The 70398-nt window shown below is 43.9% G+C and overlaps 6 protein-coding genes across 16 annotated transcripts in view; 2 read left to right on the top strand and 4 right to left on the bottom strand.

Annotated features, from left to right (window-relative positions):
• cnn3a (calponin 3, acidic a) overlaps positions 1-18827 on the bottom strand; it is a 20859-nt gene extending 2032 nt beyond the window's left edge. The window contains exons 1-6 of one of the 3 annotated variants that reach the window (XM_005462301.4): positions 18560-18827; positions 3499-3620; positions 1934-2000; positions 1663-1800; positions 1444-1560; positions 90-236 (exon numbers count right to left, since the gene is read on the bottom strand). In XM_005462301.4, coding sequence (XP_005462358.1) covers positions 90-236; positions 1444-1560; positions 1663-1800; positions 1934-2000; positions 3499-3554 — 525 coding nt within the window. In that variant the 5' untranslated portion in view covers positions 3555-3620; positions 18560-18827. Of the gene's footprint in view, positions 1-89; positions 237-1443; positions 1561-1662; positions 1801-1933; positions 2001-2479; positions 2937-3498; positions 3621-18142; positions 18484-18559 lie in introns of those variants that run through there. The other 2 variants (XM_003457511.5, XM_025910353.1) reach the window with 2 other exon arrangements.
• A 150-nt stretch (positions 18828-18977) lies between these two features.
• On the bottom strand, positions 18978-24695 carry alg14 (ALG14 UDP-N-acetylglucosaminyltransferase subunit). The gene is made up of 4 exons (XM_003457510.5): positions 24267-24695; positions 21436-21581; positions 20433-20555; positions 18978-19279 (listed from the first exon to the last, which is right to left on the bottom strand). The coding sequence occupies exons 1-4, from the start codon at positions 24409-24411 to the stop codon at positions 19049-19051; spliced, it is 645 nt and encodes a 214-aa protein (XP_003457558.1). The 5' UTR covers positions 24412-24695; the 3' UTR covers positions 18978-19048.
• Positions 24696-28324: 3629 nt separating this feature from the next.
• On the top strand, positions 28325-37902 carry steap2 (STEAP family member 2, metalloreductase). 2 transcript variants are annotated; one of them, XM_005462299.4, is made up of 6 exons: positions 28325-28617; positions 29088-29508; positions 29805-29971; positions 32066-32593; positions 36180-36344; positions 36749-37042. In XM_005462299.4, exons 2-6 carry the CDS (start codon positions 29124-29126, stop codon positions 37040-37042), a joined length of 1539 nt encoding a protein of 512 aa, XP_005462356.1. In that variant the 5' UTR covers positions 28325-28617; positions 29088-29123. The 2 variants fall into 2 exon arrangements, with proteins under 2 accessions (XP_005462356.1, XP_005462355.1); XM_005462298.4 differs by having other exon boundaries at positions 28326-28654; positions 36749-37902.
• Positions 37903-43201: 5299 nt separating this feature from the next.
• Positions 43202-45598, bottom strand: mos (v-mos Moloney murine sarcoma viral oncogene homolog). The gene has a single exon (XM_005462297.4). It carries the CDS (start codon positions 44792-44794, stop codon positions 43655-43657), a length of 1140 nt encoding a protein of 379 aa, XP_005462354.1. The 5' UTR covers positions 44795-45598; the 3' UTR covers positions 43202-43654.
• Positions 45599-46682: 1084 nt separating this feature from the next.
• plag1 (pleiomorphic adenoma gene 1) lies at positions 46683-58910 on the bottom strand. Its single transcript, XM_003457516.5, has 3 exons — positions 58590-58910; positions 54186-54542; positions 46683-53993 (listed from the first exon to the last, which is right to left on the bottom strand). Exons 2-3 carry the CDS (start codon positions 54431-54433, stop codon positions 52808-52810), a joined length of 1434 nt encoding a protein of 477 aa, XP_003457564.1. The 5' UTR covers positions 54434-54542; positions 58590-58910; the 3' UTR covers positions 46683-52807.
• Positions 58911-58929: 19 nt separating this feature from the next.
• Positions 58930-64910, top strand: chchd7 (coiled-coil-helix-coiled-coil-helix domain containing 7). 8 transcript variants are annotated; one of them, XR_003221602.1, is made up of 6 exons: positions 58930-59069; positions 59190-59271; positions 61646-61705; positions 61815-61913; positions 64188-64401; positions 64686-64910. XR_003221602.1 is itself a non-coding variant. In XM_003457509.5 (5 exons), the coding sequence occupies exons 1-4, from the start codon at positions 59275-59277 to the stop codon at positions 64290-64292; spliced, it is 267 nt and encodes an 88-aa protein (XP_003457557.1). In that variant the 5' UTR covers positions 59060-59274; the 3' UTR covers positions 64293-64294; positions 64686-64910. The 8 variants fall into 8 exon arrangements, 2 of the variants coding, with proteins under 2 accessions (XP_025766044.1, XP_003457557.1); XR_003221598.1 differs by having other exon boundaries at positions 59190-59277; XR_003221599.1 differs by having other exon boundaries at positions 59046-59074; positions 59190-59277.
• The last annotated feature ends 5488 nt before the right edge of the window (positions 64911-70398 follow it).

Here is a 70398-nt window from a genome sequence, read left to right as displayed (position 1 = left end):
AAATAATCATAACAATGATCAGGGAGTGGTCCAATACTTCTTTCACAGCACGACACACGGTACAGAATAAAGACAGGGCTGGGTTTCACCTGGCTGGCTCCTTTGTTGGTCCCCATCTGTAGGCTGATGGTAGTCTGGTCATAAGGTTTGTCAGTGTGAGTCTTTGGATCGTACAGATGTCGTCTCGTTCCATACGCAGTCATTCCAGCCTGACTTGCACACTTGTTTGTTCCCATCTGAGAAACCAAAGCCAGAGACACGAGCTCACCAAACACAGCTGTCAGTTCAGCTTATGTCAAAGTACTCTACAGTAGGGCTGCTCGATTATGGCAAAAATGATCATCACGATTATTTTCACTGAAATTGAGATCTCGATTATTTGACGATATTTATTTAACAATAACAATGTATTGAATAATGGCTTTAAAGATTGTCAAAAAATAATATAAAATAGTGTGCAAATACTGATTACAGTGCAAATGTTTGCAATATAAAAAATAAATGAAAAATGTAAACATCTATGTTTAGTGAACTTCAAAATACTGCACAATATTTGATCCACGTCTGACTCCGCGAACCCAAAATGTTTCCACCAATGGTTGGACACGTTGTCATTAATGTGGCTTCACTGCACATCAGCCACGCCGCTTTGCTAGCTAAAACACCGGTGTCGGCACATAAGGACGCTGTCATAGCCTGTCAGCGACGTTGATTAGCTGCGTATATACGAATGTGAATCGCATCATTGGCTGGACTACAGGATAAGGTGGCATCGTTCTAATCCCATACAGGAGCAGCCAGTCACTCACTGACTAACACTGCAAAACAGGATTGTTAAAGTTTTAATTTTAATTTCAATTCAGGTTAGATTTTTTTTTGTGCGCAACGCAGATTTTCTGTGCGCAGAGACCGTGCCAGCAGTGCGCAATTGCGCACGTGCGCAGCTTAGAGGGAACATTGGTTTCCACACCACTGAAGTCGTTTTACCTCTTTTCAGCCAACGGCATTCTTTCTTCAGCAGCCATTATCCTCTCCTCTCCAAATAACTTCTGCTTAGCTTTCCGAGCTTCCCTCGGGTCCTCTTAATTGTTGTGACGCGTGTTCGAAACGCAGAGAGGTGCGCTCGATTTGCCACACGGAGCAGCGCGAGAGTAAAGCACGAGGGAGGTGCTAATAATCGGCTCAGTCATTTTTAATGATCGTTGAAAACCCAGATCGTAATCGAGATTAAACTTCGATTAATTGAGCAGCCCTACTCTACAGTGAACTGTTGGGATTTAAATGGACACTAATCGTATCAGGAAGGGTTTAAATGCAGTTAACACAGGGAGTGTTTCTCTGCTTTATGACCATCAAAAGACACTAAAGTGGTTTTTATTTAAATCTAATGATGAAACATCAGCTCGGTAATCTCAGTCACACATTACTGAGCACTTCGTTTACCTGCAGTCCGATGACACACTGGCCAGCCTTGATCTTCTCATCATCAAAGTGTCGAGCTTGTTTGTCTGCATATTTCACTCCAATATCAATCTTTGTGTCAATGCCTTTAGTCTTTGCCTGTCAGATAACACACGCCGGTCAGACTGATGACACTTTATGTTCTATAACAGAAAGACGCCCTCAGTGAGCAGTCGTCCTCTGTGCTGTGCGTGCACTCACCATGCTAGCCAGTGCGAGTAGTGTTGTCTGGACTTGAGTCATGTTTCCGTTTTCAAACAGGTCATTGGCCTCAAAGATGTCATTGGGCTTCAGGCCATAGGCCAGGATAGCTTTTATGAAATTCCCAAGGTTTTCCAGCTGCAGAGAGCATTAGGGAAAAAACAGAGTGATAAGAGGGGAGACGGAGCACCAATAAGACTGCTGGTGAAATGAACGAGTCGGGCTGACGTGCTTTAGCTCCAGCTCTGCAGTGTTTGTGGGTCGGTCTCACCTTGTGCCAGTTGAGCTGTGAAAGGTTGATTTTCTTCACTGAACCAGGCTGCAGCTTATTAATCAGTCTGTGAGACACAGGAAAGAAAACATCACATTATTCCCACTGCTACAGTGGATATCATGTGACTGCAGTTCATACACATTTCCTTCATTTGAGAGGACATTACATCAGTCACACTAACTTCCTGTTTTATCTTCATAACGCTCAAACTAGCATCAAACACTAAAATTCACCTGAAATGTGAGTTGTGAATTTCTTTACAACTCACAAATGTTTGAAAGCATTAGAGAATATTCATAACCATCCCGCAGACATAATGTACAGGTAAACATCAGTACTACTGACATCGCGTCATGCTTCGATCTTAAATATGACCGATCTGTTAACAGGCTACCAACCACAGGCCTTTAAGGTGGCAGTAATCTAACCATTACTTAAAAGCCTGTGTTCATTATTATACACCAGCCATCCTTTAATTTAAAAAAACAGCAGCTGTAAAACAGCAGATCATCTGCAGAGGAGCCTGAAGGACTGTTGAACCACCTGGAGGACATCCCAAAGCTCCTGTTTGTGGACTTCAGCGCCGTATCCTAGACATCTTCCACCGGAAGCTCACCCAGCTTACTGTGCGGGCCTCCACCCGTCAGTGGATCACCAGCTTCTTGTCGGACAGGCAGCAGTAGGTGAAGCTGACGAGCGTCACATCCCACACACAGACCATCAGCACCGGCCTCCCCCAGGAGTGCCTCTCCACAAACGACTGCACCTCAGGAGAACCACCATCGTTGGTCTGATCACAACAATGGCGAGATGACGGTGGGCTTTCAGAGACACTCAGCTTTCTAAACAATACAGCACCCACTGTGGATCACTTCAGATTCCCAAGATCCACCTTTTCACGGAAGCTGAAGTGTTCAGGCAGAGAACATCTCTGCAGACTCCTCCCATCCTGTTCAAACTGCTGCCTTCAGGCAGGCGCTTCAGACCGCCGTCTATGTTTTCTTCCCTCAGGCTGTCACTCTGATGAACACTGTGAAATAAGCTGTTATAGCATTCATGTGTGCAGGCGCTTTCTCTTACTTTTTGTTTGCATGAATAGATCAAAGTGACCCAGAGTCAGAGTCCGTGTTTGTGGACACAAATTAGGCCAAATAAAGAGGATCTGATGATGCCGACTTGGAGAGAGAGTTTTTTTTTTTTTTTTTTTCAACAAACTCTCCAGTTTTCAAAACTGTTCCAACATCTCTCCTGTATTTCTGCATGTCTCTGAGCTTCTGTGCAGGAACATCATGAAAACGCCAGTAAAAACTGCACTGATCGTACACTCAGTGTCCTGCTGCATCAGCCGCACAGGTTAGAGAAACTGAGAGGTGCATGACCGGCCGATGCACCACAAAGATGTGGGTGTTACAATAAGCATAGCCTTGGTTTGGTAATATGTGTCAAACTGCATTAAATCAATTAGAAAACATACTTAATGTTACATGAAATTTGCTTTTGTCTCCATTACAAAGATCAAGAGGCCCAACAACGTCAGTAATACAAGAGCAAACAGAACTTACTCGCAGAGGATGACCCCATCCTTCAAGCCTTTCTGGAAATTCTCTCCAATAGACATTCCGGTCACCTCTTCAATCCAGAAACGGAGCTCCTCCTCTTTCTGTGGGTCATATTTTTGAGCAATCTGGAGAGATTAAAACACAAATAATAATATGACCACATGAGTCTGTGATAGCACTCAGACCTACAGCTGCTAGCACCAGTGCCGAGTTCCCAGCAGACCATGCTAAACCTTTACCATCTAAACATCATCAATCATGTTTCATCTGACCAAAGCCTTTTGGCCTTTAAGAATGTATAATGTATATTGTTTGGTTATACAGAACTAAAAAAGGGATGGTAGAAATATTTCACCCTCAGTGGGTACCGTAGGGTCAAAGGTCACCTTCAGAGGGTAGTGTGGGGTCAAAGGTCACCCTCAGAGGGTACTGTAGGGTGTGGGCACTCTTAAATAACAGAGTTTTGGCCACTTGCAGCAGAAACAGCTTTTTTAAACCTTTTCTCAGTAAATTTAATACCCCGAGTGACACACTGTAGTCATGGGAATAATAGAATTATGGTTTACAGGTGCTTGGTGGTCTTAAATCATTATCAATGAAACGAAACCATCTTCTGCTGCGGTCCAAGAGTCTCTCTGTGTTGTACTTTAAATGGTGGGGCTGTCACATAGTACACTTTCCATCAAAAGGTTTTTACATGTTAACCCTGAACAGTTGTTTTCTCTTAAGCTTTCCATCAATCACAGTAAAAGACTGAAACAGGGAGTTCCTAGAAAGAGGTCAGGGAGGTAACGGAGAGCAGCCAGCAGGGCTTTTCTTCTTCTTTGATAAGAAGAACTGGCACTGGCATTTTGCTTCTAATTATTACTGCCTTTGTTTTGGGGGTTTTAAGATGCCAAGTAACACATCCAGTTACCCGTTCACCTACAGAACTCTGCTGATATATTAAAGCGGTTCTATGGGAAAGGACACAAAGTCTCCAGAATCAACAGGACATAAAGTGCCCTTGCTGATCACTGTGAAGCACTGTGGTTTGTTCTATTCTATCATGTGGACAAAACGAAAAGTCCTGCTGGGATCAGCTCATGCCCCAAACACATCTGGAAGCCTCATTCTCCACTGAATCATCTCACCAGGTAATCCTGTGCTGCAGAGGACAGATGGACCACAACCCATCCAAAGTACAGGGACTCTGCTTTTCTGAAGCATACAGAGGAACAATGGAGGAGTTTTATCTGAAAAATATCTCTGAGTGTTTGTTTTTGTAGGAAATAAAGTTTCATCATATTGTAAATATATTAGCCACAAAAACAACTTCTTTTTGCTGCTCCAAAACTACGGTTGATATATTGTTTAAAAACATCCATTTCCAACTTGAAGTTGGGCCACATATTTATTTTAACAGAGCCATTCACTCAGGCAGCCAAGCTGTTTTGTTTGTAGTGTGTGGTAACACAACTGGCTGGTTCCCAGTTCAGTTACTAAAACAGTGACAGAAAATCATGAAAAACTGGACAAAGTTCATAATGTGATAACAAAACTGATTCTTTGAACTTCGGTGATGAAGCAGGAAATGCACATACAGAGAGCTCATGCACAAACATGCAAAGAATGCATCTTTCCCAGCCTTGGAGAAGATGGATAAAGCTGCTTTATGGCCAACTGTCCACTGAATAACAGGACTGATTACATCTGTGGGGCTTTTCTTTGTCAGTGCTGTCATGTTTAGCTATGGGCATACACGTTTTTTTTAAAAAAAAAAATCCCCCAAAACTTCACAAACTCAAAATGCTAAAGTTTCCCTCAAAACTCCAAATTTCAGTCGAGCTTGAGAGCATTTACTTTGGAGCAGGTTTTTGTTTTTAGTTTATCACTTAGTCCATGAGAAACTCAGGGATGCTACTGTCCCACATCATGCCAGAGACTTGGTGGATTCCGGGTTGTTCCATCCTAACCAATCTTCTCCAATCCGAGGAAGACAATTTGAGTCTTCCTCTCAACCTTGGCAAAGAGGGGAGCATTCGAAGAACTTGTCCTTGCATACAACTGTTAGAACTCATGATCTTGGAACCTGCAGTTGTTCCAAAATGGTTCCATTTCTGAACAACTGCATTTTCAGTTTGGTCAAACAGATCCTTTTTATACTGGCAGAGAAAAACTACCAGCTCTAATAAAAAGGGGTTATACTTAGCAGCCTGGACAGTAGGTCTCAAGGGTCTGTTACATGTTACTCCAGCAGTTTAAAAGTCAGAGTTATATATACTACTGAGGGTTAGTACTCCGACTTTTACCCTTAAAAAGGGTTAAATGTCTAAAGTGACTTCTTTAATGAAGGATATTTTATTAAAGCGAATTAGCAAAGCAAAAACAGATGCAGACAGTAATAGTCACAAAATAATAATCACCTGAAATATCTAATTAACCTAGTCTGAGCTAACGCTGACCCTTGTGAATAAAAAGCTTGGAGAGACGATGAGCACCATCAGATCTGAAGATGCACTCTCCCTGTGTTAAATGTTGAGCAGAAATCCAAATCTTCTTGAGTTCTTCAGATTTCAAAGTTTAAACTTTTCTTCTTTTCTGTCTTAATGCTAACATAGAATTTCCATTACACACGAACATTCAGGCACATATGAATATGCTTCATGTTTCATCTGTCTTCAGTTCGATCATGATGAGCACTTTCTTACAGCCATTTGAATCCACTTATACAGAAATGCTTTCTTTGACTTGTTTCTCTTCCATAAAAGTATTTGCTAATCCCATCTCTCTCTCTGTCTCACACACACACACACACACACACACACACACACACACACACCTTTATTAAATCATACATTTTAAAAGTCAGACATATCTTTATAATAGTGGCTCCTCAGTGTCGCTCACTTTTCATTTAGTCGCCTCAAGGATTTATACTGTAGAACAAATAAGTTTCACTATTCTCTCATTTTAAACACCGCTATTACAATAAATACAATAAACAACCCAATAAAATAAAGAAATAAAAATATCACAGTTCTGCAGATACCTCGTTTTATCCAACCACCAGTCCAAAAAACCCCCACCAAATTATCCTCTGTAAATATCACACAGAAAATGCTGCCTCCTCTCCCAGTTCTTGATAAAAGCCACAGAGAGTCTGATTCTGATGATCAGCAGGATTTCCCACCGTTGACAGTTTGTTTTTTTAAACTGTCATCAGTACCAAACAGCATGCATTTGGAAACACGACCAGTGAAACCAGTGCTCTGCTCAACACAAGCATGGTTATGTTCTCTGAACTGGTTCCACAGTGGAACTGACTTTTCAAACCTTCCTGGGCTTCAAACTCTTCACATATTGTGTCACAGCTTTAGTTTCAAACACAGCTGTTTCAAGGCTGTCAGTCACTACTGTTGCCTAAAGTCTCACATTTTTACTGAGCAAATCAGCATGAAGGAACTCCAGTTTGAGTAACCACACTAATCTGACTTATAGACTCATCACACACCAACACACTGCAGTGTTAAATGATCATGTTAGGATTTTACAGCTCTGATCACAGCATTTCCCTCCAACAGCCTGAGGAAACATGGCAAAAATGTGTCCACGGCAGCAACTTTATAATCGTGTGAAACAAAAAAATTCAAAAATTGTATTCAACATTATTTTTAAAAAACCCAACAAACCGAACACACGTGTGTACGTACACACACACACACACACACACACACACCCGAATCTGAGTACTAATATAATCAAACTCTTATTCTGCTATTTCTGCACAAAAGCAACAGAGAAATCCCACTGCAACCAGTGACAAGTCTGTAAAACATTCCTGTCATATTTATCTATAATGTCATCTTTATGGATAAAGTTGGGTGTCATCTGCATTTCAGTGATATCAAAATATCATCTTTTTTATACTTTATTTTCTCTTGCATAAAGTTAAGAGTATGTATAGTGAGAAGACAACACTAATATATTTGCACAGGCTATTTAACCCTTTAAGACCTACCATAGAACCAAGTCCGCCAGAGCTTATCTTTACATTTTACATGCTGTGGTGCCATTTGTGGGAGCATTTCTAGTTGCTATACATCAATACAACTGTTATAGCCCAAATTTTAATAATATGTATGCATTAAGTCCATAGTAACTACATAAATTGCAAAAAAGTGCAATAAACTACAAAAAAATTGAAAATCGTTTTTTTGTTTTTTACATACATTTCTAGTTAGAGAAATTTAAAAGGCTTATCCCTCAAAACTGTAAATACAAAAGAGTTGCACAAAATAGTTTCCAACCACAAGAAATTTATTTTGAGTGTCTTCATAGTTTTATTTTTGAGATACACTAATTTTTATATACTACAGGAAAAATGAAAATAAATAAATGCAAATTTGCAAAAAAACCAGCATGTGCATCAAAATAAACTATTTCCAACAGTGTCATTTGACTTCTAAGCATCCCAGAAACGATACAGAAAAGCATAAAGTCAAACATGACTTTTAAAAACACTAATATAGGCTTTGAAGCTAGAAAACTACATTTTCCGCGAAAATGACGTCACTTCCGGTTTCGGACAGGTAATGGCGGACATGCGATAGTTCGCGCTGAGTTATATTCCCCGTAGAAAGTGTTATGAACAGCTGATCGGATCGGCAAAGCGTGTTTCTGGAATATTGTGGAGGTAAACACAGACGACACGAGAGCTCTCAATTAACACTCCTCGTTTATTCCTCATCACAACACAACTGAACACTTTTCCCTCCAAAACATAGCAACAACACTTCCTGAGAACTGGGTGTGAGTGGAGCCCTCCAGTGGTCCACCACACATGCCCCCCCCGAACACCCAGTAGGGTCATCCCCTAGTCCAGAACCCTTGCTTTAATCAAACGTCCAGAATGGCTGAACCGGGGAGGTGGAGAGCTGGCTGAGGGGAAACGAGCCTGAGGACCAGGCTGGCATGGATGGCCAGGAGAAGCTGAAGATAGCTCGGGCCCCGCCAGGTGGGGGGTGCTCCCAGAGGAAGAAGCAGGGTTGTCCAGTCCAGTGGAAGGCGGGCGGCCACGGCGGGGGGCCTGAGCCGGCACCAACTGATCATCCTGCAGCACATGTGCCGGCTTAAGTCTGTCAATAGAAACAGTCTCCTGACGACCCCCAAAGTCCAAAAGGAAATGCTTCCGGCCCGGTTGAATAACCCTAAAGGGGCCGTCATACAGTGGACGCAGCGTAGGCCTATGAGCGTCATGCCTGACGAAAACAAACTGCGAAGAGTCCAACAACCTCGGAACAAAGGTGTCGGGCAGACAATGGTGCACTGGGCCAGGAAGAGAAAACGAGTCTCTCGGGGGACGGAGAGACAGCACAGAGGGAGCGAAGCACGGGGGTGGGCTCTCGGGCAAGAATTCCCCGGGGACCCGGAGGGGCTGACCGAGGACAAGTTCAGCCGGGGAAACCCCGAGGTCTTCTTTAACCGCGCAGCGCAACCCCAGTAAAACCCATGGAAGGCGGTCAACCCAGTTGCCATCTGTGAGAGAAGCACAGAACGCGGCCTTAAGCGACCGGTGGAAACGCTCGCACATCCCATTGGCCTGCGGGTGGTACGCAGTGGTTCGGTGGACCTTGACGCCCAGGCCGTCAGCCATGGCAGACCAAAGCTCGGAAACGAACTGGGGGCCCCTGTCTGAGGTGATGTCGGCAGGGGGACCGAAACGCGAAACCCACGTTGACAAAAATGCCCTGGCCACTGCTGCTGCTGTAGTGGATGCCAGAGGCACCGCCTCAGGCCAGCGGGTTGTGCGGTCCACCACAGTCAAAAGGTGCGTGAAACCTTGTGACTGCGGCAGGGGACCAACCAGATCCACATGTACATGATCAAAACGCCTCCCTGGAACGCGGAAGGATTCGAGGGGCGCCTGTGTGTGCCTATGGATCTTAGCGCGTTGGCATGGGATGCACGCTGCTGCCCAGTCTTTCACCGATTTACGAAGGCCCGGCCAAACGAACCTAGAGCTGACCAGCTTGACCAAGTCCCAGACGCCCGGACAAGAGAGGGCGTGTACGGAGTCAAAAACGCGACGACGCCACGAAAGTGGAACTACAGGGCGTGGTCGGCCGGTGGAAACGTCACAAAGCAGGCTAGGCCCGCCGTTCCACACGGGTCTGTCCTCCAGTACAAGGCCCGTTTGCTCAGACCGAAGGGCAAGGATGTCCGGGTCCGCCCGTTGGTCAGCGGCCATAGCGTCAAAGTCTATGCCAACATAAACGGGAGAAACCAGCGCGCGGGATAGACAGTCAGCCACGCAGTTGGACTTACCAGCCACGTGCTGAATGTCAGTTGTGAACTCTGAAATGGCTGCCTGCTGGCGCCCGCTCCACGGGTCAGAGACCTTGGACATCGCGAATGTCAAGGGTTTATGATCGACGTACGCGGTGAAACTCCGACCCTCTAGAAAAAAATGAAAATGCCGGGTCGCGAGGTGCAGGGCCAGCAACTCCCTGTCAAAAACGCTATATTTGCGCTCACTGTCCCTAAGCGTGGGACTGAAAAAGGCAAGCGGTTGCCAGACACCGGAGACCCGCTGCTCCAACACTGCGCCAACACTGCGCCCACCGCCACGTCCGACGCGTCGGTGGTCAACGCAATCTCCGCCGACGGAAACGGGTGGGGCAGCAGGGCGGCGTTTGCCAGCGCGGCCTTGGCCTCAGAAAATGCCTGGATGCGTTCAGGGAGCCAATCAATCGGGTCCTTAGCAGTTTTACCCTTCAAAGCAGCATAGAGAGGCTGCAGCAGGTGCGCAGCTCTGGGGAGAAAGCGGTTGTAGAAATTGACCATCCCCAAGAACTCCTGCAGCGCTTTAACGGATGCGGGACGCGGAAAAGCCGAAACGGCCCGGACCTTGTCCAGCAACGGAACCACACCGTCAGTGGAAATGCGGTGGCCCAAGAAATCCAGAACCGGCAAGCCGAACTGGCACTTGGAGGGGTTGACGATCAGGCCGTGTGCCGCCAAGCGCTGGAAAACCTGACGCAAATGTGACGCGTGCTGACTCTCAGAACAGCTGGCCACCAATATATCGTCAAGGTACACGAAGACGAAAGACAGCCCGCGCAAGACAGAGTCCATCAACCGCTGAAAAGTCTGGGCGGCGCCTTTCAGGCTGAACGGCATGCGCAAAAATTCAAACAGGCCGAAAGGGGTAATAACGGCAGTTTTTGGGACGTCTTCGGCACGCACGGGAACCTGGTGATACCCCCGCACCAAGTCAATTTTAGAAAAAATCGAGGTGCCGGCGAGGTGGGCGGAAAAATCCTGTATGTGGGGAATGGGGTAACGGTCGTTCTCCGTGACGTTATTCAAACGGCGAAAATCCCCACACGGCCGCCACCGACCGTCGGACTTGGGCACCATGTGTAGCGGAGAGGCCCAGGCACTATTCGAGCGCTGCACAATGCCGAGGCGCTCCATAGAGCAGTTTTTCTTTGTCGCCAGCGGTCGCGGCCGCTACAGCGCGCTGTCGGGGCCCGTGTCCCAGGGTCGGAAAAGCACAAGGCAGCAAGCAGCGGCGCGCTCTGGGGCCAAAACGCTGATGGTAGAAACAGAGGTCCCGTCCGCGGTGTCGCTTTGCCGCCAGCGAAGGAGCGGACATGTCGGGGCAGGTCAGCTGGGAAGTAGAAGGCGCTGCCGGCGAGGCTGGAACTAGGTCGTCATCGTGGAAAGCGCGGGTAGCCAAGAGAATACGATCCGCGTCCTCAGCCAGGGAGCGATAATCCTTCGTGCCCAGAAGCAGAGAGTTGGCGAGGCCGGCTCTCACGGCCGCCGGCAGCTGTCGGAGGAAGATGTGGGCGAACAGGAATCCCCCGTCGTCCGGATCGAGAAAGGACAGCATGCGCTCCATCAGTTCGAGAGCCGTACCGCCACCCAGGCCTGAGAGGGAGAGGAGCTTCTCGGCTCGCTCTGCGTCGGAGAGGGCATAGCGCCGAAGAAGCAGCTCCTTAAGGGCGGCGTACTTCCCTCGGGCGGGTGGGTCCCGGAGGAGAGTCAACACACGAGGCCACCACCTGGTGATATTTCGTGTCGTCAGCCGAGATGCCACGAAGGGCGAACTGAGCCTCCACGTGCACGAACCACGACGGGGGATCGTGAAGCCAAAAGTCCGGCAGCTCGAGTGGCACAGCAAACGCAGCTGCAGCCGGAGGCAGAGGGCTGGCGGCTGCTGATGCATCCAGAGCGGAGTCGGTGCCACCATCGGACTGCAGCATGTTCGAGTCAGGGGTCACCAATGTGGAGGTAAACACAGACGACACGAGAGCTCTCGATTAACACTCCTCGTTTATTCCTCATCACAACACAACTGAACACTTTTCCCTCCAAAACATAGCAACAACACTTCCTGAGAACTGGGTGTGAGTGGAGCCCTCCAGTGGTCCACCACAATATTATGTTTTTGTTGCTGGAAGTGCTTTTTATGCAATTTTTGCAAAGCTATATGTGGAAGGAAACCGTGACCTCGGGCAAGCTAATGGAATAAGATGCAAGTACAACTCCTACGGTTTCATATGCAAAAAAAAAAATTATTGCTACCTTACCTGGTTCCAGTTCTACTGGGATTTAAAAATAGTTAGGCAAAATGCATTGTGCCTGCTCCGACCGGTTGTAAAGGGTTAATGATATATTTTATGTAATAATTTATAAAATTAGGGTTAGAAACGATAGAAGACAAATGGCACGATAGACACTTTTCTATCGTCCACACGATATATACCGTCATATCGCCCAGCACTAATGGCCAGCATGTAAAGACCAACAGTGGGGCTCTAAGCTAGTGTACTCCTGAGTAGGGCTGGGCCATATTATACCGTTCATGGTAATACCGGTACAATGTTAGGCAACGATACGAAAATGAAATATCACGATAGAATATGGGTAAAACGCGCATGCGCAGTGCCTTTGTTTTCATACGCACATGGTGGCGACGCAGAATGAGAAGAGCGAAAGCGGATCGTTAAATGAAACGGATGAACCAGAATTGGTTTGTAAAAATGCTGCAACTTCAGTGGTGTGGAACTGGTTTAGCTTTCGTCCGTCAGATACACAACAAAGCACTATTTTTGGTAGCGCATGCTAGCGGGTTGTCGTTATTACAGTGTTGTTTGGAAAATACGGCACACTTAAAATCAATCCTTTGATTTTTCTGAAAATCGTCAGTGCTCCTTATAATCCCGTGTGCCTTATGTATGAATTCTGGTTGTGTTTACTGACCTTGAAACGATTTTATGTACACGATGCTCGAAAATCTGTCAAATGTTTTAGTACGACTTTGCTAAGCTACGAAGCCGCACCGCTTGATGGATTGTCGGAGCATTACGGCTATCGTAGGCAGGAGCCTGGCGGAGTGATACGTACTGTGCTTCAACATAATATTACCGTATTGTGTGTGTATAACCTCTTTTTAAGTTTTGTGGATATTATACATGGTTATGCTGAGGATATGTCGGCCAGTTTCCACTGGAAATGCCTTTTGGTTAAACTGTCAGCGAGGAATTTGCACTGTTACATTTTTATATAACTTTAATGCACATAAAAAAACAGCTGCTTGTTTAAGTGAAAATACATTATTAATGCAAAAAACACCATCAAAGTTGTGGAGTTGTAAAGTATTTTGTCTAGTGTCAATTATATCGTCAGTTATATCGTTATCGCAAATTTTCAAATGTATATCGTGATAAATATTTTTGGTTATATCGTCCTGCTCTACAGGCATCAATGAAAACAGAATTTATTACATTTAATGGAGTTAGAAGTTAGCTCGCTAGCTTCCACCTAAACATGATATAGCATGTTCTGACTGAGAGATTTCTGAAACATTCAAACGTACAGCTCTGCTATCACTTCCAACATAAATGAAGACAGGAAACTAAACAGCAGTGACGTTTGTAGGGTTACTGAAGTTGGGCTAGCTGCTATATAATGATGTGCTACATGATCGCTAGCTACACAGCTATGTTAGCATAACATAAACAGTGAAGCTGGAGGATGAACGCTAACTTTTTTCCACTCGATAAAAGTTAACGTGAGGGTTCCTGATGGTTAGAGACAAATGCAATCGCATGGCAGGATGCTGTAAACGGGCCAAACTTCAGTCAGGAGAACAACTGAGATAATCCATCCACAATACCAGGTTAGCAAGAAGAATGAGTTGAATAAAGTTTGATTTATCTGACTGCTTTGTTTCGCTTAATGTGCCTTATAATCCCGTGCACCTTATGGTCCAAAAAATACAGATTTGACTTTTTTTATTTGGCACTCTGCAGTTTAATGTTGCAAAGCACCTCTTTTTAACTTCAGTGGATATTATACATGGTTATGCTCAGGATATGTCAGCCCATTTCTACTGGAAATGTCTTTTGGTTAAACTTTCAGCAAGGAATTTGCATTTGCACTGTTAAATGTTTATATAGCTTTAATGCATATAAAAAACAGCTGCTTGTTTAAGTGAAAATAAATGGATGGGGGGGTTTTTCGCGCTAGTAAAGTTGTATCGTCAGTTATATCGTTATCGCAAATTTTCAAATATATATCGTGATATATATTTTTGGCCATATTGCCCTGCTCTACTCCTGAGCCCAGGTAAACAGGACAGGTCAGGGCAGGAAGGCCATCTGGTATAAAATAAAATCAATAAAAATCAAACATATCGTAATAACTAAGATTTCCATAGCGGATCAATCAGAGCCCAGGCTAACAATGACACTCAGGAGATGTACTCGACTTGAATTATGCAGCACATCTACCGGACAGACCGGAATAACACGATCTGCCAACTGAGCCGCGTGAAAAGCAGTGGGCGGACGGTCTGCTGGATCGAGGCATTCACATTGAAGAATCTCAGGAATGTGATGTATGCTGACAGGATAAGAGCGTGGCTACTGATCGCACGTTATGCAATGGAAGCCATTTGCTGCTCTGCTTTTGTTGACACAGATGAGAATAAAAGTCATATTTACAGATTTAGAAGGAACATGGCTTCACACCAATATGACTCCAAATCCAGAACTTTGTTAGGGAATCATATCCAGTTCTTATATCTACACCACTATCAGAGCACACGGCAATGTGACAGCATCCTAAAAACCTGTTTGAAATGGGAGCGCGCCAGCCTGCTGTAGGACGTGCAGCACTCTCCTGTGTCTGATCTGTGCTTCACCTTTCAGAGGGAGTGTTACTTTCAAACAGTGCTGGATGCTGCTTTCAGAGTAATGATGACGTAGCGTACGGCATCAGAAGCTTGCTCACTTACATGTTTTCCATGGCTGCATACAAAGGAACGGTGACAGTGAGGTTTAGGCTGTTTAAACTCCTCTCAGCATGTCATCAAAAAGGAAAACGTAAAACACAGAAAGTGTCCCCTCCATTCATGTCTATATGAAACCACACAGGGAATATAAAAGTGTGTGAGCCAACAAAATCACATAGCTTCAGATATTATGTTCCCTCTGTACAAATACACTGTGTACAAGTACACTAGTGTTTCCCCGTCTGAGACTTTCCACTGTGATGATGGAACATACTTTAAATATTTGGACATTTTTGGGCTCTGGGAAATTTTACTAATATAAAACCTGCACCGATTAAATTTTCAAAGAAAATGACCTGATTTGTTTTACAGATGCTTCTTTTATACTGCCAATGTTAATGCTAACGTCAGCAATAGCACAAGCCTGGATGAATGGGATGGCAGTCAGGCTGAGTGCATTCGTCCCATAGTGCTCTGTTGTGATCCAGGTAATCATTTACTACCATTCACAGAAAGGAAATCCTGGAAGTGGAGTTCACCTGGAATGTTCCGGTGGAGCACCAGTGGCCTTGTATTGGCTGCAGCTTTGTATTAGGATGAGCCTTAAATGATGGACAAGAACAGTGTAAACTGCACTTCATGTGTTGATGGCCACTTCAGAGGTGGAGTTTTAATGGGTGTTCGTGGATGAACTGGTTATCTGCTCACACTGATCAGTCTGGTCCAAAATTCACTGCACAGTTTGTCCACTCACATGTCAATAACTTTGTTTTCCCCCAACATGTTGGGACATTTACTGTATCTGTGGCAAACGTCAAGTAATTCCTCCATTTCTCCCTGTGAGGCGTTGATTTCTGACTCGTACATACAAACATGTGTGCAGCTCTTTCACAAAGAACATTTTAAATGTCACCATTTATAACTTTGCCCTCGAGTATCCTGCTGCAAGTGTTTCCATTTTCCAAATATTTGACACTTAAATGATCCTGAGTGAGTCTTTAATTATGCTGACAAACTATAGAATAGAATAGACCTGTACACCTACAGTTTCATTGTAAGTGCACAATGAAACTGTGGGTACTCCACACCAACTGTGCAGGAATCAAATATAAACAGAATAATAGAAATGTATACAAGACAAGAGAAAAGGCCCACGGGAGCAGCACAGTGGGCGTGGTCTGAGGTGTGGGAGTATCATGGGGGCAGTCCTTGTCCTGCTCTGGGCTTACTGAACCAATGAAGGAGCACTACTCTCAATTAATGTTTCACTGCCTCAAAACTAATGCAACATATTCACCTGGTTAAACACATTATGGCATTTATCATCTAAGTAGGTGGTAATTTGGCAGTTGTTGGTCACACTGATATGACAATGAAAAACAGGCTCTCAAAGGAGGACACGCTACAGCTAGAAGCTGCGGCTGTGCACACACACTCTGTTATTGCTGATACGACACTTTTGAGACTGGACCGTATCTGTACCGCTGGTCCTGTATGCTGACTGACACTGGCACATTTACAGTATTTGTGCCTCCCCTTTTTTAGTTACTGACCAACAGAATTTCTTCCTCTCACTTTAAACTGGTTGCTTTATGTTCCCTCTGCGTTTCTTTGTTTCATGGTGAAGAGCAACAAAAGCTGATGGACGCATTTTCTTTGCTGAAACTCTAATACTGAGGTTTATACTGAACAGGGACAGTTGTATACCACGTAATATCCCAGGAGGCAGACACATTTATTTTTGTAATGACGTTTTTCTTAAAATGAAAGTTAACACGAAAATCAGAAAGCTGTCCACTGTTCAAACAGAAGTCGATGCTCGTCCGAGTGTCAGACAGACGTCATACTAGCTGCAGTGCACAAGTCTGTGACTTCTCTGGCTGCTGCTGTATGCCCTGTGTTTTGGCACAGCACAGAGCCCATGTGACTTGGTTACAGTCTGTACCATGAATGTGACACAAATAGCATTAGCAGCTAACAAACATTAGTCAAAGCTAACCAGCAGCTACTTTCATAATGTCCATCTCTGTACTGGAAACACTGGAGCTTCATGTGCTCTACCTGCATTTCCAGATGTTGACCTTAAGTTCTGAGGAGACTGATTTAGGTCTAATTGTTTGTTCATGTTAAGACAGACACACATAGTTTGTGTGCTTGTAGGGAAGTGTCTGCAGTGACATCACCACAGAGCCTAAAGTTCAGTGATGATCCACTTGGTAAAGTAAATCTGTTGGGTATCTTTCTTTGCCTTCAGACAATAATTGTGATGGCTAAAGAACCAAACAGGACGGCACAAAAGAAGAAGACATTAGCAGATGAACGTGGGTTTAATCAGACCCTCTTTGGCTGACATGGGGAACATCTACCTTTGGTACGGCCGTGTCATTCATTGGTAAAATCTCAGACTGCTGACAGTAAACAGGACAGAAGATGAGGCCAAAGGCAAACAAACGTCCTGGTACATGAACAGCCAAAACACTAACTCGTCCACATACACGCAGACTGTCAGTGTGCTCACCAACTTCTCAAGCTTACACGAAAGATGTGAGTTTTCAAACCGATCCTCTCGAAACTCCTTTACTTCATTTTGGCGGAATTTGAAATCCCAAGTTTGCAGAAGTCCCTCCATGCAGTGAGTCATGCGTGGCGTGGGTAATGTAAATCTCACGGGGCATCATAAGAAACGCACTAATAAAAGAAGGCATTGTGAGGGGCAGGCAGAAGAAACGAGAACTTCGTGGAGACTGTGCGTTTGTACGCGTTTCTGATGACGTCATCCTTCAGCCATCCCTCACAGACTGTCCACGGAGACTGAGAGCAAAGAAACCACGCGTTTGCCGTGAAACTAACAGATGGTTTGGTTCCATCTCTGAATATTTGCCACGACACTGATTCCTGTTCTGAGACTGCTCCTACAATTTGAGGCAACATGGAAGCATCTGAGTGTGTCCGGGCCCTGGCTCCTCCCAGCACAAACTACAGATCCCATTTAGCTTCTCGTCATCAAACGTCTTCATCACAACATCTCATCACAAGTTCAACAAACAGCCGCCGTGTCTGTTTTAAACGCTTTAAACGCGTAAAAAGCAGCGCTTGGCACGGAGGCGGCTGTGGTCACAGTAACGCTCCCCGCGTCTTTCTTCTTGCTGGACACGAAGGGAAAAGTTCCCGAGCGCTGGGAACAAGTTCGGGAACGTTCGGCGCGTTCAGACAAACAACAGGACTGAAACTTCGTTTAAACACTCGTGTTCGGCCCACAGTGAGACACACCGACAGGCCCGTGGGCTTCTAGCATCCACACAAAAAGTCTGAGAGCGACGGAAACATGAGCCAAAGTAAAAACGCGACCGAAGCACTTACTTTGCTCTTCACTTCAGCAGACAGTCCGTAGGCTGGTCCCTTATTAAAGTGAGTCATCGTGTCACTTTTGTAACCCAAAGGATTACTCGCAAAGTCCGCGGAGTCGTCTGTGGAAAAAACGGATTTCTCAGCGACTGTTTCGGCCCAACGGGAGCTCAAGTAGTGTGTGAGGCTTCCAGCTCAGAGTACGGTCAGCCCCCCCGCCTCCTGTCCCCTCCCCTCAGTATCAGCTGCACCCTGAAAGAAGCCCTGGATGTGAAGACAACTTCCACACATGACCAAAACTTTCCATACCGGGATCATTTTTAGGAATCCTGTTCAGCTCAGCTTTGGTCTGCAGGCTGGCTGAAAACAAAAAGCTTTAACCTAGAGCAGCAAACCAAGTCCCACAGCAACCGAGAAACACACACGTCTCACCTGCTCCTTTCCCCGTGTGGACCCGCCGTGCCGTGGAAGCAGAGGCTGAGCGTGGGCTTACTAACAGGCCTCTCCGCTGCTGCGTTCAGGTTTATGAGACACGTGCGCGTATACTGTCAGGGAAAACATGCTACTCCACGTGCACTCTGGTCATCCTGCACCGTGTGGGTGGACATGTCCGATATGAATGGTGACCGTCCATCTTTCTCCTCTCATGCAGTGACTCCTGCTCGGTGTGGGCTCCACAAACAGTCTTTGAGAAGCTGTTTCCCACAGCGATCACACGTGATGTCGTGCACCACGTCGGACAGATAAACGTCAACCTTCCCAGTGATGCACAGGTGCAGCAGTTTCACCTTTACTGCATTGTTTTCTGAGTAGTTTAATAGTAATGAGAGTAAATAATGGGACAAACAACTCAACAATACAGACAGAACATTTATTCATCACACCACACAACAGGAATGAGTCCGTGTGGATCAGACACTTTCACACCATTCTTCCGAGGAAAATTGATTTGGGGTATTTGTCCCTCAGAGACGACCACTGTACAAAGAAGTAGTCGGATACAGGATACAGGATCTTCCCAGTGAGTGACAGCGTCTGGACACGGCAAATACTCTCAGCGTAAACTATCAAGACTTTCTTTATTCCCAGAATTCCAAGGAGGAGTCCTGCTACACAAAGGGGAATGCACGTCCCCGGGCCGTTACACAGCACCTGAAAAAACACAGACAGGGGAGGGGCGAGCACACATCCAGGAAGAGACACATGGAAAGAGGTTATTCTGTACATCCGTTACACAACTGTGTGTCATGTGACAAAAACTGGCTCAAGTGCCATTCTGGATCGGTTCAGTTCCCATGTGCACTCCATGTCGTCATTCCCAAAATACATGTGAGGAAGCACAGGACGACACGGACATACAGCACAGAGCACAGCAGCCTCTGTTCCTCAAACAGCGACTAGCCTCACCTCCTCAGATCCTTCAGTAGAAACTGTCAGAGTCAAAGAGGGCACACAGGAAACCATGATACGTCTGGTGCACCGGCATGTTGGGATTTGGAGCTTACGGAACATATTTAAGGCCAAACACAGCTGAGCTGAACCATCTCAGACCACAAATGTATCAAAATGTTTCAAACAGATACGTGTTTGACTCACCAATGACTGCATTCAGTGAGACAAAGGGAGGGGGCTCGAATAAGTACGTGGCCTCAGGACTGAAGGAGGCTGATGGAGTTTACAGGAAACTGGAGAGAGCTGCCGTGGAGTCTGGAGAAGTAATCATACAGCTCCTCTCTGCATGCACAGAGCCCCACTCTGCAGTCAGCTTACACCCACACCATGACACTGCTCATGCTGTAGCAGGTGTTATCACAGGTTAGCTAGTACACTGAGCACAGACTGCAGTAAACCTGGGATATGGAGGACTTTCCCTGGAGTCTACATTTATTATTGGAGCTAACCCCTAACCCTGCACAAACATTCTTACAGCAGCAGGGCTGCAGTGATAGTTTGATTAGAAAATAATCCTTTGCTTCGACGCTTCGTTTAGTGCACAGCTCTGTCGTCATGTAAGCGCCAGCGTTTCAGCTAAAACAGACCTGAAACATATTCAGGAACAGCGTGTGAATAAAAGCAGTTTTTCAGCAGAAACAAATGTTGTTTTTATAAAGTGAAACCAGTGAGAAGCAGTTTTCTCTCTTTTGAATATTTACTGTTGCTCATTAATAAGACAACAGTTTTTGTTACTTAAATAAAAACACCGGGATAACGGAGGGAATATTCCATGGGCAACATACCTGATAGGTAGCAGCGTGCTAACCATCACTGTGTGAACCTGAATCACCTGAAACAACAGTCCACTCACCATGTCCGGTCTGAGCCTGAACACCAGAGGGAGGGAATACCGCAGGGCATTCAGAGTACTGACGACAGACGAGCTCCAGGACTGGTGCACCTCGCGGCTTCGTGGGATCCGACAGATGGTGAACTGAGGAACACAACACGTGTGCGTCACTAACGGCCTGCTATGACAACTGTTGTTGTTTGTGTTAAGGAAAATGTACACATCATAGGAGGGGTCTCCATGGCTGAGCAGCTGCAGGCCTTATGAGACCAAGCTCAGTGCAGCGCGTCGAGATGTAAAGCACGCCGCCACTGCAGTGGACGCGTGTTCTCTGGAGTTAGTATTATCTATATTATCTCATGTATTTGTGTCATGCTGTCACTATCATAGACAGTAGAAAAGCTTGTGGTTATCTTTGACTTGATTTTCATTGGTCTTAATTTGACACTGGATGTTTAAATGGATTGACCGAGCTGTAACCTCACAGGGACTGAAGACAAACACAGAAAGCTGTGACACACACGAGGAAGTGCTTCTGTGACGGAGCAGGGATTTTCAACACTACTTCTCTTTAGACAGCATAAACTATCTGCACACAGTAACAGGATTATTTCAGAATAAGTCGTGTTACTCTGACAAACTTCTACTTTCTGTCTTTGCCTTGTAGTGGAGTATTGTCAAAGTGTGATACTTTCCTGAAGGAAAGGAAATAAGTAACTCTTCCAGTGTGTGTGCCTGCTGCTGTCAGGACTCTCCTGCCTATGATGATGCACAGTCATGTGGGAGCAGGTAGTCCTCTGCAGCGTGATTCGTCACTGGTCTCCGCTGCTCCAGTCCAGCGGTGGCATGCTTTACTGTATCTGAACCTTTGCATTGTGCTTGGATGCAGCTGCTGGGCCATGGAGACCCATAAAGCTCAGTCAGTTGGATACACTGTAGCTCTCACTGTGCATCACCACACTGCTCTCATCAGTAACACTGAGTTAAAACCAAAATATTAAAAGGTCCATCACATGATGTGTACCTGTGAGTCTGACTGTTGTTTGAGGCTTTCAAATGTGCAAATTTTCTCCTCGCTCATCCTGTCTGTGTCTGCAATGACATAGTGTCGAGGTGTGTAGGCTGCAGACATACACTGCAGCAGGTGCAGGATCTCTGTGGTATGACCACCTACAAATCAGAAAGAAGCACAGCGCCAGTTAGAAGGTTAACCACGACCTGGAGAATACTGAATTCTTAGTCCACACTGCACTCATCATACATGCTCATCTTTAGATGGACACTTAATAAAGACAGACATTCATTTGATTTAGAAGGTATGTTTTGTACAGAGGAGCAAAACAAAGAGAACATCACAAACAGATCAGTTCATGCTGGCTGGTGAGCGTGAAGCGGGACACTGGTGACAGCGGCAGAGAAGAGGACACTAACAGTGTTGGACATCCTGCACGTGGCCAGAAACAGCCAGAGGAGTCTGCTCGACAGCTCTATGAAGCATCATTATCACTTTGAACTTCACATCAGTCTACTGACCTTAAAGAAGAGGTCAAAGGTCAAATGTGACATTACATTATAAATGCTTAAACAGAATCATAGTTTATACGTTATTCTCAGATCAGCAGGTTCCCATGATGACTACAAACTGTTTCTAAGAGGACGACAATCTCCCCAAAACGGCCGTGCCCCATCAGACCTCAGACACGTCTGAGTATTATTATATGGTCCCAGCAGAGAACACTGCAGGCTTACCTGCAGGTCGCTGCTCTCCTGCAGAAGCAGCTTTCTCATGCTGTCTATAATATATGTGCTATTACTGCATGTCATTAACCTTTGGAGTCTCTCTCCCATACTCTAGTCCAGTGATCCTGGTTCTGTTTGAGGTCACTTCCTGTTAAAAGGGAGCTTTTTTGTCTCACTGTCACCAAGTGCTCGCTCATAGGGGATCATTTGATTGTTGTGGTTTCTTGCTAACATTGTAGGGTCGTTACGTGTGAAGATAACTGCTGTTGTAATTTGACTGTATATAAATAAGGCTGAGCTGCAGAGCTACACCTCAGGACCAGCTCTACGCTCCAGACTGTACTGGATCGCCCTGCTCAGCATTAAGCTGAGTATTTTCACCACTGAGACCAGGAAACCTGCACACTCCTTGGCTAACGATCGTGTTGGCTGTACTTTTCAGACCTGGACCCAATTCCTGTGATGTTCAGCAACACTTCTCAAAATAAAGCCTGAGTTGATACGTCAGAGCCTCCATTTGAATCCAGCAGAGTAATGTGAATACTGCTGACTATTCATCTTAACAAAGCAGAGGGTGGAGCACTCTGTCACTATCATGGACTGCACAAATGTTCGTGGTTATCATTCATTCATACCTAACAAGAACAAAATACAGGTGACAGAAACTGAAGACAAAAATACAAACACATCACACACTGATGTGACACACACGAGGACACCGTTGTTAGCCCCCCAGTATTTACCAAAATGTTTAAGTGTCAAGAACTGCACTGAGAAGTAGGACCACACAGTACAGAACAAGGAAAGGAATCAAAGGAAGCAAACTAGTGAGAGATGTGTCTAAAGACCCAGGAACAACTGCAGAGACACTAGTGACTGTTGGGAATTGTAGTCTCACACATGACAGCCACTAGAAACCTACACAGGAATGGACTGTAGGGTCTCAGGCCAGGAAAAACTTCACCTTCGAGCTGGACAAAGCTCATGCACACTGGAAGTGGATCCTTTGGGTTCTTTGGTACAACCCAAAGAACTTAGTGCCCACATCGTACACTTGTGTCTTTAAACCAACTACAACGGCTGCGCCCAACCAGCCCACGCGCCACAAAGTGTGATGTGAAAATCCTCACACAACACCCACACCCTAATACCTTCATGTGGATGTGGTTCTGGTTAGACCCACTGAGAGTGAATCAGGAGATTTTCAGTGGAAAAAGGTTCTGAGTGAACTGTTGATGACAAACCGTCTGACTTCATCTCAATCAGTGAACACAAACTGTCTGCATCTCCATTCAAAAAGTCACTTCAAAATCCACGTTTGAGTCTGAAAATAAAAAAGTTTATGAATGAAGAAATAGAGAGGGATGTCAAATATGTGCAGCAGGAGGGCAGAGAGAAACAATCTGCTAGCACACAGATGACTGACTCAGACTTCAACAGTTTCCCCTCATCTCAGCGTGGAAAACAAGCGGTCCACGGACTGACACCCGGCACAGGTCCACGCATGCATCTAAACTGTTTCTTCAAGGAAATAAAACCATTCCTGCCTCTAAGGAATTTTAATAACAAAATACATAGAAAATAACCAACATCGCTTAATCTGGATGGAATTATTAAGAAAAAATCCAGTAATTTGACGGATTTTCACATCACTTATCACCAGAATGACCTTTATGTACACTATATGTATGTATAGTGTACCGGAAGCTCCGTCATCTTGTTTGTACGGTAGCGGAAGTGTCACAGACCTCACTGACGCTCTGCAGTGTTTACCAAAGCAAACGTGTTCAGTATCCACAGCTAAAACAGCAGATACATGGCATGGGTAGAATTAGCATGCGTCCACGCCGTGTCGCGTCCGATGGAAGAAACACTCACGGTGTCACCGTTAGGGTCACAGTGAAAAATGGCTCTATGCTTGGTGTATTCCAGCCCTGGTAGCTACGGAGGCCGGCTAACGGCTTCACTCGGAGGCCGGCTAACGGCTTCACTCGGAGGCTGTATTCGGTGTGTTTGAACACGTCTGTGGTGTTTGTAACGTAACAATATGAGCGAGTTTTCTCTATGACACTTGAACGCAGCGTAGAGCAGCAGGGCCGTGTTCCGCGCTGTTACCTGATCCTGCGACCACCAGAACAGTAACCCGACCCTTGGTTCCAGGCTTGTACTTAGCGCCCGTCTTCACAACGATATAAAGGCGAATAATGAAAAATAAACATAGAAGTAAAACTGCTGACGTGAATCCCAACAGGAACATCATGACGGCTACGGCAGTCTGGCGTGCCCAAAATCAGAGACGGCGTGGGACAGTGAAGCCCTGAGTGCGGGCTGGTAGGCAGAGCCAGCTGTAGCTGCAGCTGAGAGGACTGCTTGGTGTTCAGATTACTTTTTGTTTTTAGCTCAGGCTTCCACATCTATTCAGAATTCCTGGACACGTGTCTTTAAATCTGCAGTGAAATAAGCTGATGAAGTGGAGTGTACTTATGGGAAAAGTAGTTTGAAAGAAAAATATACAAAAGGGTCGATTTTCACTTCAAATTCATTGTAATTTGTAACTGTAATAATAATAATGATAATGTTATCTGTTATCTGCACAGTCAAGGAGCGTGTCAGGATACATTTCACTGCGTGTTGTACTCGTATAACTCTGAATGTGACAAATAAAGAATGTTGAACCTTGAATGATCTGTTTGATCTATAGAGCAGGGGTGTCAAACTGAAATGAGCTGTGGGCCGCTGCTAACACGCTCTCTTTAGTGTTCAAGTCATACAAAACAAACAAACAAGAAAACAGCCACAGATATTTCTGAAAATGTGTTGTTTGTTTGTTTTCATTTCAAATATTTTATAACAAGACTAAACTTTTTTATGAACACATTGGTCCTCTCTGTGTGTGCAGACACGTGGCAGCACTGCTGCTGTCATTGTGTTTGTGTTTAAATCAAAGTGCAGAGATAAGTGTACAGATGAGTTTGTGACTCTGTCACTGCACTAACACAGCCTCAGCATGTTTGTGCTCTCTGCTCATAAAGAACTTACTTTAACACTGAACAACAAACAATTTCTCCCTAACATTACATTTCTTCACGTCCATATACGGGCCGCCAGAAGGGGTGAGGCAGGCCGTGGGTTTGAGGTATTACATAATCAGTAATGGTTTGAGAAGAACTGTTATCAACTAGTATCATTATTTTTCTGTTATACTTGTTTTTTATGGTAAATGATCATGCAGGTTCCCAGAGACCTGTCACGGGCCTAACACAGAGCACAGTCATCCACACTAAAGTCAGTCTCCAGTTAACTCGAGCCAGTGCATGTTTGAGGAAGTCAGCGTACCCAGCAGCACCTCCACACAGACCACATTCAAGCCCAGGATGGTGTTGCTGTGAGGCAGCAGTGCTAGCTGCTGCACCTCTCCACAGTGCTTACAAAATCAAGTTATAAATTGAACTAACCAACATTTTAAACAAGTAGAGCTGAAACAATCAATCAATTATTGACTTGAAATAAAGTCAGCAGCTAGTAGAACATTTCTCCAGCATGAACACATTCATACAAAGGACTGGATACCCTCATATATAACCAGTCCTGTCTTGACATCTGTTTGCCGTCTCTTGCAGGTGGAGCCTGTAGTTGGTTCAGCTTGCCTTTCTTAACGGACTTTTGTGGCAGCTCGCAGTTAGAGCTTTGCTTTTGTTTACATCTGCCTGCCTTTGAGGCTGCACTTGGTCTCTGTGACACATTTAGGAGATTATTTAACGTAACGACGGAGTGGCTGTAGCTCAGGAGGTGGAGCAGGTCATCTGCTGATTGGAAGGTTGGTGGTTTGATCCCTGACTCCCCCAGTCTGTATGCCATGTGCTGACCCCAAGTTGCTCTCTGATGCAGCCATCGGAGTGTGAATGTTAGCTTGGGAGGCACTGAGAAGCACTTTTCAGAAGAAAGTGAATGTGGAAAGTTGTATAAAGTGCTTTCAGCGCTCTGGCAGAGTAGAAAGGGATATGTATAAGGATCAGTCCATTTACCATGATTTACTTTATGTGGTACATAGTTTTAATTCATTGACATATTCAGTGTAGGACATTTACTTGTAGTATTTTTCCAGAATACGTCCTCACAGTCAGCCTTCAGTCGTGAATCTGTGTTCTGACTATTGTCCACATCCTGTTCACACTTCATACTAAATATATATGAACTGTACAGAGACACCGGCTACATTGGTGGTATTTGTGGAGCTTTTACTACCATATACAGGGGTGCACATAAGTTTGCGTACATATAAAAGGCGCTGTTTTTGTCCGCTAGAGTGGGATTTTCACGGCATATTCTGCTCCACATCTCTGTGCGTTCATCATTTGTTTGAAGCCAGCTCACCTCCTGCAACCACTTTTCCGAGAATATGTGGCCTGGTGTGAGACAGGAAGTGGCTGGAAGATGCAAACACTGATTTTCCTGGTTTTTATATCTTTGTTCAGGTTTACATCACTGATAGCTGACGATACTTGTGCTGTGCAGTTTTGGCAGAAAGAGGTAATAGGTGAGTGCTAGCACAGTAACCACATTTACCTGTAGTTGTGCTTCTGTCCAAGACTGTTTCCTGTATGATGTCAAAGATGTCACCTATGCATGTGATCACCTTGCTGATATATGAAAACCACTGACTTTAAAAATGTCCCAGATGAGAACGAAGCTTCTGGCGAGATGAAAGGATGAAGATTGTGCAGCAGCAGCTGTACAGTGAAGTACTGGGCAGTTTTTTTTTTATTGTAACTCCAGAGACCCTGTAAAGGTTAACACGTGTGTGTGTTACAGTCTGAGCAAATTCTATTCCTGCTTCTGTTATAAACAACCGCTCAACACGTCGTCTTGTTGGAAAAGTCGCCACGCGGATGCTTGTGGGTCACTTCTTCCTAAGCATTCTGGAAACCTGGGATGACTGACTCGGTCATGACTGAAAAGCTCAAACAAAGACGTTTTCCTGGGATGGTTTTTCTCATCGTGGTAGTTCTCATCACGCTGGTTTGATTCCAGGGCTTACCTTAGTCACAGCAGCGTGATGATGGCATGTTTGACTGACAGCAGAGTCAGGGCAGTGAGGCCCATCATAATCACGCTTGTCTGTTTCAAACTGACAGTGTGAGGAGTTGTGACATCACTGACCTGTGATGTCATCACACTTTTTTAGTAAGGTATTCGGGAATAAATGTTGTTGACTTGAATGTCAGTTAAGAGTCAGTGCTGTAGTTCAGACATCTCTGATTGTACTGAACTCATAATGGGCGCGGCCAGAAGCAGCGCCAGTGGTCCTCTGGTGAGAGCCCGGGCTGGTCCATGATCACCTGGCGAGCATCTTTGAATTGGCTCCTCGCCGCTAACCAGGAGACTCAGCACCACCACCTGGGTGCTGACGGCAAAGTTAGAAGCCGCAGCGGTTATTCTTCTTTGGGCTATCGGCACACCTCTGCCAGGGGCGTGACCACCAGCTTGTCCTGGAGCTTCTCAAGCTACTGCTGCAGCGTGCGCACGCTGCATCGCAGCTAGCTCCAACCATCTTTGCCAGTGCCTCCACCTGACGTGTCGTGCCGGGTCGTTGGGCGACACTGTAAAAAGTTAGTGTAGTGCTTGACCAACGCCTGTGTCTGATGGCCATTTTCATCCGGTCACATCCTGGGTCACGTGACACAACCGCTTGATTAATTTGGCACACTGTGTGGGGCCGTCACAGCTGAGTTGGAGACACGATCATGCTGGTTTTTACAGCTTTGATCATAAAGTGATTAAAGTGCTCAGAGACAAAAACCAAGAATAAAAACTGGAATCTTTTGCTTCCAGTGTTGACGTCTTCCCCTCCCGTGTTAACGCTGATGTGGAGCTACTGTCTGAATGGCAACACACAGCAATACTGCACCATATGGTTCATGTGCACTTCAGTTAGTTTGCACCACTGCTTATTCACCTGCAATAGTTGTAATACCATAGTGAGTGTATGTAGCACATGCATGTGTGTAAATGGACACACACGTCCAGGTGAACACAATCATCCTTACCTGGATGGTTGAGCATGCATCAACACATGCACACACACTGATCTGTCAGATATGTGTGTGTGTGGCGGGGGGGGTTACAAAAATCAAGACAGGAAGTGATGTGAAAACCGTCACAGCCGCGACACAAGCGCGAGCATGAAAACAGCCTGAGGGTAAACAAAAGCTCCGCGCTCGCGTACATGACGTCACATTATACTGAGCAGGCAGCAGTGACGTGTTTCCGCAGCAGGCGTGAAACAGGAGACGGAGTGGAGCTGTGGGAGGTGTCGTGGGTGATGTACAGCGAGCAGGGAAAGGCTTCGCTTCAATGTTGTCTGCAGATAATATCGCGTAAAAAAAGTTCTGTTTGAGTGAATGGAGATGGTGCGAGCGAGTGTGATGACGTCACGCGGTAGCGGCTGAGCAGGAGGACCGGGATGGTGAGCTAGCAGCTGCTCTCTGCGACAGCATCCCCGTGTGAGTGCCGGGACACACGGTAACATGGCATCATGCGTGTGCGCGTGTCTGAGTGGGGGTAAACGGCCAGCTTGTCGTGTCTCGGTAGAGGATCTGGTGCAGGTGCACGAGCCCACGCGCGACCGCGTCCTTCACGAAACCACTGTCTGCAGTCACAAGGTCGCGAGGAGAGCCGATGTCCTGTGGTGGGCTCCCCGCGCTGTCACGGCAGACGGCGGGGTAGCTAGTGTTGGCCTCCTCGTCCCAGCGCGCGCGCGCGCGCGCACACACACACACACACAGCGTGGAAGTGTTTACTTTAGCTCTCAGAAATGTGGAACAAAGTGTGATAAACGTATGAAACCTGAGCCGAGGATCCTCTGACCCTCTGCTGTGAGCAGTGAAGTCATATCTACTGTGTTTTTATAGACACCTGTGCTTCTATCTCCTCTAGGCCCACTGAAGTCCGTATAAGCAGGAGACAGTAAGGATGGACTCTATGTCTCTGATGAGTGGAAGCAGGAACCCTGTGTTCCTCACAGCCTCCTCCTCCCACCACCATGCCCAGGGCCCCCTGCTGCCCAACGGCATGAAGAATGGAGCTGCAGATCCAGGAAGCTGGTGCGTGTCTGCTCAGCCTACTGTGGCCATTCTGGGATCAGGTGACTTCTCCAAGTGCCTGACCATTCGCCTGCTGCGCTGTGGCTTCCATGTGGTGGTGGGTAGCCGCCATCCCAAATTGGCAGCCCACTCATTTCCACATGTGGTGGATGTAACACACCATGAAGATGCTGTGGGGAAGGCTAACATTGTATTCCTGGCAATCCGCCGTGAGCACTATTCTGTTGTGTGGGACCTCAAACACCTACTGGAAGGTATGTCACACACGTTTAAGTGCTTTCCAACCATCACACACACCCATACTGAAGTGGACACATTGAGGGCAATTTGATTTTCTTATCCAAACACACGTCTGCATGCAGATCAAACTATTGACCTTCCAAATCAGTGTTCACACTGTAAGAGGTTTTTATTTGACCCGTGTCTGTGTGTGTCAGAGACTGGTGCTGGAAAAAATAGTGGGAGTAAATGCAAGGGCAGTTTCACCAGGTCAGACGTCTGGGTTATCAGTGTTAGTGACCTGACTGGTATCCTTGTGTTTGTTCTGCAGGGAAGATCCTGGTGGATGTGAGTAACAATAAGCGAGCGAACCAGTATCCAGAGTCCAACGCTGAGTACCTGGCTTCACTGCTGCCAGACTCCATCGTGGTCAAAGGCTTCAACGTCATCTCAGCCTGGGCCATGCAACAGAGCTACCCTAAGGATGCCAGCACACAGGTACGGTAACCTGGCCACACATGTTCACTCTTAGCTATCATTAATCTCTATGTCTACAGCGTGTCTTTGTCCTGTCGTGTCCCTGAGCCCGGCTCTGCTGGAGCTTTCTTCCTGTTTAAAAATCAAAGTTTTGACTTCTGACTGTTGCTAAAGTGCTCACTCACCAGGGGTTTCTATGTAGTATTGTAGGGTCTTTACCAATGTTCCCTCTAAGCTGCGCACGTGCGCAATTTTTTTTTTACAAAAAAAATTCTAACCTGAATTGAAATTAAAGTAAATATGTGCCGACACCGGTGTTTTAGCGAGCAAAGCGGCGTGGCTGATGTGCAGTGAAGCCACGTTAATGACAACGTGTCCAACCATTGGAGATGTGAGCAGGACAGACGGAACAACTGACGGAAAAAGTGTGGACTTTATACCAGTTTTTAAATTGTGTTGATCGGCCACGTAAAACCAGAGTTATGATAAAAATATCTGCAATGTTTGGTTTTCTTCCTGAATACTATCGTTGTTTATATTTACTGCGGGAAGAAACGGTAAAAACGGCGTTTTATAAGGAAAACGCTCGAAAGCCTGTGAGCAAAAACAAAACCAAACCCCCCCCACCCTTTCCTATTGGTCGAAAAAAGTACCGTGTCGACCAATCAAAAAATGATATGGCAACGTGGCATCTAGTTGTTAAGAAATGGGGGGAAGTTTTAGGAGTGACGGCGGTGTTCTGAGATGTGAGAGATTTGAGACGTTTAGCGCAAATCTTGTGTAGTTAGTGTGTAGTTAGTGTGTAGTTAGTGTGTAGTTAGTGTGTAGTGTAGTTTTGTTGTGTGTGTCAGAACAATGAGGCGGCTGCTGAATGTTACAGGTGTTACAGCAGTGATACATCTCCTGTTGTCAGGCCTGCAGGTATCAGGCTGTTGTTCTCCTTTATCTCATAGTGGACAGAAATTATTTTTGGAGTGGCACAAATAATTTGTGTGGCATCAGATTTGATGCAGAACAGCTGATTGTTCTGTAAATAGTTTGTTTTAAAAAAACGCCTTGGCTGCATTTTTAGGTAAAGAGCTGCAAAAAACTTTGTTGTCAGAGTTTTATTTTTTTTTAAAAAGAAAGAAAGTTGTGTTTTCAAAATTGGAGTTTAAGTTATTTTTACTTCCAGTAGTGTTAACATACTACACAGGTCATGAACAAGATTTTTTTTTTTAAATTTTCATTGTAAGTGGGCTAAAGCAGTTTAAAAGTCGTCTAACATAAATGTAAATGCTGTAATTTGATTATTTTAATGAACCATGTAACTTGGATGGATTAGATGCTGCGTGACCACAGTGCACACTGTCGCTCACAGTGGTCCAAGGGACGCTCAGGGAGTTTGTGTGTTCGCTCAGACACATGAAAAATCAGAGGGAACATTGGTCTTTACCTTAAAATATCACATGACTAGTCTCAACTGAGAGATCAACCACGTGCACATGAATCTGACTTTGTGATACTCTGTATGTAAGGCAGAGAGTTTAAAGCTGGATGATGAACACAGCACTGAGTCAGTGAAGAAACACAAATAAGTGCTTCCTTTAGGTTAGTGGCAGTGTTCTAAATGACCTTAAAGCACACAGAACGGCATCTGTTCAATTCAACTTTATTTATACAGCATCAAATCACAACAACAGTCGCCTCAAGGTGCTTTATAGTGTAAGGTAGACCCTACAATAATACATACAGAGAAAAACCCAACAACCATATGACCCCCTATGAGCAAGCACTTTGGTGACAGTGGGAAGGAAAAACTCCCTTTTAACAGGAAGAAACCTCCAGCAGAACCAGGCTCAGGGAGGGGTGGGGCCATCTGCTGTGATTGGTTGGGGTGAGAGAAGGAAAACAGGATGAAAGACATGCTGTGGAAGAGAGACAGAGATGAATAAGAAGCATGAGTGCAGAGAGGGCTGTAACAGGTATCTCAGTGTCTCGCTCTTCAGTCTTACTGATGCTGCTGAGATGGAAGGACTCATAAAAGTCTCACAGCACCATCCAAACAGAATGACGCTAACGCCTCTGAACCGTCCCCGTCGTCGTCTCTAACCAGCCCTCGTGTTTCTCCTGTAGGTGTTCATCTGCAGTGACTCAGTGGAGGCCAGGCAGCAGATCATGGAATTAGCCCGGCAGCTCAACTTCCAGCCGGTGGACATGGGCACCCTGTCTTCTTCCCATGATATTGAGAACATGCCTATCCAGTTATTCCCTGGCTGGAAGGGCCCTGTTCTTGCTGCTGTGGCCCTCTCCATCTTCTTTTTTTCTTACTCGTTTATTCGAGATATAATTCACCCATATATGAAATACAAGCAGAGTGACTTTTACAAGATCCCAATAGAGATAGTGAATCGGACACTGCCTACCGTCGCCATCACTCTCTTGGCCCTGGTGTACCTTGCAGGACAGTTAGCAGCTGCCCACCAACTCTACTATGGCACCAAGTACAAGCATTTCCCACACTGGCTGGAAAACTGGCTGCAGAGCCGGAAACAGCTGGGCCTCCTCAGTTTTTTCCTGGCTGCCGTTCATGTTCTCTACAGTGTGTGCCTGCCTCTGAGAAGGTCTGAGAGATACCTGCTGCTCAACACTGCTTATCAACAGGTCAGTAAAACAGCTTTCTGCACATTTCTGCATTAAGAGACCATCTCAGTGCTGTTTCTAAAGATCACTTTGATTTTAATAGTTACATATTAGCAAGAGAACTGGCAACATCACAAAGGTTTTACCTTCAAAAACCTGTCTCCTGAATCCAAACTGGAAGCTGGTTCCACAGAAGAGGGGCCTGAAAACTGAAGGCTCTGCCTCCCATTCTACTTTTAAATACTCTAGGAACAACAAGTAGGCCTGCAGTGTGAGAGCGAAGTGCTCTAATAGGGAGATATGGTACTACAAGGTCATTAAGATAAGATGGGGCCTGATTATTTAAGACCTTGTATGTGAGGAGCAGGATTTTGAATTCTGGATTTAACAGGAAGCCAATGAAGGGAAGCCAAAACAGGAGAAATCTGCTCTCTCTTTCTAGTCCCTGTCAGGACTCTTGCTGCAGCATTTTGGATCAGCTGAAGGCTTTTCAGCGAGTTTTTAGGACTTCCTGATAATAGTGAATTACAGTAGTCCAGCCTGGAAGTAATAAATGCATGAACTAGTTTTTCAGCGTCACTCTGAGACAGGATATTTCTAATTTTAGAGATGTTGCGCAAATGGATATAGATATAAGATATATCCTGGTCAAAAGTGACTCCAAGGTTCCTCACAGCATTACTGGAGGCCAAGGTAATGCCATCCAGAGTAAGAATCTGCTTAGATACCATATTTCTAAGATTTTCAGGGCCGAGTACAATAACCTCAGTTTGATCTGAATTAAGAAGCAGAAAGTTAGCGGCCATCCAGGTCTTTATGTCTTTAAGACATTCCTGCAGTTTAACTCATTGGTGTGTGTTACCTGGCTTCATGGACAGATAGAGCTGCGTATCATCTGCATAGCAGTGAAAATTTATGCTATGTCTTCTAATGATGCTGCCTAAGGGAAGCATGTATAATGTAAATAGAATTGGTCCTAGCACTGAACCCTGTGGAACACCATAATTGACCTTAGTGTGTGAAGAGGACTCTCCATTTACATGTACAAATATGAGTCTATTAGATAGATATGATACAAACCACTGCAGTGCAGTACCTGTAATACCTACAGCATGTTCTAATCGCTCTAATAGGATATTATGGTCAACAGTATCGAACGCTGCACTGAGGTCTAGCAGGACAAGCACAGAGATGAGTCCACTGTCAGAGGCCATAAGAAGATCATTTGTAACCTTCACTAAAGCTGTTTCTGTGCTGTGATGAGCTCTGAAACCTGACTGAAACTCTTCAAATAAGCCATTCCTCTGCAGATGATCTGTTAGCTGTTTGACAACTACTCTTTCAAGGATGTTTGATATGAAAGGAAGGTTGGAGATTGGCCTATAATTAGCTAAGACTGCTGGGTCTAGAGATGCTTTTTAAGTAAAGGTTTAACTACAGCCACCTTGAAGGCCTGTGGTACATAGCCGATTATTAGAGATAGGTTGATCATATTTAAGATCGAAGCATTAATTAATGGCAGGACTTCTTTGAGCAGTTTTGTAGGAATGGGGTCTAAAAGACACGTTGATGGTTTGGAGGAAGTAATTATTGAAGTTAACTCAGAAAGATTGATTGGAGAAAAGAGTCTAAATGAATATCAATGGTACTGAAAGTAGCTGTAGATAATATTACATCTGTGGGATGATTATTGGTAAGTTTTTCTCTAATGATAAAAATTTTATTTGTGAAGAAGTTCATGAAGTCATTCTCAGTCATTAAATCAGATAAAAAGTCTGAGAAATCAGAGAGAAACTCTGTGTAAGGCCCAGGTGGACGATAGATGATAACAAGTAAGACTGGTTTCTGAGTTTTACAGCTGGGGTGGACGAGGCTAAGCATCAGGCTTTCAAATGAATTAAAAGTCTGTCTGGGTCTTTGGTTGATTAATAGGCTGGTGTGAAAAATTGCTGCCACACCGCCCCCTCGGCCTGTGCTTCGAGGTTTCTGGTAGTTAGAATGACTCGGGGGTGTTGATTCATTTAAACTAACATACTCATCCTGCTGCAACCAGGTTTCTGTAAGGCAGAGTAAATCGATTTGTTGATCAATTATTAAGTCATGTACTAACAGAGACTTGGAGGAGAGAGACCTAATATTTAATAATCCACATTTCACTGTTTTACTCTTTGGTTCAGATGTGGATACTGTATTGTTCTTTCTTTGTGATTTTTTATGTTTAAGTTGTTTGTTGCTAGGGATGGGTATCGTTTAGGTTTTATCCGATACCGGTGCCAAACCGGTACTTTTGAAACGGTGCCGGTGCTTAAACGGTGCTCGAACCGGTGCTTAAACAATGGAAAACACAAACTTTGTCCTAAAACCTCTCATGTTTAGTTTTTTTTGTAAAAAGATAACAATGTGAGCCTTTTCTGCAGCTACAGGGCATATATGGTATCACTCTATCAAACAAGAAGACAGCCGCATGTAACTACGACGGTGTTTGCTAGTTCACCTTACATGCATTAATGTAATAACATGGTTAGCGTACTCAACGTAAATTACACACGAACAACATGAAGCTACTCACGCAGAGGAGAACGGCTGCTGCTGCCATCATCATCCTCATCATTTCTGCTACACTGACAGGGCTAGGGGCCAGGACTCTCCTCTTCAGGTTTTTGGGGGATGTTGCTAACTCCGGGTCCGATAACAGGCACCACACCCGCAGTAGATGTGCACGGTGTGAGGTCTCGCAGCAAGCTATCAAACACGGCGCATTTCTTTTAAAAAAACGCTATGCGTCGCCAGGTGTTTCATGAGATTTGAGGTGTTACCTCCTTTGACAGCATCACAGTATCAGCTTAAAGCACTTGTTGCAGGCTGCTGAGTTTGCATCTTTTGCTGTGAAGTACAGCCAGACTTTTGACCGCTTCGCCTTGGGCATTTTTAATCTGTAGCTCTGCTCTAAAAGAACATACGTACCTGGCCCCGCCTACTATCCTTGGAAAGGTAAAACGATTGCCTAGAATCCAAAGTGTATGACATCTCAGGGAAAAAAAGCACCGAAATAAAGCACCGAAATGTGCGCTGCTTTTCGGTCTGGTTACTATTGTTTATGTCAGAACCCATCCCTATTTCTTGCTGGTTTTTAGTTTGTCTTTTGTCTGTTTGGGAGCTGACACAGTCTCAATGGAGATGGGTTTTTGGGGGGGTAGCAGGAGGAGAGAAGCTGCAGAGAGGCGTGTAAGACTGCAACTCTGCTTCCTGGTCCCAACTCTGGATAGTCATATTTTGGGGGGTTTAATAAATTGGTCCATATTTCTAGAAATGAGAGCTGCTCCATCCAAAGTGGGATGGATGCCGTCTCTCCTAACAAGACCAGGTTTCCTCCAGAAGGTTTGCCAATTATCTATGAAGGCCACATCGTTTTTTGGACACCACTCAGACAGCCAGCAGTTTAAGGAGAACATGCGGCTAAACATGTCATTCCTGGTCTGATTGGGGAGGGGACCAGAGAAAACTACAGAGTCTGACAGCACTGTAAAAACAGTGACAGCAGCGGTAGGGTTTCCTCCTGATGAACTGTAATAACTGTGATGGACTCGATGTTCTCATGTGATTGCAGGTCCACTCTAACATGGAAAGCACATGGAACGAGGAAGAAGTGTGGAGGGTGGAGATGTATGTTTCCTTTGGGATCATGAGTCTGGGGCTGCTGTCTCTGCTGGCTGTCACCTCCATCCCGTCTGTCCACAGCATGCTCAACTGGAGGGAATTCGGCTTCATACAGGTACCAACAGAGTCCACCAGCCTCATGTCAGACCCTGTGCCTTAGAGAGTCCAGAGGAGTCTAGTGTATATACATGATTAGTAGTGCATAATGGAGCAGGCGTTCTGTGACGAGTGTACCTGAAACCAACTTAGCTGCTGTGAACTCTGAGGTTGTATCTCTGAGAAGACATGCCGTCACTCCTAGCTCTCCTGCTGTGAACACTCGGGGAACACGTCCTGTGACCGGGATGCTTGTCAGTCTCTTAGACAGTCACATGACAGTCTACATATGTGTAAACATGTTCTGCTGTAGTCTTGATGTTAGGGTTTAGGGGCGTGTCTAATGTAAGTCATTGTTGTGCTGTCTTGTTATCTGATCACAACAAAACCCTGTGTCTGAGAGCGTTCCTGTCTTTGCTCCAGTCCACTCTGGGGTACATCGCCCTGCTCATTGCGACCTTCCACGGGCTGTTGTTTGGCTGGAAACGCGCCTTTGAGGAGGAGGCCTACCGCTTCTACCTGCCCCCCAGCTTCGTCGTGGCCCTGGCGCTCCCGGTGTGCGTCATCGTTGGGAAGCTGCTGATCCTGCTCCCTTGCGTGGCCCGCAAGCTCCACCAGATCCGCAGGGGTCAGGACAGCAGTGAGATGAGGGGCAAGCGCATGGAGCCGGTGGGCTCAGCTGCCCACATTTCCCCTGAGAGGGTCACCATTATGTGATCAGCGACCTGCCTGTTTGTAGCTACAGGTGAGGAACCACTGTAGTGATTCTCACTGAGGGACTGTGTGTCTGATGACAGCTTCATGCTGTACCAGTGGACCTGTTGCTGTATCCACTTATTTATATTGCTCCAACGATACTGCTTCGTATTATTGTGTAGTATTTTATCAGAACGTCACGTCTCTGCTTCGATTCGCTGCTTTAACTGAAACTGCAGTTTGACTGCTAAAAGTGACGTTTGTACAGGTCCTGCTCATCTGTGAGAACAGCTGTTTGCTCTTCTGTGACATCACATGTGAAAGTGACTGTGGAGTGTAGCAGAGGCACTGTCAGTGGGACAGAACCTGACCTGCAGCTTTGATGATGTTGGAGGACAGCTGCTTGCTCCTTTTCTGTCTCTCCTCAGTATAATACTGTACACCTGCATTTACCTGTGTCTGTCTCTGCAGTAAGATCTGAGGCTGTCATTAACACATGCATTGTTTTCCTTACAGACCGTCGTGGAAGTGTGTAACATTTGTGTCAGTCAGTGACGCTCATGTGACACACAGCTGGATCATTCCCAGTCAGCTTCACACTGAGTGTTAGTTTATAGTATTTAGCTGTATTTTTACACAGTGAATGAACAGCCTGTGTCTAATCTACAGCACATTCAGCTGCTGTTAAATAAGCAGCAGCGCCCTCTGCTGTCTGAATGAAGGCTGGCTTCAGAAATCGTACTTCTCTGTATATTTATTGAGTTTGTGAGGTTAACGCTTTAAGGATTAAGGAGATCTACAGCAGCTGGATTAGACTACGGGCCGGAGCGGTGATGGATGACAGGAACGTCAGAGTACAAATAAACTTTATCATGAACAAGTCTGAGTTTGGTCATTTTGATTAGAATCTTATTGTTTCTACACACAGCTGCAAATCATAAAGAGGCTCAACAAAAACCTCTGAGAACGTTAAGACAACAACTCTGACAGTGGGTAACCTCACCACACACTCAGGATGCACTTCTGTGTGTGTGTGTGTGTGTGTGTGTGGGGGGGGGGGTATATGGGCTCAAAATGTGGTCATAAATATTTTGTACTTGTAAATCAGGATTTGTATGTGTAAAAAGAATTTGTGTGTGTGTAAAAAAAATTTGTGTGTGGACTTAGCCAAAAAAACCCTGCAAGTTACAAGTACGAATTTTGACCCTATTTTTCTTCCTTTCATCTGATTGGTCAATGTCATGTCAATCACAAATGTAACAATCCAATCAGAGAACAGTTGGGTTTGGCTGTCGGAGGGGCACTTTTTTGAACTGCAGGTCCTTGAAGGGAATAAATGCCCTTTTACATGCCAACCCAGCGTTTTCCTTCATCACCACGAAGGAAAACAGTCTGTGGTCGTCCGAGTTTGGTGATTTTTGTGTCACAGGTCTACGTGTTTAATACAGCGCTGCGGACCGCGGACCGCGGACCGCGGGGGGGGGGGCAGTGTTTTGGAAATGACAGTCTTCATTACAAAGCTTTCTTCGTTATGAATTAGCATACATGTTTTTATTGAACATTTGAAGAACTAGCAAAAAAACCCAGAAACTGTTGTAGAGGACATAAAGTCAGAGATAGAAACGACAAGGAGCAGGTGCATCTAGTACAGGTAGAGCTGCTGCAAAAACCCACAGAGCTCAGCAGCCAGCGCAACAAATTCTGGATCCTTTGCTTTTAGTTAGCAGTTAGCATTAGCAGCACATCCTGCGTCCGATGTGAAAGGACCTTTATGCTGCGCACTGTGACTCACAGCAATGGTCCCGGGTCAGCCCTGACTTTGTGTTAATGGTATTTCTAACCACTGACATACCACAACTTTATGCTTTCAACAGCTGCTGAAAGTTAGCGGACCTAGCTGCTATCGGATATTTATATAGAGATCCTCCAGCTTCAAACTGTATTACCCTTCAAGGACCTGCAGTTCAAAAAAGTGCCCCTCCGACAGCCAAACCCATCTATTCTCTGATTGGATTGTTACATTTGTGATTGACATGACATTGACCAATCAGATGACAGGAAGAAAAATGGGGGTCAAAATTCGTACTTGTAACTTGCAGGGTTTTTTTGGCTAAGTCCACACACAAATTATTTTTACACAAACACAAATTCTTTTTACACATACAAATCCTGATTTACAAGTACAAAATATTTATGACCACATTTTGAGCCCATAGGGGTATTTGATTGGTAAATAAGGAGATCCACTGTGTCAAACACCTACAAATATAATTATAGAAAGAAACTGTCTGGCTAACTTTGTGGGACAGCACAGCATGAGACGACAGTGGCTGTGTCCCAATTCAGGGTCTGCATGCTTGAAGTACGCATTTTAAGTGCGATTACGTCACCGCCACGCGACGACGGCTGTCCCAATTCAAAGTGTACTCCAAATGCATACTCCAAGGCTGTTTCTCAATTCTCAAGTACGCGAGTACGTACTTGCCGAGAGCGCACGGGAGTACGTACCCGCCGAGAACACGAGCACGAACTCGCGATATGTACAATTGGAACACCTGCGTATGTGATGATGTCACAGGTCCGGAGTTTTTACTGCCGTCCCCTCTTAATTTAACTGTGAGTAACATGTTATGAAGCTTAACTTGAATCACAGCCAAACCGGTTTACTCAGGAACAAATAAAACACTGAAATAAACCAAACATTAACATTTAGAAGTGATCTAAGTGACTTATATATCATTTTTAACCTCAGTAGTGAAACCTCTATTAATAAAAATAGTGTACATGTACATACGTGTACATACTTTAATACAAACAAGCAGGTGAGATGTTAGAACGCTTTTATTTCTATTCTAGTGGACACTCAATACTATAGACAGCTGCTGGGGTTTCTTTAACCTGAGTAGTGAGAAGACCGCGAGCGGGGGGGGGGGGGTTGAAAACGATGTGCCGGGAGTCCGCTGTTGAGTTTTGGACAAAATGCATTCTGGGATATTTAGCTGTACCAAGTCCACACCGATGCATGCTCGATAAAACGGGCTGCGCGAGAACACATCCGGGACTTTTTCGCGTTCTCGGCTTGATGCGTACTTCGAATTGGAACAGTACTTGGTCTCCGACTGATGACGTATCACGAGTACACGAGAACGCAAGTACGCACAAGTACGCATATTGAGAAACGCCCCAAATGCACCGTCGATTTCCCCAAATATCAAGCGTGGTCCGGTGCACGTTTCGTGGTCCCATATATCCCACAATCCATAGCGCGGCGGTGGGTGTGGATAATTTTGCCGCAAAATACGGCAGAAGGGAGCGGCCGAAGAGTGAACTGTCAAAAGTAAGTACTGAATATTATGTCACTTATTTATGTGCGAATGTTTAAGAACATTAAAACATTACTGTTGGCCACATGTCGGCAAAGTTATGTGACATTAGTGATGTTTGTACTTTCAGCGGTAACTTGGTTTTAAAGCCTCTACTTCTAAATATATATATAGTCGACCTTAATCTTACAGAGAATGTGATGATTTTATGGATAATTAAAGTCAGTCATATATCCACAAACACAACAAGCTGAAAGTCAGTGATGCTGCTCGGTTTGCAGTCCTGAATGTGACGGCACAAGCAGGATTCACTGCACTGTTAATGTTAGCTATGTTATATTGCTGCCTCTGTTCGGTGGTGTCGAGCCAAACGGACTTTAACGTGTGTTTGAACGAGCTGACGGTTCACTCGTTAAGCTGAAAGAAAGATGCTTTAATCACAGGAGTCACACATGTGTCCACTGGACCATCTGGGAGCTCTTCTTGTTTAGCACTCGTAATAACACAAACACTAAATCCTCCTTCTCTTGTGCTGTTTTGTAGCAGTGTGTACACCTGAGACTGTCACCTGTCTGTCTGTCCTGCACTCTCTCTCTGTTTCTTTCTCTCTGATTGTGGAATAAAAGTATGAACATGTATTTATAAGTTACACTTGTGTTTGAATCCTGCAGCTTATCACACATTTGATTTCCATGTGTGACAACTGCAAGTGTCCAGAGTGAGGACAGACTGAGGGACCCACTGCTGCACATCATCTGTGAGGCTTTGCACCCCTGATGATCCACCAGGACAAACTCAGCAGTGTGTGAGGAAGAGGAGGAGGAAGAGCCAGCAGCAGCTGACAGATGGAGAGAATAGACAGACTGTTCCCTGTTTGTGAAGGACTGCTAGGAAAGTTTAACATAACTAATTGACTGAATCAGTCTTATTAGGTAATGTTCAAATAATGTTATCATCCCAGTGTTTTCAGTGTGGGAGAAAGTACTCAGGGCCTTCAAGTTACACACTATGAAAGGCAGCAACAAGTTTAATATTCAGAAACCTAAAGTATGTATCAGCAGCAGGATGGAGCTAAAAATAAATGTTTGTTTCAGTTCTATGAAGCTTTGAGTATTTTGGATTAGTAGCACTGCTGTGTTTGTTGCATCATATTGCTGTAATTGTTTATATGCTTTATATATTCTGAGGTAAGTTGATCTATAGTGTTACATCATATTCTATAAGGATGTTATGTGTTTGTAGACTTTCTGCCCAGTTTGACCCATTTAGCAGAAGTCAGCCTGTTTAAGGCTCTGATATCTATTCTGTATGACTTAAAGCAGTTATGACATGCTCTGATTTTCTCACCCAATAAAGGAATATTTCATATATCAGTCTGATCTTCATTCTATCAGAAACAGTTATCACAGCTCGTACATTTTCTTTTTACACATATATGTAAGCATTGAGCCAAATGTAGTAATGCCAACATATTAAACGAACAATGTTTGTCTCTTATATATAATACATCTGTATATACACTGTCAGAGATACTTGTCTTTGAGTGAAGATTTAAGGTGATAGGACATATAAATAACTGCTACTTGAATCTTTGACCCAGAGTTCAAGCTCACTGCTGTAATGTATATATATATGTATATCTATATCTCTCAATCTCTCTCTCTCTCTCTCTCTCTATATATATATATATATATCTGACAATACTATAATATTGTCCATATTATATTAACATTACCACAGTGAGATGACTTTAGTCTCATGAACAACATGAGCTAATTATTATTTACTAGCTAATCTTGAAATGACTGTTCAGTACAGAAATGAAGCCCAACTATCATGTTTTACAGTCCTGTGGTCTCAACTAATCAAAGTGATGTCATGACAAAAATGAATGACCAACAAAACATTTTTTCTCCTTCATTTCTGTCACACAAAGCTGTATGAAACGTTTCTCGCGGTTAGTATCATGGTTGCTAGGCAACCTGAGCGCGCGACGAAGGCTAGACCGTCCCATTTCACAAGCCTCTCACTTCCGCACTTCTCGTACTTATAGTACGCACCGTACGTAGTACGCGTAGTGCGCGCACTTCAAGCGTGCAGACCCTGAATTGGGACACAGCCACTGTGTTTGACTGGCTCTCATTAATTCAGCACATACTTCCAACAGCGTGATGCAACCTTTTAATGTTGAGTGGGACAGAAGCACAGGAACCAGCACACCTGTCTTTACTTAGCAAGGAACTTGGGAAAAATGCATTTAAGTAAAATGTTGTAAATCTCATTTCCTAAGATTGATGCTGTTAGTTTGAATCGCTCTTACAGAAGCACTTTTTAAAGTGGGCAACTGTGGCTCAGGATTAGAGTGGGTCTGTGGGTCAAAGTATCTTTGGTACCGAACCTCGTGTTGGCCCCGGGGCATCAGCTGAGCTGTGTGTGCTGATAGGCACCGGAAAAGAAACCTGTGATTGGGTGAATGAGGCTGGTAGTAAAAAGTGATGAGTGCCATAGATGTTCAGTCCATTTAGTCCAGGGTCTCAAACTCGCAGCCCACCTCAGCCTTACCTCCGGCCTGTACACTGATGTGAAGAAATCTAATGCAGTGTTTTTGTTAAATACGAACACAATGACAGCAGCAGTGCTGCCACGTGTCAGACAGACAGGACCAATGTGTTTAGTCTTGCTACACAACATTTGAAACGTACTACTTGAACACTAAAGTGTCCTCCAATGAGACGACAGTGTCAGCAGTGGCCCACGGCTCATTTCACTGCTTCAGTCTTCAGTTTGGTGGAATCTGTGTCGATGCCAAGCCTCCGACGAGCTGATGCCCTCTAATGATGTGAACACCAGACAAACGTGGCATAAAAAAGAATTTTAATGAAACCCATCACACCCAAATATCACATTACACACACTTTGATTCACAACACATTTCAGAAACATTTGGAAACAGTGTCAGTTGGATCAGGACGTTCAGTGGTCTGAGAGGAAGATCTTGTAGAAGCTGACTGAAATATCAAAAACAGTGTCCTGGTCCCACAGGACCGACCCGACAGCAGCACAGAAACAACTAAAACCAGCTTATTTTAATGCTACAATCTGAGGACTACGCACACTTATTATTTGCACAGTAAAAACATGATTGACATGTAGTCAGAGACAGCCAGCGTTTCCATGTGCGTCTGCAGAAAGGCACTTCCATGGTTTCCTCAGCTTTGACCTGGCCTAACGCACAGTACTCGTTTCCTGAAGGTGAACATATTCAAACCCACAGCTGTCCACACACCTGTGCGTAGCTTCGACGATCAAATCAGGTCTGCGGCTGCAGCTGCTCCAGGGACGACAGCAGCTCCTGGGCGCTGGGTCTGCAGGGGGGCGTTCCGTTCCAGCAGCGGCTCAGCAGAGCCCGAAACAGCCGCCCCGGCTCCGACCCGAACACCTGGTGGTCCTGAACAGAAGGCCGCAGATTGTGAGCCACCACCGCGTAGATGACGTGCTCCCTGTCGCCGGTGTAGGGCGGCTCTCTGGTGAGAAGCTGCCACAGAGTGATGCCGAAAGAAAAGATGTCCGCTTTAGGAGTCACCCTCTCGCCTCTGAGCAGCTCAGGGGCTCTGTGCGTGTACGTGCCACCCACGAGTGGCTGGTGGCTCGCAGCGCTGACCTCACAGCCAGGGTCCAGTTTGAGCGAACAGCCGAAATCTGCTATTTTGCACACGTCCTGGCTGGTTAGCAGCACGTTAGCTGGTTTAATGTCCAGATGCACGACGCCGTGGGAGTGGAGAAACCTCAGGCCGTGAACGATGTCCGAGGAGTACCTGACGCACCTGTCCTGTCCCAGCGGCTCCGTGCCACCGTAAATGACCTGCTGGAGGTTCCTTCTGCCCACGAACTCCATCAGTATAACCCCGATGCTGCCTTCATCTCCACACTGTGGCGGGACGCAGGTGGTGGCAGCTATTACGCGCACTATGTTCGCGTGGCGCAGGTGCGCCGCGTTCAGCTCGGCCCAGAAGCTCTGCTGGGACGCCAGCTTGTTCTTGGTTGACCTGTTGACCTTCTTCACCGCCACGGTCTCTCCGAAGTACTCCGCCTTGTAGACCGAGCCGAAGCCTCCCGAGCCCACGGGCTGCACGGAGCGCAGCTGCTTCCAGTGGATAACCGAGGACCAAAGCCGAGTGGCGACTCTGCCATGGAGCCGCTGAGCGGGCACTTGTAGGGTGGAGCCGTGCTTAGTCAGCGGGCTGCTGCAGGGCCCCGTGTCCAGAGAGGGGCAGAAGTCTTTGGGCAGCAGACGGGTCAGCGGGATGGGAGAAGGCATGGCACGCTGTGGACCATACTGCTCTGCACGCCGAACAGCTACTCTGCGCTCAGCTGAGGCTTTTACGCGCTCCGCACTGCCGCCTACTGTTCTGGAGGATGTAATGCTTCTGTTTGGGTTCACTGGGTTCATGCCGATGGTTCAACTCAGTTTACTCTATACAACAGGGCAGAGCCGGGTAAAAGGACGGCTTTGTGTGAACAACATCTGGGATAGTAAGCATAACAACATCTACGGTCATATATACGTCATGGCGAGCCGTGTGAGCTGGTAATGTGTGCGCAGTGTTTAAAGCTGCGGATGGAGAGCCCTCCCTGAACTGTCAGGGTGGACTGAGTGTGAGACTGGGGGAGGGAGCTCCACCGAGGAGCGTGGAGCTCACAGCCTGTCTGTTTCACTCTCTCTGACTTTTCCAGCATGCAAAAACAGATGCTCACTTTCTAACAGCCTGCTCACTGGTAACAAAGGAAAACATGTAACTGTTCATTACTGTGTTTTAATGCAAGCTACTGGAACCAGTCTGATGGGAAAAGATCTGTCTGAAATCTCTGTACTGCACTGTAGGCAGTGACACAATGCACACAGCTGATTATGAAATCTGCTGCATGTCTGTCACACACAAACCTTCAGAGTACGAGGTATTTTGTCATTTTCATGGGTGAGAGAGATTTTTCATGTTGTAAGAAAAGGAAACGTATTAAAAAGCTTAAAGCTTTGATTTGAATACATTTCTTACTAGCAAGCTAAAGCCATGTGATAGACCCCAGCCCCCCCGTGACCCTGATTTTAGGAGGATGATGACTGTTAAGAACAGTGATATCAAATATACATCAGTTTAGAATACAGCCATGAGTGTGGATTTAGACTTTAGTAAAGGCTAAAATATTACAGCACCTTAAATTCCTTAATGTCAGTGGTTCAAATTCATGTTTAATTAAAGGAGACATTACTAAAGCTGATGTCTTTTCCTGTGTTTGAACCATTCTTCTCATGTAGAAAGTCCTAAACGACTGGGCCCATCCCATCACAGACGAGTGGTTTCCAAAGCTCTCTACTTTAAAAGCACAGCATACTGAAGCTGTGCTAATATGATGGGGATTTAAAGTAAAACACAACTACTGCTGATAGTCACCAGTTTTTGTTGACATTGTAAGGCGAGCCCATTTTTACACAAAGATCACACCATTATGATGAAGACCTCATGTTATAGAGTGAAGATCAAAGTGTTAAAGTGGATTTTTGCATCTTCAGGAGTGTTTCAGAGAAGCAGTGAAAACAATGTTAAGAGTTACAGTGAGTTACACAGTGTAACAGTGTTTCAGTGTGTAACAGTAACAAAGTTCTCAGAGTGACACGTTGAAAACAGACGAGCTGGATTCTTCTCTGTTTGATTTCTTTTATTACATTGAATAAAACATTGGAGTTGTCAACTGCAGCTCTTCTATTATAGCAGCAACATATGTGAATGAAATCAGGTTATTCTGCCAGGCAATAAATAATCTGCTTCTTTGGATGATGTCAAAGCTGCAGGATTAACATTTATTTTACACAACCTATAAACACACACAGACGAGTGTGAGCTGTATATGTATTTGTGTGTTTAGGTGATACTTTGCCTATAAAAATACAACAGTAGTTTGTAAGATAAATGTAAAAGTAAAAAAAAGTAAAGTAAAATATGAAGAACATTAAGAATTTGCAACGAGTCGATCATCGTCACAGGATGGTCTTTTTAAATGTGGCTGGATGCAGCTCATTTACACTGCTATCAGTTTCCCAGCATCAGCGTAACCTCCCAACACGACTCAGTCTGTGGACGCTCACACGCAGGTGAGCGTGGGCGGGGTGGTGGTGGGGCTATATTAAAGGCAAAGACTACAAAAGTCACAGTACAAGAAAATATATGAAGCTATAAAGTACAACTAGGCACACACATACCAACTGTTCAGCTACACGGGATACTTTGTACAAACGATACGTCTGAAGAGATAGTAAGGAGGTCTGTAGCACCTTAAGGAGCTTTAGAAGTATGTTAGCAGCTTGATCCAATACCAAAATATATTGCAGTGTTTTTTCATAACATTCAATAAAGTTCACTGGTACCATTGAAGCTTATAAAGAAGTTTGAATTGCTAAAGGTCTGTGCCTCTCATTGAAGAGCATCTCCTGCCTCAGCACGTACCAGGACAGAGCGCACGCACACACGCGCACACACACACACACACACACACACACACACTCTCTCTAAAATACTTGTAATCAGCTTTGATCCACTGTTATTGCTTCTCTGTACCTGGAATCTGTCGTACAGTCCATAAGAGTTATACATCACATGTGTAGCTAGCTGCAGCTTTCAGACAGCGACCACGAGGAAATCAAGTAATGTATCACACCGAGGTGTAAAAATGACAGAAGAGGACACACTCATGGAGCTATTGGACACATCTTATTTTTGGACATCTAAACACTCTGTGACACAGTGATATTATTAAGTAGCTTCGTTTCAGCTTCACTACGGTGCATTCTGACTTAAACCAGCGTACCAACGGTCAAAGGAGACCAATTAAGTCCAAACAAAGCTGCAAAGCAAGAGCCCTCAATGAGAAACACAGAGCAATTGTGCAAGTAAAGCAAAAATGACACTTTATAGGAAAAACACTGTCAAAAATTGTACCTGCAAAAATAAAACATTTATATTGTATTTACATGTTATTGTTCTCTAAAAGAGCTAAATATAGAATCTATACATTTGTAATAAAAGACTCGATGCTGCAGGAAATAAACGCATCCCATTTACAAAAAGTGCTAATAAAAATAGCGGCTTGCTAACATCTCTTGTAAAACCACAAACATTCACAAGATCCAAAGAGCAAACTTCCATAAAGGTTGGGAACATTCAGAATTCAGTTCCACATTTCACACAACCTACAAAAATATGGTTTCCATTCGTGTTCATCTCTGGTCACTCACAAAGGAGACAGGGAACTTTGTGTCATTATTTTCAGAATTTTGGAGCTCAAAGAAGAAAAGTGAGGTAAATTATAACACTATTGGGTTATACAGGCATCAGACGAGTCACCACATGTGTGGAAATGCTAACCTATGTGGTGGAAGGGAAGTGACGACTCAATTTCTGTGAAATTCACATTTTCTGTAGAGTGCGCAGCCCAGTAGCTCTTCAAAGGGGATCAGGTGTCCAAACAGGTTCACTGGATGAAATAAGATTTGTTTATGGCAGTGACTGTCAGACCACTGCAGGCAGGGCATGGACACAGGTACATGGAGTCAAACTATACAAGAATGTGTTGACGCTATCGCACTAAATCTGATCTATTCACCTTCAGGTGCAGGTGTGACTGACGCTCGTGGAAGTGGTGAAAGCAACAAACATGAAACAGACTTGTCACTCTTTACTGTAACTGTTTGATGCCAGGGTTTAAAAAAAGACTTTAACCAAAACGAAAAATAATTCATATCCAGCTGCAAGAAATATGAAACTCTCTATATATACTGTCTCATTTACAACAGAAGCCACAGTGATGAGCATGAACCATCATTACTGACCTTGGGAACAGCAGTTTAAACAAGACTAAATGCTTGTTTAGTAGATTCTGTGTGGGATGGGAACACTTTCCCACCTGTCAGTTTGCTGTGGCCCAAACTTTGGTGACAGAGTAACATACAACCTAATATGGTTTGGATATGTCAATGTAGTCAAGGTCACAAATACACAGGCATTATTCAAAATACATACATTTCCCCCATTATCGGAAACATGTCCATGAAGAAGAAATCTTTATTCCAACGAAAACACAAAACCTCAGAGAAATTCTGTCCAAAGCACAAAGTCAAAGTGACGAGTGGTGACGTACCCTAACCCCACAGCCACGAGAAGTGCCGTCAAACTCGCATCAAAAGTAATCGCTCAGTGTTTCTCTGTCTACACATCACCACTGTAACTGGAACCAGTACGCCATGGGGTGTACGGCGCTTCCTTCATACTGGACACAAACATGGAGCCAACTGCCAGCTATGTTCCACACCATCAATGCATTCAGTTTCAGTAAGACATGAATGATTCCTGAATGAAACCAAGAATTACAGATGAATATGTCTGGCCACGTAAGTCTGCCAGCAGCACGAGTTCATGTTGTCACATAGTTACTGTGCGGTCTACAATCCTAAACCGTGATGCTTCAGTGTGTGTTTACAAGCTGGCACAAGCTGAGCTCTTATCCATTTATTGAGATCTTTAAGCATCTTTCACTCCAAATGTCAAGAGAACCAACAGCTAACATGGACTATAATGCATCACCTGTGTTTGATATATATGACTGGAACGCTTCTTGTTCATGCGAACAGCTGAGATCTGATGCTCATCTGAACAACATCACGCTGACTGAGAACGAGGTTTTAAATGCGCCCTGTGTGTAGGCTGATTTACGCACCTGGAACTGTCCATCTGAGGCAGAGTTACTACTCGCTGCCTGCCTTTACTGCTTCTGACCAAGCATCAACCACATCAGCCCATTCTGTGAGAAGTCATCCTTTTGATCAAAGAATTTAAAGAAACCACCTTTTAATAGTGAACAATTCAAAATCGTTATAATTAAAGATCCAGTAACACTCCATGTCTTAACATCTACCCCTCAAGACAATTTGACTTTCTTTTTCTAGTATTTGAAGTTTCTACATGAATGAAAACCACTGTGTGGTTACATGTTTTTTATATGACGATCTATGACGTCAAGGACCAGTGCTGTAAATCCTTTCATTTGAACTATCATTCTCATAGAGGAGCAGAACTGCTTCAGTCTACCATCCTGTAGGCAGATTTTGACCTCAGAGGGCAGGTTTTAGGAATAACGCAGTGCTATGTCAAAGAACTGAAAAGACTGTAAAGACCATTTAAGCACTGCAGTAAAATCCAACTGAGCAGTTTCCTTTGTACTTATAAACAGTATTTCAGTTATTTTCACACACTGTGTCATAGTAAACACAGCCACGTCTTCCAGGATTGTGTTTTAGTGCTCAGATATTCATAGATTTAGTCAGTGCAGACTAATGTATGACTAATATCTGATAATGCAGTTTTAGACAATTGCTTGACCATCAAACTGATCTATTTGTCAGCTGTAATTATTTTAAAGGTTGTCCAGGGGATGCTGGGTTTGCACAACACTGTGAAACAACGTTCCCTTCAAGTTTCACAAATTCAAAAATGCTCGATGACAACAGTCTTTTTAAAAATGGAATGACAGCCAGGATGTGACAAAGTAACAATAAAAACCAAAAAGCCTTCATGTCACAGTAAGTTCATTCAGAGTCCTGTTGTGTTGTATCAGCAGTGTGTTTAGCTCTCACCTGTGTCTGATGTCACTTTGTGTCCACGGGTAGAGCACATTGTAAAGGTTGCTTTGTTAACATTTTAAATGACTGAATTGGACCTTATTATTTGTAAGATGTGAGGATGAATGTCAGTCAAAGGGAAAAACATTAAAATGACTGCAGTTTTATGGTAACATTTGATACTCCCAGGATTTCTGTGTTGAATACTCAACATGTGGTCTGATCTCTCTGTATGTCATAATTATCAATCAGTCATGTTGTAGTGGTTAACATGTTCACTTACACATGAAACTGGTTTGAGACTGGGAGAAACCAGTCTCTGGTGGTCAAACCTTGCACAGTGGCCGTCCCAGATAAATGGAAAGGTTGTATCAGGCAGTGGATGCAGTGTGCCATTTGTGCCAAATGAAACATGTGGGTCCATCTGCTGTGGCAGCCCCCTGGGAAATAAGGAAGCAGCTGAAAATACTTGATGGAAATATTATCATGGTTTAGGGCCGTTTTGCCGCCTCAGGTCTTAGATACCCGATACTGAGGAAACATGGATCACTTAAATTTCACAGCCTAGAGTCAGGTTAGTCTGTGCAAAAGACAAGAAGAACTTTATACAGTAACAACTGAAGGGACGGCGACAGCATCCAGGAAACGCTCCACTGCGGTACCACTGTACTTTACCGATTATGGAAACAAATTTTTTACCACACAATGGTCTATTTTTGACCCCCAAAGGTCACCGTATTCAGCAGCACAGATAGCACAGACCCTGACAGAGAGGGTGGGCGACATGTGGATGGGACTGTGTCACTGTTGGTCATTTTCTGATAACCCATCCAAAAATTCACTTCCTGCTGTTACTGGATTGTCAGTGTGGAAACTGTGATCAGACCACAGATTACAGGTAACCAACGCAGAAACTCTGGTAAGTCCAAAGGACCGACTTCTAGAACAGCTGATAACAGTTAAGATAAAAACATGTGAATGTTTACAAAGGTAAGTGATGGATCTGCTTTCAGCAGCCAGAGGCACACTGGCAAATTTAAATGTAAGGCACAACTTTGAAACTCTGTGAGAAAGAAATGTTTGCTTTTTTTAATAAAAATGAAGGTACTGCTGTGAAATGTAGGCAACCCTAAATGATAAAGTTAAATGTAAACTTTGATGGACAACTGTAATACTGCTCCTCAGTAATTCATACTTTGTATTTTGTGTAATAGTGTGAATGAACCACCACTTTAATGGATCCATCAACTACATGTTTTTACTGTTCTGCCAACTTCCTGTCTGAGCTCTGAGAGCAAACTGTGCTCTAATAAGACTGGACCTGCTTCCCACCTTCCAACAGACTACCAACTGGCATAACTTCACTACGTGCTGATAGTAAGCTCAGGAACAGTTGAAACTACAGACAGTATAAAAGGTGGACACAGCTATCCAAAGGGCTGGATGTGACAGAGGGCCAGGTCTGACAGTGAAGCCACGTGTTCATTGGCTAACAACTTGTGAATCACACGCCTTTAGTCAATAAGCATATCACAGATAATCCTTGAAAACACAATACTGTTATTATTTTAATTCAATGCAACCTGAAATGAGTAACTGAGCATATAAAACTCAGCAGGAAGTCTTTACAGATGTCACGTCACAGAGATTCAGGTTTTCCACATCTATAGAACCAGAACACAGTTACAGTTTTTTTCTATGGCACCTATCAGGACAAACATCACACCGCGCTTCACAACACAGTGCCAGATCATAGAAACAGAAGTTGACTGAACACAAAGTTCAAAGCTGAGTTTTTTGAAAGAGAGCACAGATGAAGAGCTCAGAGGAAGAGAAGTTACTGCAAACACAGATCTCACCATCTGTTGGTCATTTAAGATGCAGGTTTAAGGCACTTCTGCACTGGCTTCAGTTTTCAGACCTGGAGTCCACGTTTTATACAGCCTATGGCTGAAACTGGGCTTTGGCCAATCCCACGCGCTGAGCACATGGTCTTACTACTGACGGTGCAACTGTATGACACAGTAAAGCACCTGGCTGCTCACTCAAGTACAGTCAAAAAAGAAAAGTTAATTTCTACTGTAATTAGAAATAAATGAACCATCATGGCTGCCAAGAACCTCATGTTATACTTTGGCTCCTGAACAGAAACCCTCAAAACTACAGATGCTCTTTAAATCTTATCACACATAATGATCTTTGAAGACCAGAAAATCCAAAGTGCTATATGAAGAACTATATGCGATGTATACCCAAGCCAATCAAATGTCTCAGCCGTAACACTTATCCATGTGAAAACTGTCAAAACTCCAAATCATCTCAGTGTCAGTCAGCTCTGTTCATGTTATTATGCAAAGTAGCCCTTTAATGTTTGCATTGAGCTTATTAATGAGATACACAGAGAATGGTTTGTTTCTTTGTGAGTCTGAGCATATGACTGCTTCATATGGTAACCAGCATGCATCTGAGGTCTCTGTAATCAAGGACAGATCAGGATTTTATTCATTTCTTTTTTAAATTGCCCAAGGCAAAAAAAAAGTCTCTAAAAGAGAATAATTTACATTTGCCCCAAAACAAACCCTCCTCATTAGAAAGCTGACCTGGCTCTATGGTGTGAGTGTGCTGCTGTCAGTGCTGTGTCTCCTGTGAGGTTAGTGTCTGCTGGTATCATAAATGGACAGATGTGCCAATTTCTTCAGTCGTGGGTCACTTGCATCTTGTATGGCATTTAATATGGGCATGCAACTCTACATGTGTGTCAGTGTTTGTGAGTGGCATGTGCCAGATTTACTGGGGTCATTGGAAAGCCTGGTGGAAGCGGGGCAGTGTGGTTGGAGTGCTCAGGTTGGATATGAAGGAGGAGGAGAGCCCCTGAAGTGGACTCTCAGCAGCCTCTGAGCCCGTGGCAGCCTGAGAGGGCAGCTGAACTAGAGATGCGGGCTCTTCATTGGGTAGAAAAGTGACGGTCTGCCCCCCACTGCCCCCTACCTGATTGTACGGAGGCCCGTTGAGCGGCAGGAAGTTGAAAAGCTGTGAAAAATCCATTAGAGAGGAAGATAAGGCCAAAGAGTCGCCTGCGGGTGCTGCTACTGATGTGGACATTTTGGACAGGGACACCTCCTCATTGGCTTCCTCCAGCACACCCACTTGAGGAACCAACTCAAGTTTGGAGGAGGAGAGTTGGGGTTCTTGGGCTTCAGAGGCGGAAGATGGCATACTGCTCTGAAGCTCCATCAGGTAGGTCTCCAGGTCTCCCTTAAGATTCTGCTCCCGCTCCTGTGAGGACACGGCGTATGAGGTAAAGTTGGAGCCCAGTGGGTACTTTAAAGAAAAAGGATGCGTGGGACTGGAGAAGGGCTCGGTGTCGAGGACGGGGCCTGTGTACATGTTCAGCTGGTGCGGTCTTGGCGTCAGCATTCCCGGGAGCTCCCCCTTTACGCTCCCAGACGCCAAGTCGTAGACGACGGGCTCCAGCAAATCGCCTGGCTCAGTTTTAACCCTCAGCAGTTCCCGAGCATGGCTCTTTTTCATGTGACGCGTCAGATGGTCCTTCCTTCCAAAACGCTGGGCGCAGTACTGACAGAGGAAGTCTTTGCGTCCGGTGTGCACTACCATGTGTCGTCGCACGTCTTTACGGGTGTAAAACCGCCGCTCGCAATGCTCGCAACGATGTTTTTTCTCCTTGGTCCCACCGGAGGACTTGCCAGCATGTGTTTTGAGGTGTTCCAGAAGAACCCCAGTGCTGGGGAATGGCTGCAGGCACACTTGGCAGGTAAGGTCTCCACTGTTGGCAGCATGGAGGGCAAGGTGGCGTTTGAAACCCAGCTTCGTGTTGTAGCTCTTGCCACACTCTTGACAAGTGAATGCCTCCTTGTGTGGATCGTGAGTATGTAGGTGATTCTTTAAGTGATCCTTACGGTGGAACATTTTCTCACAGTATGAACACTTGTGGTTTTTTTCTGGCGAGTGAGTTGCCATATGCCTTGGAACACAGACACATTCTATGAGCACTCACAATTGTTGCAATCATGTTTAAAGTAGGCATGCTTTACACATAAACACAACAAACTAGTATTCAACACATCAATCTGACCACTACACAACATTATGTTACCAAAAGTGCAAAGAGAAAGCAACATGTTGCAGCCTGTTATGTACTGCTGCTTGTCTGTACCGTAGCAGCTTGTATTTGGAGACGAAAGCCTTGGTGCATTCAGGGTGGGAGCAGCGGTAGGGTCTTTCTCCTGTGTGAGAGTATGAGTGCACCTTCAACTTCTCCAGACTGTTGAAAGCTTTCTGACACTCCTGACAAGGGAAATTCTTCTTCAGCTTGCCTTCTGCTCTCTTGCGCCTCCCCAGAGGTACTGCAAGCTTTGTTTTGTCCAGGACTTGGTCACGGTGGCCCTGGGTTCCCGTGGCCATGGCACCCTAAGGCTGACCAGCTACATGGACCGATGCACGGCGTCGGACTAGTACTGATGTGATTATTCTGTCCAGTTTTATGTGCTCAACACTGCCTGGACACAGGGTTCTGTGAGAGAGGGAGAGAAAGAGCAGACATATCGTCAGAGCTTCAGTATAGGACAAGGCTGTGACACGACATGAGCTCCAATAAAGACCTGCAGTGAAAATACATCAACAAAGAAACTGGGTAACTCCTGCAGATGATGTCAAACTGGTGACTATTGAAAGTCTAAGTGAAAGTCTTACATATCGTCTCAAAAGTTGAACTACTCGTGATAATTGGTTTATTTAAAATAATTGGTTTCCATGTCCAAACCTTACTTTTAAGTATAGTGCAAATATTTTCACTAAGGTTGAGGTAGATGTTAGGGAAAGCCATTCCAGAAGCTGAATGTTAGCCCACTTTAGCTATTCTAAAAGAAATTCTGATTGTTGTCTCCAAGCTGCTGCTATTATTCCATCGTATGAGCTCAGTGTTCTTAGGTTTGAAAGCCTCACTTCTCCAAACATACGTCATCGTTGTGGCCAAATGCCCCATTTTGGTTGTCCATATGGGGAACTTGAAATTTCAACTCGGGCTGAAGATGGCGATTTTGGAGCACAAGCTTCTTCTTTGTTGCCATGGAGTTCCATCAGTTTCCAGTTCACGGCAGGTTTGAGCCTTGGTGGTTTCCTGTGGTATTCCTGAACTTCCCAACCAATTTCCTCTTATCTTAAAGTGATAGTTTGGGTCTTCTTCCAGACTTTGGCAAAGTGGTGACATACCAGAATAATTTGCACTGATATAATATTGTTAGAATGGTGAAGATTTAGGAATATGCAGCTGTTTAGATATGGCTCCAAGAGACCTTCCCAACACGTGTAATTCTTCTCCTTAGATGTTGACTGAGTTGCTTGGATGGTACTGGTCAGTCGATTCCTTTACGCTGGCGAAGGGACACGACCAGTCACTTCACCACTAACATCAAGTTCTGGGCCTTGGCAAGTTGAAAGACACTGTCGACCCATCAGCAGTGATGCAAATCCAAAACAAATTCAAACTTATGCACTCAGTTTTTGCTTGTTAAAGCCATTAAAGATGTATGCTGTACAATCATGTCTTTTTAAGTGCACAGAAACCTCAAAATGACCACAAAATAATTTTTAAAAATATTTTTGTAGGTCATATAGAAATGTAACCCCCCCCCCAAAAAACCCCACCAAAACACAACACAGTGGGCAGCCCTTTCATTGGCCACAGTGGCACCAGATGGGTGACCCGTGATATTAAAAAATCTGAATCAATCATTTAACTATAATTGGATCTAATAATTGTTTTATTTGGAAAAAACACAAACGGTGGACCTGAAGCCTGGCAAAGTGGAAAACTGTCTTATGGTTTGACTAATCTGTATTTTTAATTCTTTTTCTAAAAATCCCACATGCTGTGTCTTGCGGGCTAAAGAGGAGTCAGAGCATCGGTCTTTTTAACTAGTGCAGAGTTTTAGCAGTCATGGTGTGAAGGGGAAATAGTGACAGGACAAGAGAAACTTTCATACACGTCTTTTTCAGGGAAAGCTTTGTTTGTTATACCAAGATAATCCCAACTGAACCGTCTGTTAGACTTGTCTATCTGCAGTCCAGGTATTTTAAAAAAAATCAACAGCGTCTGAACCGAGCAGCAGCTGAAATCCTACGTTAGACAAAAATGGGGCAACATTTTGATTTAATCACAGGTGATGCAACCCACAGGGAACATGGCCTTATCCAACCTTACAGAAATATATATAGATCGATCTAATAATACTAATAACATGACACACATGCATCTGTACTTTGTCATTTCGAAGGATGTAACATAAAAACAAAGATGTGGTTATTTTAGTTTATTTGGTTACATTTCTTTAAACAGAGAAATGGTCTTATTTCTGTGTGCAGGGTCCACCAGCTAAGCCCTGTACATGAAGATCTCATCCTGTCGATGCTGTGAGGTGCACTGAATTCTTCAGGATCAGTAGCTAATATCAAACAGCCCTTCTCTTTAATTACACAATCTCACACACCATTACTTTCCCCCAGTTAACCAACTTGCTGGAATCTACAAAAAAGAAATAAAATGTCCTTAGTGTGAAATATTTAACTGTGTATTTCAAACTATTAAAAATAAAAACTATTCTGTTGTATAATGACAATAAAAAGCAATTTGATTCTTCTATTCAAATTCTATTCGAAATTCGTTTTCAAACACAGACAAAGAAAAGAGTTGTTCAGTGCAGACAAACAGATCACATCTTGCATTTTCACCAACTTTTGACCGAAGAAAAAATAAAAATATTTTATGTGAAATGAAATTTTGCTTGATCTGCAAAGTAGTTTACACAGCACAATAAAACCATGACAATAAAAACACTGATAAATAAAGACACTGCATCACTCTTTGCACCGGATTATGGTTTGGGGCTGATACCTCTATAATTACTGTAAGCACATTTAGAATTTCGTTTAACTTATGAGCTGAAAATATACACTAAATGATTACAAATAACTACACAGGAAATGCTTGGTTATTTTGTAATAATTAAGAATTAGCAGAAGAACTTTTCATAAAAACCAAAAAACATAAAAAACACCAAAAAAGAAAAAAAAGAACATTTTTTTTTATGAATAACTGTTTATTTTAGAGAAATTACAAATGTATCTACTTAGTACAGCTCACTATTCTTTAGCAACATGATTAAGTATTACTACTGTCACTACTTGTGCCTGTTTGGTAAAACTTTTTAAGCATTTATTCATGTTTTAGTGAAAGTGTGGATAGATTCTTCTTTAAGCAGCTCTTTGCTTTAATCCCTGAATATCTGAATGAATTTACACTCTTAAAATAATCTTTATTGTTAGAAGCAAAAGGAAACAGACGAAATGTTACTCATTTCAACACAGAACTGTTCTCCTGTAAATGAAAACCAAATGAAATCGTTTCAGTCTAATCAGAAAGAATAAACCCGCTTTAAACTTGGTGAATTGTACAGAAACAAGCAAAGCAGAAAGTTACTTTTTGGCTTCAAAACCATAGAAACGGCTGATTTTAGGAGACGGTTCTACCCGTATTTAAATTCTCACAATTTCCCTAAACTTTAATCAGTTCCTAATTTGATGAATCGGGTTGTGCGGACAGCTCTGTCCTGTGCAGTGCATTTCTCATTATGCAGCACATCGGAACCACAGGCGGGTTCAAAGCAAGCGGTCGGAGAAGCGTTCACACAGACTTCGGCTCTGCTTTAATGTATGTAAGACAGGTACAGACAGACTGGCTCCTGATTGGACAGCACCGAACAAGTCTGTGAAAGCTTTACGTTTTAGGCACCATAGCCTGACTTATGACCGGCTGTGCACGGTGGAACAGCGACAGGCACACATTTCGTTAACAGCCCACGAAGTGTGAACCTGCCACACAAATCACACTGAGCCACAGTAACTTTGGGCTTTTTAAAGACACTATGCGACACGCTGGGACGCTCGGCGCTGCCACATTAGTTCTCCCTCCATTTTCTACTTTACTGACAAGAAACGGAGCCGATTGTTTTTGGACGTGAGCTTCTGTGTCACACTGTGATCAATAGCGCAGAGGGGAAAACGCCATATAGTACACGGCCGCAGACAAAATGTCAGTGCGGCCGCTGCACGCTTGTATCGCCGTTACGGTTTGTGGAGGAGATGCTTGAACCGACACGAATGTTTACACTGCGTGCGCTAAAGTGAAATCCCGCGGGGAGGAAAATGAACATTATTTCTCAGCCTCAGCGCGCCTGTTCGTGACGGGGCTCACGGCACTGCCATTGTTATTATATTAGAAAAATAAACCAAGTGTTCAACTTTCCTCAAGTATCCTTCACACCACTGGTTCGTGGGATCTTTAATGTTCGTGAACACGCACCGTCACACTAATATCAGCAGTGACACCGCTGATTTGACATATCTCAGTCCTTGTGCCCTGCCTTAGTTTTCTCTGTGGTCCAAAGCTGGGTACTGATTAACACTAACTTTTTCCCCAGCTCACCCCGCTCATAATTTAAATAACCCCGATATTTTAATTGAAGAACTGAGTAACCGTTTCCTTATTTTACACCAGACTTACCCCGGACGCTTTATCATCCTTTCTGTTGAGTTTTTCTTCACTTTCAACTATTTTCCGAATTTTTAATAATTTTTTTCTCATATTTTTTGCGAGACGCGGCGGGCCTGAAAATTGTTTGCTTTCTCCTCTTTCGAGCAGCCATTGTGTATGCGCTGCGATGCAACCGAACTTGGAGTTAGTCACACCCATTTAAAGTTCCGACAGGGCGCTTTTTGATTTGTGAAAGGCGCTGTTGTTTTCACTGTAGTGTCGCTTACATTGTCTTTAAATAAAACTCAAAAACTGGACTCGTCGTTAATCCCCGAAACTTCTTTTCGCCCCTGTTTTGCAAGGATACGAAACCTAACAGTCAGGGTAGGAATCCTATTGGCTCGCTGGATTGTCTTTCTACGTTGCAGGTTTTTACAGCGTCTATTGGCTCATCTTGACGTCAGTCCTCGGTGACGTCGTGGTGCGCCGGTGCAGTAACCAGAGGCGGCGGTAAGGTGACAGAAGGTTGCGTTATCAGTTAGCTTCATGTTGCTCGGAGTCGTGCTAGCGTCGTTTTTTGAGTCTAGGGGCAGTTGTGTGTTTTCTAAAGCTGGCTCCTCTTCACTGCAGTGGATGTTAGCTGCTTCCACGGGGCGCTAGGCTAACGCCGGGTTCTAGAAGGCACGTTGTAACGTTGTGTCGCCGTATTCAGGTAATGGTGAGTATTCCACTCACATTCAGAGCTGCTACAAAGTTTCTGCACCGTTTGGAGACATTAAAGAAGCTTTAGCTTGATACAATATAGAAACGTACTGGTGGAGGACGCTCAGCTGCACCAACCGTCGTTAGGAAATCTGCTAATTAAATAACAAGTGCTCTTTTTAACGCTTCCGATCTCCAGGAATCATTAAAAAGTTTCTGTTTACAGTAGAAAGAACTGCCTTTTAATTCGGCACGTATTTCAAACTACAAACATCATTCAGCTTTATTGAAGTTTCACTTTTTTATTTCACTGATTTGTTTAATCCTAAAAAAAACTGTAAACATGATATAAAAGTCAATCGCCAAACTGATCACAACTTAACCTTTGATATCCTCAAGTTGTAAATCGACCTGTGGAATAAATAATGATGTGTTACATCAAACTTCACAGTATAAAACATGTTGGGGGGTGTATTACAGTAAAATGCATTGGAATGATTTCTTGCTGCACAATAGTACATAACCACATGTCATGTGGAAAATGTAACGATTGAAAGTGAGCTAATGTGTATTGACTTTTATATGTTGCCCACAATAACAGTCTGGTGTTGATATAGTGCCTCTGAAATGCCTGATTCATTGGAAAGCAAACACCCATCTTACATCACAATATCTGCAACTGAAAAAGGAAAAAAATGGCCTTTGAGTAGGGCAAAAGGAGGCAGTTATGTACGTATTTATTAGGGATGGGTATTGTTTAGGTTTTATCCGATACCGGTGCCAAACCGGTACTTTTGAAACGGTGCTGGTGCTCAAACCGGTGCTTAAAGAATGGAGAACACAAAATTGGTCCAAAAACCTCTCATGTTCAGCTGTTTTTTTTTTTTTTTGTAAAAAGATAACAATGTTAGCCTTTTCTGCAGCTATAGGGCATATATGGTCTCACTCTTGGCTGGAAGCAGTGCTTAAACAATGGAAAAAACACAAACTTTGTCCAAAAACCTCTCATGTTTAACTGTTTTCCACTTTTTCTTTGGTCATTTTAGCCTTTTTGGCCAGGGTGAAGGGAGTATCTGCCATCAGACAAGAAGACAGCCGCATGTAACTACGACGGTGTTTGCTAGTTCACCTTACATGCATTAATGTAATAATGTGGTTAGCCTACTCAACGTTAATTACACACGAACAACATGAAGCTACTCACGCAGAGAAGAACGGCTGCTGCTGCCATCATCATCCTCATCATTTCTGCTACGCTGGCAGGGCTAGGGGCCAGGACTCTCCTCTTCGGGTTTTTGGGGGATGTTGCTAACTCCGGGTCCGATAACAGGCACCACACCCACCTGTGCACGGTGTGAGGTCTCGCAGCAAGCTATCAAACACGGTGCATTTCTCGGCTTTAAAAAAAAACCCGCTATGCGTCGCCAGGTGTTTCATCAGATGTGAGGTGTTACCTCCTTTGACAGTATCACAGTATCAGCTTAAAGCACTTGTTGCAGGCTGCTGAGTTTGCACCTTTTGCTGTGAAGTACAGCCAGACTTTTGACCGCTTCGCCTTGGGCATTTTTAATCTGTAGCTCTGCTCTAAAAGAACGTACGTACCTGGCCCCGCCTACTATCCTCGGAAACGTAAAATGATTGGCTAGAATTGGCTCAGGAAAAAAAAAGCACCGAAATAAAGCACCGAAATGTGCGCTGCTTTTCGGTCTGGTTACTACCGTTTATGTCAGAACCGGTGCCATCATGGCACCGGACACCGGTACCCATCCCTAGTATTTACCTTACTGTACGGTTACTGTGTTATTGTTATTTTAGTTCAGTTAACTAATTCTAGTGGACATGGACACAGATGATGGATCCAAACAGGGCAGCCAGCGGCTCACTTCTGGTTCTATAGATAGGAAAACGTCCTGAATTGTGACATGTAATTAAAAAACTACAATGATGACACTGAAAACAGTCAAATTAAGGATTTACAATTGAATTTCATTAACCAGTGGTAGACATGCTCTGTCGAGTCTATGGTTTAATGTTAAAATGCTGCCTGGTCAAAATATATATATATATATATAAAAAAAGAGCTAGCTTGATTTTGATCCTTCTTTCTGGTTTCCTGTGACTAAAGCAAAGAAGAGACATGTACCCCAGACCATTTCATGGTCAGCACCTTAAACCCACGGCTACAAGGGTGGCTCTTTCTTTTGAATGGGAACAAGCCTAGTTTTATTACTGATGAGTTAGCTGAACGTTTTACTCTTCAAAGTAATTCTTTGTTTTAGCAGTTCTCATTAGTGCAAGTGACGTCACAGACAATGGAGTCACAAAGAGAAGAGGTAAATGACTGCTTCTGAGAAAAACTAGCCTGTTTCTTTCCATCCATACAGATTCAGATGGATCAAAATGCACGGAAAGTTCGGAACCAGGACATTAACCCCTGCATCGAAGTAAGCTCGCCGTCTGTCACATGCTGCACCGTGTCGGCTGTGTGCCTGCTGCTGGGACATGAGTGTAGTGGGTTTCTAATCCTGTGCTTTGAAATACTCCTTTTTTCAGGAGAGTGATGACTCCCAGAAGTGTCTGAATGCCTACAACTATGATAAAAGCATGTGCTCCACCTACTTCCAGAGATATAAGAACTGTAGGAAATACTGGGTGAGTGTAATTTTTCAGTGTTTTGATTTGTTGTTGGCAAAGATCTTGAAAGAACTTCATCCTTGATGCTGCAGTGGTGACACCCACTGGATGGTTAAGGCACCACAAGTAATGAGTAACACATGTATGTCGGCAGTATCAGTGGTTTCGGTATCTGATCGACACTAGCAGGATGGAATCGATGTTTTAGTTTGTTTCTCTCCTAAGTTTGATGCGTCGCTCCCATTCTTCAGAAAGCTGGCATGTCTGTGCAAACACTTCCCCTCATGCAGGCTACGCTCCCTCCTCCCTGATTGGCTGTGATTAACCGTCCTCTGGTCACGTGACTCAGCGGCACTGAGCAGAACCATGCAGGCTGCAGTGAGTGAGAAAAGCTACTTTAAACTGTAAACACGACGGAAACATCACCAACTTCCATAAAGACATAAAAGAGTAGAAAACAGAGCTTTGTCCTGGAACAAACGGCAGAACGAACAAATGGGAGAAAGGGAATCCTTCAGACAGACTCGGACCCCCAGCAGAGCGTCTCGTTCACAAAACTCAAAACGGACATTTTTGAAACCTGGCAACGAACATCGTCATGGTCCCCGAGTCCACCGAGCAGCGGGTGTATAATCGGCTCGATGTCCGCCTTTGTTGTAGCGTTTGTATCACATACGAATTATGTCACGGGATGCTGTTGCGTTGCTATGACAGTAACGACACAGATTAGGTGGTACTCGATTGTAATGGAAAGCCAGTCAATCAGAGTTGAGTCGTGGCGAGGCTCGGCGAGTCGATCTGAGTGGGTGCTGATGGAAACGTGGATTAACACGCTCCTTCATGGAGTGCTAATATTTACAAATGAAATGGACATCTTGGACTTTGAGGGTCGTCAATATACCCTCATAATTATATCGCCATATTTCAAGGAACTTTGCCATAATTCTATTTCTAAGGATATAAAATTACTGTTTGATCACTGAGTGCAGCGAACAGTATGAAGGGCATCTTAATCTTTCTTTTCATAAGAGCTATGGTCATTAGTGACAGCGATTATGACCATTCAAAATGTGAATATTTGATATTCCAGCAGTATGAAAGCGCAGTCGTATCTCTCGTGTCACAAAGAGCTGCCACATCAGGTTTGAGTTGGCACATTTCTCAGTTGCTCTTACGGACATGACCATAGAGGGATTTGTGTGTCTGGGATCAACTGGGAATCTTTCAGTAGGCTAATCTGTAAACCACTACACCATGGAGCCAGAGTGAAATGGCATCAGTAAGCACAGAACCCAGCCTGCTATTGTTTCAGCTCCAAATGTGAAGTAAAGGAACAACCTCCCTGCTCGCTGTTATAACAGTCACTGAAATCCTTCAGAATACTGTCACATCAAAGCTTTTCCACTGTCATGTCCACTGTTTATCATTACTGTGTCACAGGGCAGTGGTCACATGACTAATCTGTTTACATCTGGGTAACACATCACCAGCTGCTAGTGTGCCCTCCTCTGCCTGTCCCCTGTCACAGGTTGAGCTCTGATGGTTATGTGTGTTTTATATTTGTTTCAGTCTTTCATTTTTAACGTTGGCTTTAAGGAGGAATGGGAGCGTTGTCAGCACAGCATGTTGATGCCGTTCCTAGACGCTGACACTGAGGCCCAGCCTGACATGATTCAGTTATCTTTGTGTGGAAGCCGTGTGCCTGCTGTCATTTACAGTTTTAGCTGTTTGCTGGTTGTTGAAATAGTTTTGTGAGCTTTAGGCTGAGATTCTGGTTTTCTGGCAAAATCCATTTATCTTTAAAAATCCATTCAGGATTTACTGAATCCAGCTTTGATCAAACTGAAATCAATTTGAATCGGGAAATTGATTTCTTTTTTTTTTTTAAACCCAGCATGTTGCTTACAGTTTAGAGCAGCACTGCCACTTGTGATTTGAAATGCATTGTGGGATACCTGGCCGCCCTAAGTTCATCATACCTTGCGATAGGATGGACCTGTCTTAAACACATAATGAGTTGATTTAATACATCAATTAAAAATTCTGAAACCAACTGAATTGATGATTTCATGAATTCAGTTTGGCATTCGAAGCCCTCCATGATGCCATTATTTTCTCAGACCCACAGTGACCTTTACAGCCACACAACACTTTACACAAGTAAGCGAGACTTGAGCAGTCACACTGACTTGGTTAGGTGTCATGCTATTTATTCAGCCTTCATTATTAGTAGAGAGCTGTTCTGAAAATTATCTGATGTGCTTTTTTTGGTTGGTCTGTTTTGTCTTGCAGCACAACATCATGGTGCAGAGGAGAAGAGATGGTGTGAAACCTGACATGCCCACTGCTGCAGAGAGGCTGGAGATGCTTACTTCACTGGGAGGCAAACCATACTAAGAGTGAGCCCAGTCACACGCACACTGGGAAGAGCAGCTGGCCTTCAACCTGTGGTGGTGTTAACACTACAGTTATTCTGTGCTCCAAAGACTCGCCTACTCAAATCCAGGTCATCAGAAACTTGGAACAGTTTTACTTTTCATGCTTTTAGCTGCAGACTTGGTGCTGTTTAAGAATTTGACAGTAAAGATTCAATAGAAAAACACAATTTCACCTTAAGGTCAGCACAGGTGTCCTACTTTGGATCGTATGTGTTATGCTTATAAAAATCCATATTTATTATTTTATTACTCATGACACTGTAGACTCTGTGCACACAGGGGGGACCAGGTACGGTGTCACTGTTTTCTGGAGAGTTGATTGGCCTGCTGATCTCTAATCTTTGACCTGCAGGAGTTTCCCAGCATGGTTTACCTTGATGAAGAGAACCACCTTCATAGTACAACAGACCCAGGATTAGCCCTGAAGTTACCTGGATAAGCCCAAAGCCAGCTTTGCCTTACTGCTAGTCTAAAACAACCAATGAGGAACTAGATACTGAATGTTTTATGGTCGAGTGTGCATCCTGTAAACCTGTAATGCGTGTTTCTGTCTCTTAATAAACATGTATCTGCATTAGTGATGTTTGATCTGTTGAAAAGTTTGAAAAGTTTGATGGAGAAGAAGAAGAAAAGCATTGTGGGAAGACTGGAAGAAACAGACCGGAGCATCTCGAGACTGATGTTCATGTGATGGTGTTAATGATGAGTCTGTACTGTAGACTCCCTGATTCCAGTCTGACCAAAGTGGATTTCCTTCATTTTAAGTGACACGGGCTCCATGAAAGAAGAGCCACGAAGGTGCTGCTTTAAAAAAGTACAGTTTTAGTTTTAGTCTGATGAACAAGAATCGATGCTTTGTGGTGAGCAGGTCACAGGAGTATGGGCAGAAATCTGTGCCATCAGAAACTGAATTTGACTAAGTTAAATTTGAAATTGAATTTATGGTTTGAAAATGATCATCACTAAATTGAAATTGAATTTTATATATTGAAAATGAATTCATTTGCTTTGAAACTGCATTTTATCCTTTAAAATTCAGCTCTCGAATAATTTCAGTTCTACAATTCAGTTTCAGTTCCAAAATTCAGTTTTTTGGGACTTACATCCGGTTCCGGTTCAAGCGCAGATTAATAGAACTACGTTTTACTAGCGGACCGAAAGTGTTACTGACGGGAATCTACAGCGTCTTGAGCTGAATTAAGACTTCAGAAGTCATTCGTCATGTCGAATGACCAGCGGATAAACTCTCAGGTTGGTAATAAATGTATTACATGTATAAGAACAAGCGTCATGTTAACAATTGATAGCCGTACAGTAACTTTTATGCTTATTGTAGCTGTTAGCTAAAAACGCTAATTTAGCCTAGTTTGCCCTGGATTCAGCTTTGACAAACAAATATGATCGACTGTTTATAGTAGAATTCCAAAGTTGTCATCTTGTACCCTGTCAGAGCCCTGTATGCTTGCAGAGGCCCCTACAGCAGGGAAACATGCAAAACAGTGTCCAAACCTTTGTATTTGAGCTTTATTTATGTCTTACACAGCATCCCAACTCTTTAGCTAACTTAATAACTTTAGCTAAAGTGAATAGTTAGTCTAATTCATTAGTGCAGCATTACTGGATCACCTCTGTTTGAAGTGATATGATATGTGACTATCACTGTGTTTAACTATCATAATAATTCTTAGGGTACTGAGTGCATGCTTAATTAGTTGTTTTTTTTTAACATACTGCTCCATTGCTATGTTTGACAGGCTGAAGTTGTCAGGTCACCTCCTAAATCGACCATCTTTTACAGGTGTTTTGTGCCAGAAATGGAGTGTCCACTGAAGACTGAAGATACTGAATCTCTACGCCGTGCCATTGATCCCTCTTGTGCCTTCATCTAGACCAGAGACATCAACTTAACCACTCTCACATGCTCTGTACCTACGTCACCTTCCCTGACAGTCGTAGCTTGGATCATCTGAGGGTGAAATTATAAGAATGTGTTATTTTGCAAAGTGCTCTTTAGGGTTCCTAAATAAAATATGGCATTGAGGTCATTTCTTTTGAATTAATCCCTTCTTCTGAAATATAAGAACCTCTCCTGGTTTTAATGGCACTTTGGATTTCCTTACTTTCTGTTCCACTCCCAACCCCAAATAGATGCTGACACAGTAACATGGAAGAGGGAAAGAAGTTGGAAAGGCCTACTGTAAATAAACCTAATGCCTAACAATGAAATGTAAAATAAGAACAACAATAATAATAAAGATAAAAGATGAAGTAACAAGTTTTTAGTTTATTCCAAATGATCATCCAGATGTCTGTGACATGTGATGACAAACACCATAATGCAGGGGTGGGCAATTCCAGGCCCCGAGGGCCGGTGTCCTGCAGGTTTTAGATCTCACCTTGGGTCAACACACCTGAATCACATGATTAGTTTGTCACTAGGCCTCTGGAGAACTTCAGGACATGTTGAGGAGCTAATTTAGCCATTTAAATCAGCTGTGTTGGTTCAAGGACACATCTAAAACCTGCAGGGACACCGGCCCTCGGGGCCTGGAATTGCCCACCCCTGCCATAATGGAAGGCCTTTGTCATCACATGCTTAAACTCATATATTTTTGCATATGCTGAACAGGCAGTCAGACATGCTGTAACTGTGGGGTAGAAAACTGCATGAACACCATACGGCAGGGGTCTCAAACTCCAGTCCTCGAGGGCTGGTGTCCTGCAACTTTTCCATGTGTCCCTGTTGCAACATACCTAGTAGGTCATTAGCAAGACTATAGAACTTGACTGCATGCTGAGTTGGCAATTCAGCCATTTGATTCATGTTACAGCAGCTCATGAGTGAATGAACATGGTGCAATAAAAGTATTTTAGAAGTATATGTTTCCAAACACATATGTTTACTTAAATTTACTTGAGTAGGTAGGGTTAGGGGTTGCCACCTCAGCATGCAGTCAAGTTCTATGCTCTTGCTAATGACCTACTAATTGTATTCAGGTGTGTTGCACCAGGGACACATGGAAAAGCTGCATGACACCAGCCCTCGAGGACTGGAGTTTGAGACCCCTGTCATACGGAATATGACAGGTGTGGTTGAACTGCATGAAGACTCTGAAGTTTCTCTTCTGGCAGGACAGGAATGTGGCCTTGTCCTGTGAGCCACCGTAAGGATGTACTTAGAGTAGAACTGGACTGTCACCGGCCTCAGGCTCTTCACCTTTTCAAAGACAAAGCAGTCATTTAGATAAAATATTAGATATTGTTTACCTGTAAATGCACAAAGAGAATTTAGAAATGTAATTATTGTCAAGAGTGAAAAAGCACTGATAGTGTAATCTACAGCTGTGGCCAAACGTTTAGAGAATGAGAAGTGTTGTTCATTTACAAAGTCTGCTGTTTCAGTGATAGTTGTATATCATATCATATCACTTCAAACGGAGGTGATCCAGTAATGCTGCACTAATGAATTAGACTAACTATTCACTTTAGCTAAAGTTATTAAGTTAGCTAAAGAGTTGGGATGCTGTGTAAGACATAAATAAAGCTCAAATACAAAGGTTTGGACACCGTTTTGCATGTTTCCCTACTGTAGGGGTCTCTGCAAACATACAGGGCTCTGACAGGGTACAAGATGACAACTTTGGAATTCTACTATAAACAGTCGATCATATTTGTTTGTCAAAGCTGAATCCAGGGCAAACTAGGCTAAATTAGCGTTTTTAGCTAACAGCTACAATAAGCATAAAAGTTACTGTACGGCTATCAATTGCTAACATGACGCTTGTTCTTATACATGTAATACATTTATTACCAACCTGAGAGTTTATCCGCTGGTCATTCGACATGACGAATGACTTCTGAAGTCTTAATTCAGCTCCAGACGCTGTAGATTCCCGTCAGTAACACTTTCGGTCCGCTAGTAAAACGTAGTTCTATTAATCTGCGCTTGAACCGGAACCGGATGTAAGTCCCAAAAAACTGAATTTTGGAACTGAAACTGAATTGTAGAACTGAAATTATTCGAGAGCTGAATTTTAAAGGATAAAATGCAGTTTCAAAGCAAATGAATTCATTTTCAATATATAAAATTCAATTTCAATTTAGTGATGATCATTTTCAAACCATAAATTCAATTTCAAATTAGACTAATTCAAATTCAGTTTTCAAAAGCATTTATTCAAGTTACAATTCAGATTCAATCCGAGCAATTCAAATTCAAATTTAACTTATTCAAATTCAGTTTCTGATGGCACAGATTTCTGCCCATAGTATAGGTTTTAATATATGCCGTGCTTCATTTAAAGTCAGTCTCATTACATACGCACACTGCTGGATATTTTAATGTCAGTCTTGCTTTTGTTGTTATTTGTTTGCACAGAACGCTGAATTTTAAATGAACAGGATGAACTGAAGGCTTTGTTCTAAATGTTGCTGATTATGGGAGTTGGTCAGTATTTTATTCAGCAAAACTACACTACATAAGGTATTTTAAAACGGATCTATTACATATATACAGGGTGTATATATATACACAAAGGTGTGATGATGTCAGTGTGCAGGGAGAAGGCAGAGGAGGAGCTGACAGTAACAGCTGGGTGATGGTTTTCTACTGAGCCGTAATTATATCATCAGTTGGTCAGCCTGCTCAGTGTCACTGCTGCCACCGTCATCGTCATTGAGGGTTAAACCCCGCCCCTCAAAAGTCCGGAGAGTGCACGTGCACTGTTCAGGAGAGGGTGTTTTTGCACAGGTGACAGGTAGGTAGGAGCGCGTGAGTCCTCACCAAGCGAACTGTTAGCAGTCTAACAAACATTATCAGTAAAATGTGACACATTCATCACCTGCAGTCAAACACTAGTTAGCAGGCTGAGCGAGGCTAATGGATGACAGCTTAGCTAGCTGACTGCAGCTAGCTCGTATTCGTTATTGAACAGAGACGCTGCTGACGTTTACAGTTTCATCTATGAGCCACATTAATTTTGTTCTGTTCAACAGAAACAACATTAAAAAGTCTCTGCTTTAATATGAGCGCATTTCGACTTTGACACAGAGCAAAGAACTGTTTATAATAATAATGATAGTTGTAATAGTAGCTGTTTGGTCATTTATAACATGTATCATGCAAATGTGAGTGCATGACCTTTGAGTGGTGAGGAACATGAGAAATATGTATAATATATTTTTTTAGAATAGAATTGAAATTTGTTACAAAATAGCAATAAAACACAAGGTGTTAAAATGTTTCAATTATCCACAGTTACTGAAACATTTTATTGCTGTTGCATTGATTTAAAAAATTCATAATAATGAAATAACTAAAACAGTGTTGATGGTTAGGACAGATAATAGCTGATATTCTATATATGTGTGCATCAGTGAAAACTGCATTGATCATGTAGAAAAGCCCCACATAACAAATGTACCGATCCAGCTAGTTTTATACTGTTGTTGGAGTTCGTATTAGTCATAGGTATTTAAGAAGTTTAGTGTTATTTGTATTCACATTTAGCAGAGTGCTTTTCACACCTAGTTTTAATTTAGTTTAACTATAATAACCCTAATATGCTGTTGGCGTTCTTGTTCACAGACATTGTTGTTGTCCATCATCATGGATATGTATATGGATCTCTGCCATTCACTCGGGTAAGTTCAAGTTTCCCAGCTTTCAGTTTAGAATCCAGTGTTGAGTCGTCCAAAAGCTGTGATAGAATGACAGAATATCCCCACGGGGGGTGAAAACATCAAAAGAACGATTGTTTTAGTCATTTTTTGGCAAATTCATCCATGTGCGCCTGCTGTCAGCTCCAGTTTTTCCTGAAAACATCTTCAGGGGAAAGTTCTTCTAAAAGTGACCCTTTAATGAGTTCTCTAGCAGAGCTGTGGTATTGAATACGAGTCCACGTGTCAATCAGCAGTACGCTTCACTCTCGCTTCAGTCATTTGCCTGGATGTAGAGGAAAGTTTACCCCGGCCCCACCCATTTCCCTTCGCCTGTGCTCAGTTCTCCTTTAGTCACTGTTGTTCTTGTTCACTGCAGAGTCATTTATGTATATCGCTTCATTCTT

Source organism: Oreochromis niloticus, linkage group LG9 (genome assembly GCF_001858045.2).
Source record: "Oreochromis niloticus isolate F11D_XX linkage group LG9, O_niloticus_UMD_NMBU, whole genome shotgun sequence".
In the NCBI taxonomy this organism is placed as follows: Eukaryota; Metazoa; Chordata; class Actinopteri; order Cichliformes; family Cichlidae; genus Oreochromis; species Oreochromis niloticus.
Note: the sequence above shows the minus strand (reverse complement) of the source record. Positions and strands in the feature narration are given on the sequence as shown.

What these genes read in the sequence shown, in the direction of transcription:
- alg14 (XM_003457510.5), bottom strand. Translation starts at nt 24,411, where the DNA reads ATGATGTTCCTGTTGGGATTCACGTCAGCAGTTTTACTTCTATGTTTA. An exon ending in TCTGGTGGTCGCAGGATCAG is followed by an intron (nt 21,582 to 24,266) that starts GTAACAGCGCGG and finishes TCTGATTTGTAG; the next exon opens with GTGGTCATACCACAGAGATC. An exon ending in TCAGGCTCAGACCGGACATG is followed by an intron (nt 19,280 to 20,432) that starts GTGAGTGGACTG and finishes GTGTTTTTTCAG; the next exon opens with GTGCTGTGTAACGGCCCGGG.
- steap2 (XM_005462298.4), top strand. Translation starts at nt 29,124, where the DNA reads ATGGACTCTATGTCTCTGATGAGTGGAAGCAGGAACCCTGTGTTCCTC. An exon ending in TCAACACTGCTTATCAACAG is followed by an intron (nt 32,594 to 36,179) that starts GTCAGTAAAACA and finishes ATGTGATTGCAG; the next exon opens with GTCCACTCTAACATGGAAAG. An exon ending in GGGAATTCGGCTTCATACAG is followed by an intron (nt 36,345 to 36,748) that starts GTACCAACAGAG and finishes TCTTTGCTCCAG; the next exon opens with TCCACTCTGGGGTACATCGC.
- mos (XM_005462297.4), bottom strand. Translation starts at nt 44,794, where the DNA reads ATGAACCCAGTGAACCCAAACAGAAGCATTACATCCTCCAGAACAGTA.
- plag1 (XM_003457516.5), bottom strand. Translation starts at nt 54,433, where the DNA reads ATGGCCACGGGAACCCAGGGCCACCGTGACCAAGTCCTGGACAAAACA. An exon ending in TCCAAATACAAGCTGCTACG is followed by an intron (nt 53,994 to 54,185) that starts GTACAGACAAGC and finishes CTGTGTTCCAAG; the next exon opens with GCATATGGCAACTCACTCGC.
- chchd7 (XM_003457509.5), top strand. An exon ending in ACATTAACCCCTGCATCGAA is followed by an intron (nt 61,706 to 61,814) that starts GTAAGCTCGCCG and finishes TCCTTTTTTCAG; the next exon opens with GAGAGTGATGACTCCCAGAA. An exon ending in AGAACTGTAGGAAATACTGG is followed by an intron (nt 61,914 to 64,187) that starts GTGAGTGTAATT and finishes TTTGTCTTGCAG; the next exon opens with CACAACATCATGGTGCAGAG.